Raw genomic sequence first — 72,089 nt, forward strand, 5'->3', positions numbered from 1 at the left:
TTAACAAGATGTTAAAACACATGCTTAGAAAAATGGTCGAGAAGGATGGTAGAGATTGGGATTATATATTGCCTTATTTACTGTTGGCCATAAGAGAAGTTCCCCAGTCCTCCACTGGTTTTTCACCCTTCGATTATGTTGTATGGGAGACACCCAAGGGGGTTACTAGACATTGCCAAAGAGACGTGGGAGAGGCAGTCCAGTCCTTATAAAACAGTGATTGAGCATGTTTCTTAAATGCAAGAAAGAATTGCTGCGGTAGTGCCGATAGTGAGAGAGCGCTTGGAACAGGCTCAACAGGCACAGCAGAGGGTATACAACCATAATGCTCAGTTACGCAGCTTTGCTTCTGGGGACAGAGTGTTAGTGTTGGTTCCCATAGTGGAAAGTGGAAACTTTTGGCTAAATGGCAAGGGCCCTTTGAAATCTTAGAAAAAGTGGGACAGGTCAATTACAAAAGTTTACCAGCCGGGGAAAATAAAGCCGGAACAGATATACCATATAAATCTTATGAAGCCCTGGAGAGATAGAATGGTTAGTTCCCGAAGTTACAGTGGCAAAAATCCTGTCGGCAATTCAACAACAGTTTCTGATCAGAAATAGGGTGCTGTTTTCTGACGTACCGAGAAAAACCTTGGTAATTAAACATGACATAATCACCTACCCAGGGGGTTAAGGGTAACCTAAAGTCCTATAGGTTACCAGAAGAACAAAGAAAATCGGTATCAAAAGAAATTTAAAAAATGCTAGAGTTGGGGGTTATTGAAGAATCACATAGTGAATGGTTAAGTCCCATTGTGCAGATTCCAAAGCCTGACGGGAGTGTGCATTTCTGCAATGACCTCCAAAAGTTGAACAGTGTTTCAAAATTCAATGCCTACCCAATGCCAAGGGTGGATAAACTAATTGAAAGACTAGGGACAGCAAGATATTTAACCACTCTTGACCTAACCAAAGGGTATTGGTAAGTGCCGTTGACCGAGAGCGCCAAAGAAAAGACAGCTTTCTCAGCACCAGAGGGTTTGTTTCAGTACAAGATGTTGCCCTTCAGGCTACATGGGGCACCTGAATGATGGATAGGATTCTAAGGCCCCATAGATTGTATGCGGCTGCTTATCTGGATGACATAGTCATTAATAGTCCTGACTGGCAGTTTCGCTTAGCCAGAGTACACGCAGTATTGGACTCCATCTATAAGGCAGGTTTGACAGTTAACCCAAAAAAGTGTTGTCTAGGGATGGAGGAAGTAAAATATCTGGGATACACCATTGGCAGAGGTCTGATAAAGCCTCAGTTCAATAAGATTGAGGCCATACAAAACTGGCCACGACCTCTGAATAAGAAGCAGGTGAGAGCCTTCTTGGGATTTACAGGGTACTACAGGAGGTTTATACCCAACTTTGCCACCATGGCAGTCCCACTGACTGACCTGACCAAGGGAAAACAAAAAGTCATGGTGGAATGGAGTCATGAGGCAGAAAAAGCTTTTCAGGAAGTGAAAGTAGTGTTGTGTTCTCAACCAGTCCTGATAACTCCTAATTTTGACAAGGAGTTTATAGTACAAACCAATGCATCAGAAGTAGGTATAGGAGCGGTCCTGTCCAAGAACAAGGAGGGTGAGGAACACCCTATTTTCTATCTAAGCAGGAAGTAAAATTTACATGAGAGAAACTATGCCACAGTGGAGAAGGAAACATTGTCCATAAAGTGGGCAATAGAGACTCTCAGGTACTATGTAGTGGGAAGAAAGTTCAGGTTGATCACTGACCATGCCCCACTGAAGTGGATGTCCGAAAACAAGGACACTAATGTGAAAATAATGAGATAGTTCTTGGCATTACAAACCTTTCAATTTTCAGTGGAACACAGGCCAGGAAGCCAGCTGGCCAATGTAGACACGCTGTCACACGTTCATTGTTTGGGGGCTGCAGGTGTTCTGCCCCACAGGTTGAACAAAGGGGGGATATGAGATAAAAGCACTGTTAAAGTGGTCAATGACAGATACATTTGTCCAAGATTTTTGGCATATGTGTTCTAAAAAACCCCCAGGAGAAGTTTGTTGGTTAAAGTAGACCAGTTGTGTCGGCTTTTGGAAAAGCTGGTTTGGGTCCTGGGGGTGTGGGTGTGAGGAAAGAAAGACTTCATCCATGAACCACTCCAGGTCTTGGGCCTTCAGCCTGGTAGCAGGCTCATCAGGGTTTTCACCTGGAAGTGGCTAAATATATGCTGGGTCTAGTTAGGACTGGGTGTCTCACACCTGGGAGAGCATGCACAGGCTAGCTTGCTCTGAGACACTGCTGGAATAAACCTGTGAGTAACGAGTACGTGCTTTGTTTAGTGTTCGGTTAGAGAGGGAATATGATGTGTAGTTAGTGCCCAGCCAGGCTAGGCTTTATTTTGTGTTTTTGTCTCTTTGTTTTGATGTTGCACAATAAAAAACTGGCACCGACCAGCTTGTACGAGAACTCACGACTGGAGTGCCATTTCCTGCCTGCTGTGTGTGTAAGGTAGTGTCCGTCTACCCAGGAGAGGGACCTCCTACCCTGACCCATCACAATGTGTATATATATATATATATATATATATAAACAATATACAAAAAGAAGAAAAAGTAGTCCCATACGAGTGCACAGCTGTCTCACAATATTCGTAGTTAAAACTTAACTTTTATTAATCTAAACAATATCCACTCAAGTGGTATTGAAACACATCAAAATAAAAGACAGAAATATTAAAAAGTGTGGAAAATAAAGTCAATGCACCCTTTGAGTGCTCTAAATAGTCCATATATATATATATATATATATATATATATATATTAGGGGTGTGCACCGGCCACTTTTCGTGTTTTGTGTTTTGGTTTTGGATCTGGATCTTTCTTCGTGTTTTGGATCTGGATTGGTTTTGCCAAAACCACCCTTCCGTGTTTTGGGTTCTGGGTTTTGTGTTTTGGATCTGTATTTTTTTTTTAAAAAGCATAAAAACAGCTAAAATCACAGAATTTGTTGGTTTCTCTGCTCCTATGCTATTATTAACCTCAATAACCTTAATTTCCACTCATTTCCAGTCTATTCTGAACACCTCACACCTCACAATAGTGTTTTCATGTCCAAAAGGTTGCACCGAGGTAGCTGGATGACTATGCTAAGCGACACGAGTGGGCGGCACAAACACGTGACCCATCTAGGAGTGACACTGCAGTGGCAGACAGGATGGCAGTTAGAAAAACTAGGCCCCAAACTGTACATAATGCAAAGAAAAAAAAGAAGTGCAAGATGGAATTGTCCTTGGGCCCTCCCACCCACCCTTATGTTGTATAAACAGGACATGCACACTTTAACAAATCAATCATTTCAGCGCCAGGGTCTGCCACACAACTGTGGCTGAAATGATTGGTTCGTTTGGGCCCCCACAAAACAAGCTGGCAATTAATGTGTCCCTGCACAAACTGGCTCTACGGAGGCAAGATGTCATCCTCATCCTCCTCATCCACCGATTCCTCACCCTCTTCAGTGTGTACATCCTCATCCTCACAAAGTATTAACTCGTCCCCACTTGAATCCACCACCACAGGTCCCTCTGTACCTTCTGGAGGCTGGTCTCCCTGGAAGAGCTGATAATTCATTTTGATGAACATCATCTTCTCCACATTCTGTGGAAGCAACCTCCTACGCCTTTCGCTGACAAGGTTCCCGGCTGCACTAAACACTCTTTCGGAGTACACACTGGAGGGGGGGCAACTCAGGTAAAATAGAGCCAGCTTGTACAGGGGCCTCCAAATTGCCTCTTTTTCCTGCCAGTACAGGTATGGACTGTCTGACATGCCTACTTGGATGCTGTCACCGATGTAATCCTCCACCATTCTGTCAATGGTGACAGTATCATATGCAGTGACAGTAGACATGTCAGAAATTGTTGCCAGGTCCTTCAGTCCGGACCAGATGTCCAAACTTGGTCCTGCCTGCCCTGCATCACCGCCAGCGGGTTGCTTAGGATACCTAAGCTTTTTCCTGGCAGCCCCAGTTGCGGGAGAAAATGAAGAAGGAGCCGTTGACGTGTCACGTTCCGCTTCAGCTGACAGTGTGTTCACCAGCAGGTCTTTGCACCTCTGCAGGCTTGTGTCGGCCGGAAAGAGAGACACCACATAGGCTTTAAACCTAGGATCAAGCACGGTGGCCAAAATGTAGTGGTCTGATTTCAACAGATTGACCACCCTGGAATCCTGGCAAAGCGAATGAAGGGCTTCATCCACAAGTCCCACATGCCGAGCGGAATCGCTCCGTCTTAGCTCCTCCTTCACTTTCTCCAGCTGCTTCTGCAAAAGCCTGATGAGGGGAATGACCTGACTCAAGCTGGCTGTGTCTGAACTGACTTCACGTGTGGCAAGTTCGAAGGGCTGGAGAACCTTGCACAACACGGAAATCATTCTCCACTGCGCTTGAGTCAGGTGCATACCCCCTCCTTTGCCTATGTCATAGGTGGATGTATAGGCTTGTATGGCCTTTTGCTGCTCCTCCATCCTCTGAAGCATATAGAGGGTTGAGTTCCACCGCGTCACAACCTCTTGCTTCAGGTGATGGCGGGGCAGGTTCAAGAGTGTTTGCTGGCGCTCCAGTCTTCGGCACGCAGTCGCTGAATGGCGAAAGTGGCCAGAAATTTTTCGGGCCACCCAAAGCGTCTCCTGCACGCCCCTGTCGCTTTTCAGAAAATTCTGCACCACCAAGTTTATTGTGTGAGCAAAACATGGGACGTGCTGGAATTTGCCCAGATGTAATGCCCGCACAATATTGGTGGCGTTGTCAGATATCACAAATCCCCAGGAGAGTCTAAGTGGGGTAAGCCACTGGGCGATGATTTCCCTCAGTTTCTCTAAGAGGTTGTCGGCGGTGTGCCTCTTACTGAAACCGGTGATACACAGCGTAGCCTGCCTTGTAACGAGCTGGCGTTTCTGAGATGCTGCTACTGGTGACGCTGCTGCTGTTGCTGCGTAAGGTGATACATCTACCCAGTGGGCTGTCACAGTCATATAATCCTTAGTCTGCCCTGTTCCACTTGTCCACATGTCCGTGGTTAAGTGGACATTGTGTACAACGGCATTTTTCAGGACACTGAGTACACTTTTTCTGACGTTTCTGTACAGTCTCGGTATCGCCTGCCTAGTGAAGTGGAATCTAGACGGGATTTGGAACCGGGGACACACTACCTCCATCAATTGTCTAAATCCCACTGCACTAATGGCGGACACCGGACGCACGTCTAACACCAACATAGCAGTCAAGGCCTCAGTTATACGTTTTGCTTCAGGATGACTGCTGTCGTACTTCATCCTCCTCGCTAAGGACTGTTGGAGGGTCAATTGTTTAGTAAAAGTAGTGGTGTTCCTACTTCCTCTCTGGGATGATGAACGACTCCCAGCAGCAGCAACAGCAGCAGCGGCAGCAGTAGGCGTAGCAATGCAGGATCCTCCAGAGGAATCCCGGATAGGAGAGTCAGTCATGCCAGTGACATGGCCTGCAGGACTACTTCCGATCCTGACTAAGGAGGAAATTGACGAGGAGGGAGTTGACGGTGTGGTTTGCAGGCACTTGGATACAACAGGACAATGGGATTTAGGTGTCCCTGGACTGCTTACGGTCTTAGCCAAAGTTTCTGAACTTGACAGTAACTTTTTATGAACGCGCTGCAGGTGCCGTATAAGGGAGGATGTTCCTAGGTGGTTGACGTCCCTACCCCTACTTATTTCACCTTTACATATGGTACATATGGCAAGACAGTTGTTGTCCGGATTTGGATAGAAATATTGCCAGACCAAAGAGGTGGAATGTTTGGTCTTCTGCCCAGGCATGACCGTGATGGGCTTTTTCATCCTACGGACAACAACTGTCTCCCCCGGAGCCTGATTTAAACAAACCACATCACCATCAGAATCCTCCTCGCCAACTTCCTAATCAGCGCAAGCTACACCAGTATCCTCATCCTGTTGTACTTCAACAGTGACATCTTCAATTTGCATATCAGCAAGTGGACTGTGGGTGCTCCTTTCAGCACTTGCAGGGGGCGTGCAAATGGTGGAAAGAGCCACCTCTTCCCGTCCAGTGCTGGGAAGGTCAGGCATCGCAACCACCACCACACTTGGACTCTCCTTGGGGATTTGTGATATCTTCTTAGAAAGCACAGTTCTTCGCTGTGCTTTTGCCAGCTTAACTCTTTTGATTTTTTTAGTGGGAGGAGGGCTTCCATCGTCATGTGAAGCTGAACCACTAGTCATGAACATACTAGGGATCGACCTTAGCCGTTCCTTGCCACTCCGTGTCGTAAATGGCATATTGGCAAGTTTACGTTTCTCTTCAGCTGATTTAAATGTCTTTTTCAAGGTCATTTTCCTGAACTTTGCCATTTGGGATTGTATGTGCCCTCTACTATGACATTGGGCATCGGCCTTGGCAGACGACGTTGATGGCATGTTATCGTCTATGTCATGACTAGTGGCAGCAGCTTCAGCACTAGGAGGAAGTGGTTCTTGATCTTCCTCTATTTTATTTTTATCGGAGAAAGTTTGGTCCTCCATTTATGTTATATCGATTTGATATATACGTGCGGCTAAACACAGAACATAATTTTTTTTTTGGTTTGGACTGGAGTGTACTTTGTGGGTTACAGCACCCTTTAACGGTCAAGCCAGCCGGCCCTTTACTTATGACACAGGCGCACGCTTGGCACTACTTTGTTGATGCACGTGCGGCTACTGCGCACACAATTCACAAACACAGAAAATATTTTTTTTTTTAGTTTGGACTTGAGTGTACTTTGGGGGTTACAGCACCCTTTAACGGTCAAGCCAGCCGGCCCTTTACTTATGACACAGGCGCACGCTTGGCACTACTTTGTTGATGCACGTGCGGCTACTGCGCACACAATTCACAAACACAGAAAATAATTTTTTTTTGGTTTGGACTGGAGTGTACTTTCGGGGGTTACAGCACCCTTTAACGGTCAAGCCAGCCGGCCCTTTACTTATGACACAGGCGCACGCTTGGCACTACTTTGTTGATGCACGTGCGGCTACTGCGCACACAATTCACAAACACAGAAAATAATATTTTTTTTGGTTTGGACTGGAGTGTACTTTGGGGGTTACAGCACCCTTTAACGGTCAAGCCAGCCGGCCCTTTACTTATGACACAGGCGCACGCTTGGCACTACTTTGTTGATGCACGTGCGGCTACTGCGCACACAATTCACAAACACAGAAAATAATTTTTTTTTTGGTTTGGACTGGAGTGTACTTTCGGGGGTTACAGCACCCTTAATGGTCAAGCCAGCCGGCCCTTTACTTATGACACAGGCGCACGCTTGGCACTACTTTGTTGATGCACGTGCGGCTACTGCGCACACAATTCACAAACACAGAAAATAATTTTTTTTTGGTTTGGACTGGAGTGTACTTTCGGGGGTTACAGCACCCTTTAACGGTCAAGCCAGCCGGCCCTTAACTTATGACACAGGCGCACGCTTGGCACTACTTTGTTGATGCACGTGCGGCTACTGCGCACACAATTCACAAACACAGAAAATAATTTTTTTTTTGGTTTGGACTGGAGTGTACTTTGGGGGTTACAGCACCCTTTAACGGTCAAGCCAGCCGGCCCTTAACTTATGACACAGGCGCACGCTTGGCACTACTTTGTTGATGCACGTGCGGCTACTGCGCACACAATTCACAAACACAGAAAATAATTTTTTTTTGGGTTTGGACTGGAGTGTACTTTGGGGGTTACAGCACCCTTTAACGGTCAAGCCAGCCGGCCCTTTACTTATGACACAGGCGCACGCTTGGCACTACTTTGTTGATGCACGTGCAGCTACTGCGCACACAATTCACAAACACAGAAAATAATATTTTTTTTGGTTTGGACTGGAGTGTACTTTGGGGGTTACAGCACCCTTTAACGGTCAAGCCAGCCGGCCCTTTACTTATGACACAGGCTCACGCTTGGCACTACTTTGTTGATGCACGTGCGGCTACTGCGCACACAATTCACAAACACAGAAAATAATTTTTTTTTGGTTTGGACTGGAGTGTACTTTGGGGGTTACAGCACCCTTTAACGTTAAAGCCAGCCAGCCCTTTACTTATGACACAGGCGCACGCTTGGCACTACTTTGTTGATGCACGTGCGGCTACTGCGCACACAATTCACAAACACAGAAAATAATTTTTTTTTTGGTTTGGACTGGAGTGTACTTTGGGGGTTACAGCACCCTTTAACGGTCAAGCCAGCCGGCCCTTTACTTATGACACAGGCGCACGCTTGGCACTACTTTGTTGATGCACGTGCGGCTACTGCGCACACAATTCACAAACACAGAAAATATTTTTTTTTTTGGTTTGGACTGGAGTGTACTTTGGGGGTTACAGCACCCTTTAACGGTCAAGCCAGCCGGCCCTTTACTTATGACACAGGCGCACGCTTGGCACTACTTTGTTGATGCACGTGCGGCTACTGCGCACACAATTCACAAACACAGAAAATAATTTTTTTTTTGGTTTGGACTGGAGTGTACTTTGGGGGTTACAGCACCCTTTAACGGTCAAGCCAGCCGGCCCTTTACTTATGACACAGGCGCATGCTTGGCACTACTTTGTTGATGCACGTGCGGCTACTGCGCACACAATTCACAAACACAGAAAATAATTTTTTTTTTGGTTTGGACTGGAGTGTACTTTCGGGGGTTACAGCACCCTTTAACGGTCAAGCCAGCCGGCCCTTTACTTATGACACAGGCGCACGCTTGGCACTACTTTGTTGATGCACGTGCGGCTACTGCGCACACAATTCACAAACACAGAAAATAATTTTTTTTTTGGTTTGGACTGGAGTGTACTTTGGGGGTTACAGCACCCTTTAACGGTCAAGCCAGCCGGCCCTTTACTTATGACACAGGCGCACGCTTGGCACTACTTTGTTGATGCACGTGCGGCTACTGCGCACACAATTCACAAACACAGAAAATAATTTTTTTTTTGGTTTGGACTGGAGTGTACTTTCGGGGGTTACAGCACCCTTAACGGTCAAGCCAGCCGGCCCTTTACTTATGACACAGGCGCACGCTTGGCACTACTTTGTTGATGCACGTGCGGCTACTGCGCACACAATTCACAAACACAGAAAATAATTTTTTTTTTGGTTTGGACTGGAGTGTACTTTCGGGGGTTACAGCACCCTTAACGGTCAAGCCAGCCGGCCCTTTACTTATGACACAGGCGCACGCTTGGCACTACTTTGTTGATGCACGTGCGGCTACTGCGCACACAATTCACAAACACAGAAAATAATTTTTTTTTTGGTTTGGACTGGAGTGTACTTTCGGGGGTTACAGCACCCTTAACGGTCAAGCCAGCCAGCCCTTTACTTATGACACAGGCGCACGCTTGGCACTACTTTGTTGATGCACGTGCGGCTACTGCGCACACAATTCACAAACACAGAAAATAATTTTTTTTTGGTTTGGACTGGAGTGTACTTTCGGGGGTTACAGCACCCTTTAATGGTCAAGCCAGCCGGCCCTTTACTTATGACACAGGCGCACGCTTGGCACTACTTTGTTGATGCACGTGCGGCTACTGCGCACACAATTCACAAACACAGAAAATATATTATTTTTTTAGCACTAGGGGGGAGCACCCCTGATGGACAGAGCACCCCCTGGACAACACTACAGCACTCCTTTAGGACTGGTACACTGCACAGGACTTTGGAGTGGACACAGCCCCTATGGAGAACTGACTGCACAACACAGTCCAGCCAGCCCCTATGGACTTTGAAGTAGTGGACACAGCCCCTATTAACAACAGCAGCACAGCACAACACAGCCAGCCCCTATGGACTTTGAAGTAGTGGACAACAGCAGCACTACACTACACTACACTACACAGCCCTAACTCCCACCCTCCCTCTTCACTGTCCACAGCCGAGTGAGAAAATGGCGCCGACGCGGGTACCTTATATAGGATCCAAAACCCGCGAGACTCGGAAGGCGGGATGATGACGTTTTGCCTCGATTTCAGATCCGAGTCAGGCGGGAAAAGTCGAGCCTGACTCGGATCGGACTCGGATCGGGGGGGCTCGGGGGGGTTCAGATTTCAGAAATCCGAACCCGCTCACCCCTAATATATATATATATATATTAGGGATGTGCAGGCTCGGATAGGTTCGAGTTTGCACGTTGAGTTCGGATTTTTCCCTCAAAAAAAACAGAACTCAGAAAGAGGCAAAACGTCATCTTGCATGGACGAACATCATCATTCCTGGACTTTTGTCCAGGAATGATGATGTTCGTCCATGCAAGATGACGTTATGGTGAGTGATGTGTATGCCAGTAAATGTGGTACAGAGTTAGAAGTGCTAGTAAGGTTTAAGCTAGTAGCTGAAGTATTGAGTCAGTATGTGGTAGAGAAAAGGGGTATTTCAATTTCTGGTGGATAGAATCTGTGAGTAGTAGTTAATGAGAGATACTATGTACAGCTTTAATGATTTGGCAAGAGACATATCAGTGTGTGGGTGGAGTGTTTGGTGAAAAGTATGTGTGGTGGGAGGGGCGAGTAGTACAGGTAGCAATACCTACACCTGAGTATGCACTGACAGTGTCTGAGTCTCTGCAGTTTGCTCCTACACACATGATCTTTGTAACAGGGAAGCCATTATGGACATTACAGGAATATAGGAAGCTGCTGTATCATACACCCCAGAACAGCATAGACTGTTTACCGAAACTACTAACAGAGTAATAGCTAAGGTGTGAAATACATGTCTCACCATGAGGGGTGAATACAAAATAGTGGGAGGGTGTGGGGGGTTGCTGGTGATCTCTCTTACCTAGGGTGATAAAATATCTAGTTAAGGCTCTGACATGATCTACAAAAAACTTCTCTACATCAAATTTATTCAAAATATTTTATTACACTATTCTTTTACACAATGTTAGCAAGTAAAATGTGACAATTATAAGTCTGTATACAGTTTACTGTACTTTATGTTAACTGGTAAATTCTGATAATTATAATCATAATGTGAAGTAAAGTCTGACAATCAAACAATTAATATAGTATACATTACATCATATTAATTAGTGAAGCATGATAAATATAATCATGCTAAACATAGAAGTATAACAATTCTAAGCTTTTAAATAGTTGAATGTAAATCATGTAAATTAGAGAAACCTACCAATTATATAATTCAGATATCCAGGGTAGAAGAAATCTCATTTGTATTCTCCCTTTACAGTTTCAAGGAGTTTCCAACTTCCTAGAAATTTAGTTTACTATCTTGAACATATCCTCTTGAATTATTTCTGAAATACCTTGCTTTACTTTCATATTTTACTTTTAAACATCCTTCTGTACAATATATCAAGATATATTGGGGATTTAAACCATACTTGTAAATGTGAATCATAGAAATGAGAGGGATGTATTTTTAATCTACTTATTGGATACAGCTAAACCAAAATTATCTCTTTCTTTTGAATACCTATTAGAAATATCATTTAGAGCACTTTCCAGCCTGGATGGTATGGAATGCATTAACCTCTTTTTAAAGTCTTGGCCTATGAAGACATAGAGAATGGGATTAATGCAGCTGTTGAAGTAAGCCAGTGAGACAGAAACATTTTTGACTGCATTATCTATATCCCGAGATTCATCAGTCAGTGGTATTAGTGGCCAAGTGTAGTACGGAAACCAACAGATAAAGAAACATGTCACGACTGCAGTGATAATCCTGTACGGTCGCTGAGACTTATTCTGGATTTTAACTTTTTTAAGTTTGAAAAACATTAGACAATAACACACTAGAATAATAGTGAAAGGGATCACAAACATGGTAACACACCTGGTGATTTTCATATTTCTCTTGTGAGAGGAATACTTATAAAAGTTAGATTTTCCCACACACTCTGAAATATCATGAAACACATGGTTAAAAATCACATGAGGAACACTTAAGATCAGACTCAATCCCCAAATTATTACTGAAATTCTGCAGACACTTTTTGGGGTTCTATGAATTTTAGACCAAAATGGCCACATTATAGATATACAGCGATCAATACTCATGGCAGTTAAAAAATTTACACTAACACACATGGTTATATACAGTATACCTGTACTGACATGACATAAATATAAGGCAAAATTTCCATGTAAATACAAAGCCCAGTCTGCAATTTTCAAAGGGAGAATTACACAGCAGATGAAATCAGCTATGGCCAGGTTGAGGAACCATACAGCATTGACTGTCTTCATCCTGAATCCAGCAATCCAGATAACTAAGCTGTTCCCGGGAATTCCCAAAATAAAAGTGATACTGTAGAAAATTAATGACTGTACTTGATTTAATGTAAACAATTTGTTTTCTTTAGTGATAGATATATATTGAGTCTGATTACAGCATGTCCCATATTCTGAAAGATTATAGTTCATAGTGGATATCCTGAAAGCAGATTGGGGAACAAAGAGTTATAGAATTATTTATTCAGTATATTCGGAGTTTAACTTAAAGTGAAAATGTACCATGTAAAGAAAATAATTCAGAAATTATATAATTCCATCACTTACATATTCTCCAATTACCACAGTTACATATATGGTTAACACCACAGTGTAAAAACACACATCAATCGGATAATTAAATCACCCTTAATTCAGCGGGTACTGGTAAGTCCATTCATATGTATGGATGAATGTCCACAAGGTTCCCTTTGAGAGAAGATTCCAGACCTCTATTGGGTTTTATGGATCATGTGCAAGCACTAAAAGCACTTTATTAATAAAGTTGAGTTTTGGATCCTTTATCAAAAGGTTTCAAATAAAGTTTTAAAATTCAGGATAAAAGCATGTGACTGTATGGAAGACCGTGCGTGGAACTCACTATGGAAGTTCCGGGTTCTGTGGAATACATCCAGGTACCAGGTATCATGTGACTGTATGAAGGATCGTACGTGGAACACATTATGGAACATCCGGGTGCGGTGGAGCGCATCTAACTTCCGGCTTCCGGTTGAGCCGGAGACAGCATGGCAAGTGACAACAGCTGAAAGCTAGGATTATACAAGGTATATAAAGCCCCACTTGGATGAGCCTAATTACACTTCTGACGAAGGACAAACGTGTCGAAACGCGTTAAGTGTGGCTCACTTCTTCTTTGACCCTGAGCAGTGCCTGCATCGCCTCCCGTCTTTGGTGGACCTGATTATCTGGATTTCAGGCTCACCTTTCCCTTGTGTGAACTGGGACATGGGATGTTTTCCATCTGTCATTTGCTGATGCTGCCTGCCTATGGAATGTTGTTATGTGCCTATTTACCACTTCATGATTGTAAGTGCAACTTGTAATTAAAGGTGTTCATTTTTAAAAAGGAATCTACACTATATTTTTATTTCTCATGTGTCTTTGCATGCCTGGTGTGAGAATCTAAGGGCTGGCAAGGCATCATTTTATTACAGTTATCCCCTACATAGAGGTCTGGAATCTTCTCTCAAAGGGAACCTTGTGGACTTTCATCCATACATATGAATGGACTTACCAGTACCCGCTGAATTAAGGGTGATTTAATTATCCAATTGATGTGTGTTTTTACACTGTGGTGTTCCATGTTTTGAGTATTTCCTTGGGTGTATACTCATTTGTACCACTCCAGCTGCACTTTAATTTTTATTGCGCACTCTCTTAAACTATTTCTCTTTGAATCACTTACATGTTGCAACATTTTTTACACAATATTTTACATATACAGTACTTCCAAATTTTAAACATTAACATTCTTCAAATTACATGTTGCAGATATTCCTAAGAAATGGGCCAGAGACACAAGATTTTTTTCAAACTTTTACCCAGAAAATGACATTGTAGAGTTTGCAAAGCTCATAATCAAAATGAAAAGCAAATGAATCCCAAAATGATTAATGACATACATTGAATCAATGGTCACTACAATATACTGAAGTTCTTAGTGTGTTCCTAAAAAATATGTTGGGGTTACATTATTACCCAGCTGTATTCTGCTAATCTGTTGCTGACTCCTATCATTGCTTAAAAAAGTGTTAAATTGTGTCTAAGTAGGTAGTGTTGAGGTAAAACCACAGCCAGACTGGTCATCTTGCACTTTTGGAAATGCCAGAAGGGCCGACGGACTGATGGGCCAGTCTGGCCTCCTGAAGGCCTGGTTTAACAGTTATTTTTGGCTGGCATGCTGAAACTGAGGCCAATTCCCACCAGACTAGCGGCACACCCCCATGTTGCATGGTCACTCTCCTAAGATGTGTGGCCCTTTTCCATGTGCTGAGCACACAAAGAATTTGGAGGTTGATTTTTGGCCCCTGTCTGTCCCTGGAAAATACATTCAATTTAATGTGTTGGAAAAAAATTTAATAAAAATGCTATGCAAAGTACTATGAGATCACAGATAAATTCAGCTCATTGCTGGTACTAAAAAAATATACTGTACTACTGTACAAACCTGTATATGTAATAGAAACTATAAAACAAATGTATGCCAGCATAATGGAAAGTTTTGAAAATATTTTTGAGCATCTATACTGTATCTGACGCACACAGAAAATATTTCTTACTTTTTATGATTTTATTATTTAACATTTTCTATAAGTGCCTGCATAATCATTAAATTGAATCTATAAAAAATGTGTGCCAGCAAATTCCCCTATCCATAAAGCACAGTCATAATTCAATACTATTAATTCATACAATCTTTTATTGATGCCAAATACTCTAAAATCCAATATTTTAAACCATAGTTAATACATGTATAGTTTATAATCCATTTAATAATTCCTAATACTTGTATACAAGACTCACAAACTTAAATATCTAAAAATTACTCCAAAAATTACTAAAAAGTAAAAAATAGTTCCAAAAATGTTTATAGACTTTCTATAGAGAATGTTATCTTTAGAGAGTCTCTCTTTTATATTCCAATTGTCAGCTGGTAGCCTTATATATCATACTTCTGTGTTCTTGGTATAAATGACCATACTCATACACCTCCCCAGTATGTGGAATAAATCTTAGTTTTCCTCCCAAATTTTGCCTGTGACAGGCTATACGTCAGTGCCCGCTAATAGGTAACTGTCCATATTCCCTTGCTGCAGGACTTAATATTAATGACAGTGCCTGGGGTCCAAGCGGTCACCGTAGTCTGGGCTGTTGTGTGAATCTCCTGTGTCAGCAGTGTCTTGTGAGCAACTTCGGCTTGACTGTCCCAGGTCCTAGTCATTGCTAAGTGACCAGGACATCACTGTACTTCTGGCTGGAAGCTTACTCCACTGGTTGCTAGGCAACCAGGATTCCGGGTGACCGTCGGGGGTTGTGGGTGTTAGGAGAGATGTACAGTGCTCCAGCTGCACATCATCACTCATCTAGGGGGGCTTGTCTGGGCTGGCTCCTATTTTCCTTATCTTGCAGTCAGCACAGTCTGACCTTGCTGGTTATAGCTCTTGCTTGCTGCATGAGCCCCTTGTCCTTTGTCCTGGTGCCTGTGTAGTCCTGTTGGTTCCAGTTCTGAATCCTTCTTTGCTGGTTCACCATCTTCCAACTAGTGTCCTGAGTAGCTGGCTTGCTACACCTCTGATTCATGTCCTGCATTGCTGGTTTGCCATCCTCTAGCTAGAAACCTGAGTGGCTGGTCTGCTGCATCTCTGGTTTTGTCCTGCATTTCTGGTTTGCCATCCTCTATATAGAATCCTGAGCAGGTAGCCTGCTTCACCTCTGATTCCTATCCTGCATTGCTGGGTTGACATCCTCCAGCAAGAATTCTGAGTAGCTGGCCTGTTACATTTTTGATCTATGTCCTGCATCACTGGTTCTAATACACCAGCTAGTGTGTTATTCATTCACATCATATCTGCCTCATCTCCTATCTCTGTTCTAGTATTGAGTGACCCAGCTTAGGGGGCCATGACCTGCCTGTCAGATGCAGCAAAGTTCATACCATCTTGCTGGGGTTTCTACTTTGGTACACTCAAGCCTTTTCACTTCAAGGACACCCAATATAGTAACATAGTAACATAGTCTGAGTGGCCCTTAGGGTCTTGTGAAGGGTCTTCTGTGTGTATCATAACACAGTGTCCATAATACGGGGAGCAGCAAGGGCAGTGTAAGAGACACACAACCCCTTTAGTTTCACAGGTCATCTTCCTAATTTTATATTTTCTATTGTTTTCTTTAATTTTACTTCCTTTATAAGTCTTGTACTTCTATTATTAGTTTTTGTACATGCAGGAAATCTTCCACATTTAAAGAATCCTTTATTTTCAGAGTCAGGCCATGTTCCTTTACCTTTCTTTTCTTTCAAATGGCTTTTGACTAAACTGTTCCTGCCTGTGGAGGATCTTCTATACACTACTTTTGGATGCTCTGGTAAGTATTCACGTAAACTTTCACCCTCAATAGGACATGCCAGTGCTTTTGTAGACTATTTTCCAACAGTTTACTTTACATCAAATGATTGGCTATGAACAGAGGATGGGTATGATCTTCCTTCCTAGTTTTATATAAATAAAACTCTCCCACAGTCCATTGTCTTTACTTTGACTTTTGTTTTTTCTAGCTCTTCCTTATTACAGTTCTTATCTCTTAGTTATTGTAAACATTTCTTTGACTGTGTTTTAAAATACTCTTGTTCTGAACAATTCCAATTAATACTGTGTAACTGGCCCCCTGGGGTGTCTCTTATCCATGCTTTAAGGTGATTACTAGTAGCATCTAGATAACTATTACAATCTGTGGTATTCATATATGTTTTTATTTCCAGTTTATTTCCTTTCATGAAGATGGTCAGTTCTAAAAACATCAGACTTTGGTTCCTGACCTTGCTTGCAAACTCCAAATTGCCCATTGCTTTTTTTTGTTCTCTTTATACTTCTCATTTGTCCAGATATTCTTGACCTCCCTTTGCACCAGAAATAGAATTTAATATGATGGGGCAAAACATGTCCCCATCACCATGCCCATTTCTTGCAGATAAAAATTATCTTTAAACCAAAAATAGTTTTGTTGTAAAATAAACTTAATCATCTCTGTGATATAAATTGATGTGTTTTATCCATAGGTTTGAATGATTCTCCAACTTTTTAATCATATTCTTACAACCTATTTTGTGGTTGATACATGTTTATAATGACTTGATATGACACATTGCCAAGCAGCAAGGGAATATGGATGGTTACCTATATTGTATTTTGTAGTGCTTTATCCATCTATTGCTGTATTATTCATCATTATAGTTTTAATCAGTGGTGCATGGGTCAACCAGCGGTGAAGCTGTGTATTGTATGCCATGGATATTGTCAAGTCTCACTGTGCCTTACAGCACCATGTCACACTATTCTCATGCCACAACTTAGAAGCCTCTATGGCATGATATGAGCAAAAATGTAGCAGGACCCTTCTTTAAATAATACTTTTCAACACAAAAAACAATATAATATGAAAATAACCAAAGTATATTTGAACCATTCAAGATTATGATTTCCCATTTTCTGTTAAGCAGGATGTGATTTGTCTCTAATTCCATGCATTATACTTGTTACATTTTTATATCTATATATTTCTGTATGCTTCTCCTGACTTAATTATAGTATTACATCTCTGTTTGTAAATTGTTAATGTTCTGGGATACTACTTTTGTTCCTTTAAATAATAAAAAAATTCTACTGTGACAAACTCTTGGTTTGCACTTTAATGCAAGTGCAGTCCTGATCATGCTTCTAATCTACACCTAGCAAATTATTCTCTTGGACCACCCAATTTCTCTCACCGGCCGATGTACAGCTGGGCCCCTTCAAACATTATTGCCTTGGCTATTAGGTTATATAGTGATAGAGGGGGTACAGATGAACTGGGGTATGGAGGAGAGGTTTCCTAACATTGGAGTAATATACTTACTGAAAATCAAGATCCTTTGTCCAAGTAAATAAGGTGTGATTTGAATCAGGAATCACACTGTTAACTTTCCTCCTACAAACATATAAATACATGTATAGTCAGCATTTTGAAAGTTGTAAATAAGAATAAAACTTTAAAGTACTTTACTTAAAATTTCTGTCAAAAATATAAGCACCATCATCCTCCTTAACTAAGGGATATAAAACATAAAACCCCAAACTATAAAGCAATCAATTGCTTTATAGTTTTAGAAATGCCATAATGTTGCCTGTCTAAATGTGTGTGTGTGTGTGTGTGTGTGTGTGTGTGTGTGTGTGTGTGTGTGTGTGTGTGTGTGTGTGTGTGTGTGTGTAAAGTGGGAATATAGCATATACTGGGTTACACCTCCAATGAAAATCATTTTTAGTTTGTATAAATATTTTTACCCTGGGCCACCCTTATGTTATGGGCTTGGCAGATGCTTGACAAACTAAAAGTGGGCCAAGGTTTGCCAACAGGTTCAACCACTTCTTTCACCCAATTAAATTTTTCCATTTTCCTCTTAAATTAGTATCTGGTTTTTACTAATTTATTGCTCAAATTAATCATGGGTATATGAGAACATTGGGACTGTTTATTAAGCTGTGTAAAGTGAATTTCCTATGTGGAATAAGAAAAACATGCTCCATTAATTGTATAGAACTAGCACCAATTTTTACCAACTTCTGTCTGATGCAGAACTCATACAGAATTCAATACAAGTCTAGCAGAGTGAAAATGGTTGTTTGACCAATCACAAGCAAGATCCACATACATATATTATAGTGCTTGACACAGAAGCAGAACATGCCAATAATGTATGGCACCACTTTTTCTGACTACTTCCATTAGCGATGGCTATGGATGGTACAGAATGAATCTCCCCCATGGATAAGAGAATGGAGGGGGCTAAACTCCAACAGTGCAGTAGTGTGAGTGTGACCAAGAGTCTGGCTCTGTACAATGCACCTTTCCCCTGCACTAACAGCTTACTGTATGTGTCTTTGAGCTACAGTATAGGTATAGAACTACAGTATACCCATTTATCTATATCTTTGGTTTATACTATTTGTATAGAAGGGATTTAATTTAAAGTTTTGACATGTTAGGCTTGAAAAGTGCTACTGGCTTTATAAAATATTGATCTCTACCTCATTATGGTTAATTATTTTAGAAATTCCTTATTTTTTTATTTTTTATTGGATAAAAGCTCTATAAACATTATATGTTTAATAAATTACAATTAGCAAAATATCTATGAGCTGGCCTGTGCAAAACATGCAATAAATCTGACAATAGCATATATTTGTTCAATGATATAGAATTTCAGTAAGGAATTTATATGGAATACCAGGCCCACCGAGAGCTGAGGCGGGCCCGGGTAAAAGGGGTGTGGCCTCATTGCGGGAGGCATGACAATGCCACCTTTCAAGGAAAAAAAAAGTTGTGCAGCACTGTGAAGACACACTGTGCGCTGGCGAGGGGGCGCTCTGAGCTCCCTCAGCCCAGCGCATAATCAGAGGGGGCCCGATCAGCTTTCTCACTCCCCCTACAGCTATTGGAGACTGCTGTGGCTGCTTCATAGCAGCCATGAGCAGTCTCCCAGTGCAGCCCAGCACACAGCAGCATGTGCTGGGCTGCTGTGATGAAAGAGAGGGGGGGAGTGGTACCGGACCCGGGCCCCTCCTGCAAGCCCAGAACCCTTCTTGGCACTCCTGTGTAATACTCAAAAATAACAAGTTGCTCAAATCAATTTATTAGTCCACTACAGGTGTTTTCAAGGGATGGGCTGGTCTAGACAATAAAAAACATGGGATTCCCCCAGTGCACCATAATGAACCAGTAAATGAGATTTACATCCTACATGATAGTAGAAATGCAGAATCTCAGTTTTCATAAACTTTCTAACATATGCTTAAGCCACCAGCCACTTCACTGAGGGATTTATTAGTATACTGTAGATACACATCTGAGATGTAATATTATAAAGAGGTCTATTTCCCATTTGGATATACTATGTGAGACATGCAGTGCTTACCCCAAAGTGGATCACCTTCTCAGGGATGATTTGACTCAAATCTATTTCCAGATGTTTTGCACAGACACCTCTATAAGAAATTTGATGTGACAAAAAATATCTGAGGGAAAATATAAGTAAACATGAAAGAGATGCAGGAACACAAGTGACAATAGAAACTGTGAAGTGATTATGTTATAAAAGAGCACTTAAATGCATCTAAAATTATTTTCACACCAATAAAAATCCTTAAAGCTTATGGGGACTAGGCGCCTCTGACCACCTGCCATTACATTCAACTTTCCATATGGCCGCTTCAAAATTATCACTTCAATCTATGTATTTTTTTTGCTTACTGAGTTCCACTGGCTCTCTATTGAACACTGTTGCACATTATGGGAAGTTAGATCAACAACACTACTCCTAGTAGAGTTAAAAGTAGTGTTGAAGGGTCTGAATAAATTCCTCTATAAAAATGAGTGGATGTTGTCTGCTACCATTCCCCAGTGGACAGAAAATTATTTCCCAGCATGACCATGGGCAGTAACTTTAATGTCTAACTCTTCTCTAGTCAATAAAAATGCAAGTTTTGTTTTTCTGCTTATTTTACCAATGACTTTCTGTTGTTTTTTTATTTTTTTATTAATAGAACTGACTCTCTATAGAGACATGACATGCATTCCTTTTATTTTTAATAACAAAACACTTCTTAACTTCTCTGCACTTCCCTCCTTGACATTTTATGTCACATTATCTACTATATATATCTGTCCTCGTACCCTGTGGCCCAGGACCCACCAAATATTCAATTTTGTGTGCCAGGCTCCATGCTACTTGGCCATATTGAGCATCTTTTTGCTGAAAATGTTCATCTTATTTGTAAGACTGAGTCTGTGTCAAACGGATTCCAATACGGGCATTCATGGATTTTCTTCCTACCATACTATAGCCTTCAAATTAAGCATGACATCTGAAGCATGGAGTTAGAACCGGAGCTGAATTTTAATACCATCTTTAATCTCTTTCCAGGTAAACTAATGCCATCTTCCATATCTGATGCCTTTCACTTAAAGAATAGTCTGTATTGAAAGTTTATTTTCCAACTGTGAGGCTGCATCTTCCCCCACCATTAGTTAGCTTGTTGAACAAACTGCTCAAACATTCCCTCCCACTGTACCAGCTGACCTAGCCTCTCCTGCAAAAGGGTCTCATCTTAAAGCCTGCACACACAGGCTTGGCCTGCCACTATAGCCTGCATCTTAAGCATGACATCTGAAACATGGAGTTAGAACCGGAGTTCGAACTGGATTTAGACTTTGGACTACTTTCTAACCAAAATTTAAACCATTTCACAAACACACAGGATTGCTGCCACTCCATCTTCATTTACACTCCCCTGAGACTGGAATCGGGTGCCATCTCATGCTGCAGCCAAATCGAACTCCACAAACTGCTGGATGCAACAAGACCACACACTCGAGCGAAGGAGACTCTGTGGCTTTTTGCAGATCACTCTATAATTTTTTAATTTATTCTTTTTTCTTTTTTCTCCACCTGGACTTCCACTACTTGCACACCCTGCCAGATGTAACCTACATAGTGCGCCCCAGATGGGTGCCTCGGAGTGTTCATTCTTCGGCAGGATGAACAAACACGTGGATCTATTATATCAGTGCATTTCATATTTCAAATGTTTCAGTCACCCGTATATCTCATGCCCAAACTGCAGCACTGCTTGCTGTATTTACTATTCCCTGTTTTGTAAAATGTATGGTATACTGGTGTGCTATACATCCACTGAAGTGCATCCTCCATGGGTAGGATGTACTTCATGTAGATCTATTCACAAAGGGTATATCAGTTTTCCCATATATTCCTTGGGTCCTTGTATAGTTTATCACCCACAGTGCAACGTTCGTAGTGCACCCACCATGGTTGCTTCACCTGGTACACTTGTGGATAGGATGAAAAATACATGGACCTGACTATTATGTTGGGACCCTACTCCTAGCATCTGGATGCTGCAACCACCCATTTTATGTCATCTCTTCTAGGCATAACCTATTCCACCCAGGGTAATCCTACGTAATGTGCCCAAGACGGCTGCTTCACGCACGTGCCCGCTATTCCCCATATTCAATTCTAAAGTAGGTGAAATCGGGAACAGGTGAAACTTTGATCGGCAGAGAAATATGGGAATTTTCGGGAAATAATTGTAGGACCTCCCTAAAGATGTCCAGACCTGAGGGATCACTATGGGTACCCCCATTTTTGCCTGCAGAAGAAAGTTGGGTTTTTAAATAGCCGCTGCAGGTGTTTTTCCCCGACTTTGAAGAAGTGATGCAGAAGAGCACTTAGCTTTTTTTTTCATTTTTAAAAGTGGTCCCATCAAATTTGGGGTACATGAAAATGGATACTTGCATATTTTTAAGTCCCTAAACTAATTTTTTAAAAATTCTGCAAAAATTAACTTGCCGCTAATAGCCAATTCTAGAAAATACCTGCCACATACTTGCAGAACACCCCTGAACCTATTTCGCTATTTTTAAACACTGTTCACCTTTTTTTTTTTACCCCAAAATTTTTAAGGGTATTTTTAATTGTTGTTGACACAGTTTATTCTAAGGGGACATAATGAAGGCTGCAGGCTATTTTTTTTTTACCCTACACCCCTAAATCCCAATTCTGCACTTTTTCTCACCTGCTAAAGGCAGGCGAATAATTATCCCCGTTTTTTTACATTTTCTTTTTGCATTGGCTAAAAGTCAATGTAATTGAATACTGGGATATTTGAAATAGGAGAACATGACGTCATCGGTGATAAATGATCCAGTTCCGACATTCCGACATTTCGCCTCAAATTGAATATGGGCATAAGATGCCAAATTTAAAGAAAGTTTTGGTACGCTACCAATCATAGTGTTCTGTGTGTGTTTACACTACAAATATGTAAAGTGCTCTTAGTCCTATTGGGAGAAAAGCTCTATGTAAATAAGGGAATTATATTGTTAATGTGTGTCAAAAATCATTCTTTTCTTTTTTGAAAACTATTAATTTTCAGAAGATATTATTGGTTTGTTTATAACACAGATGAACAATAGTTTTTGGATTTCACAGTACTTTCCATAAAGTACTGTAATTGCAAAAAGGCTGCATTTTTTTTACTATAAAAGGATTGTAGGAATGAAAGAGTCTCCCACTATCACAGACATTATTTAAATGTTGTTGTTGATTAGTGGGTACAGGTGCCATCACAATATGTGCACACATCCAACCTCTCCACAGAGGTTATTTTTAACCCTTATACTGCAAAGCAAGTGTGACTCTATGCAGTTATGGAGAACATGTTTAAATCCAGAATGCCCAATCTCTCCTAGTGTAAATGGTTAATACACAGTATATGGTATATCAGTGATTCTATGGAGGTATTAGTAATTAGGGCCACATATATTAACTAGGACCTTATGGGTCAAACATCATTTTAATAAACCTGTCATACAATAGAATCTATAAAATATTTAGTTGTTGAGGACATTAAAAGTCTCGGAGTGCAACTCAGACCCTTAATGGCTCCTTGCATTTTTAACCACTTTGCAACCAAGCGATGCCCCATTTTGGACCATATTTTGTCTTATCTTATAGTTCATTTAATATACAATAAGAAACAACTGATACAGAAATGACAAATTATTAGAATTACTGTACCTGCTTCTCAATATTACCTACAACAAAATCTGGGCATATTGATGACTGTGGCTCAATTTGCTGAGTTAATTTACTTTCATAGGACAGACAAAGAAAGAAGAATTATCCAATAGTGGGGCACAAGGTAACCACACAAATAAATACACATTTTAACCTCTAGTTCATATACATTAAAATTGTAAGTATGTCATCTCTTATATCAGGATAAAAAAATAGAAGTTGATGAATCAAGAAAAAGAAGATTTAGATGATATAGAGAAATGTAATCAATAGTTTTCCAACTTTGCTAAATTGCTATTTTTCTTTTCATTCATGAAGCGCTTTCTAAAATGTTCATATATTTTTTTTAATCATGTTTACATTATCCTTATTCTCTTAAATACAAGAAATAAAGATTATATTTGTGATTTCCATCTTAAAAAGCAATTGTATAGCTAAAATTTTTCTTTGTCTACAGATGAGAATGCCATAATTTTCAGAGGTAGCACCCTATGATATTCAGAATATTAATAATCAATGGTAATAACATATATAATATTTACACAGATGGAAAACCAATTATAGGAGCAAACATACGTACAAATGCAAAAAGTGCAATGTATGTATTAACATTAATTTTTCTTCAAGATTTGATCAGTGATTGCAAAACATTCTATTGTGTATAGAAGATTTATACATACAGTATTTTAAATTGTATTACATTTTTTGCGATGCTTGCAACAAAAGTATAATTAATTTAATAGCTTAATACATTAAATAGGAATTTAAAACTTGTGTATATAGTTTTTATCCACAACTGATAACTGTACTTTGTTGTTCAGGTTGAACCATTTTTTTTTATAAAATGATGCAGATGGCTGTCATATAGTACAATATATTCATGCTATTTTACTCCATTACTCAATGTAATTTACATCACATGCATACAATATTACAATATGAATAGTGCATACTTACAGTATTATTCACTTTTGATCATTTCCTTTTTTATCTTTCTTCATTTTTATTTCAGTAAATATGAGAGCTTGAGAGCATTGCAAAAAGTTAAAATAAAAACTAATAGAGAGAAGTGTATTTAATTAAGATTCGATATAAATACTAAGTAGTTGCTGGCTAATACATTTTCAAAAGTAGCAAAAATAATAATAATAATAATAATAATAATAATAATAATAATAATAATAATAATACAGATACTACCAGTATTATAAGGCTGTTGAGAGCATCTGTTCTCTTAATAATTCCCAATTGTATTGTTGCTTTAATGTTTGTTATCCGGCTTTATATAAGCATCCTCTCCCAGGATTCATACTATCTATTTAATTGTTGAACATGGATACATTAGTCATATAGACCAGATAGAGGAATACATAGGTTTAACTCACTCCAGTCTTAATGTTGTTTGCTTTCAGGTAATAAAAAGTGATAAATTATTAATATTGGACCAATTTGTCCTAATGTAAAGATGAAATAAAATAAAACATATGTCTTTAAAAACTGACTGCAAAAAAATATTATTGTAATTAGTATTAGAGATGTGTGCCGACCCCCAAATTTTGGTTTTTGGTTTTGGATCTGTATCTCCTTCATGTTTTGGATCTGGATTTGGTTTGCCAAAACTGCCCTTGAGTATTTTGGTTTTGAATCTGTGGTTCTTCTAAAAAAATATAAAAACTGCTCAAATCACATAACTTGTTTCGGTTTTTGTTCCTACATTACTATTAACCTCAATAACATTTATTTCCAAGCCACCTCATAGCTCACAATATTGATTTGATCCTTGATAGGCCAAAAGGTTGCACTGAGCTTGCTTGCTGACTAAGCTAAGTGACAGCAGTGGGCATCACAAACATGTGGCAGTTCAGCTTCCAACATGGCACATCTAGGAAACAGAGTGACATTGCAGTTGCAGACAGTATTGCAGTTTTATAAACTATACAACCCCATAGAAAGAAAGCAAGAATGCTTTCATTAATCAATAACTGGATCAGAGGCTCAAGGGAGATGGACTCTGTTTACGGAGTAGTTGAAAGCAGGGAAAGGAAGGAATAATTGATTAGTTTATACATTTATTTAATTTTTTTAATCTGAAGAAGTTCTTATTTTCCTGAAGGACATCTTTGATCTGGAGAAGGTTCGCTATTCGAGCATAGATAGTTTGTCATAAGATATTATGCAGTGTCTGCACCATCACACAGAGATGCTTGGGACGTATATGGAAGCAGGATCACTGAAGCCAACTTGTGTCCAATCCTATGTGAACCAACCACCTAAAACCTGATCACCTAAGTGACATCTGCAGAGCATCTGTCACTAACACACAGTGAGGGCAGCCATTTTGTGCCACTTCCTTAAGGAATATTGATTCAGCTCATATACGCTGTATTTGTTTTACATCTATAGCAATGTAGCGAATTTGCTTGTGGAGCTGCTAAATAGTACACACTGTAAAACAGACATTTACTTTGTGCTCATGGAGTGTCAGGTTGTGGCCTAGCATCAGCCATTACTTACCTCAGTGCTGGCTTCCACTGATCTCTAGAGCGGTCAAACACCAGGTGCGGTGGCGAGTGGCGCTTTGAAAATTATACCTGCGATCCACTAGGACATCCATATGCTTGCTCCATTAAGTGGTTTCTGTGGTTGCTGTCATGGATGCAGCCATGGTAGTCTGACTAACCCTTTACCCAAAGGTAGCATTGGTTGCTGTCAGCTAATAGTGTCCTACAATGGACAGCTACCTTAGGGTATATATACCGAGCTCTGGACAACAGGAAGTTGCCTGCATGACATTGTTACTTTTAGTGTTAATTTGCTATTGCAGTGCTCCAGGTTCCAAGCTCGTTCCTTCTAAAAACTTGTTCCTAGTGTTTCCATGGTGTGTGTACTCAGAAAATCTTCTGAGTACATTCCATTAAGGGTCATCTTCTGTGCTATCTCTGCGATGTATGTATACTTGGTACACTATTCAAGTACCATGTCGTGATACCAGTCTTCTGTGTCAGTGCTGCATCTAAAGCCACATGGCATGTACGAAGTACATTATTCAAGTACCATCTCCTATTTCATTCTCCAGTGACAGCTCTGCATCTGGAGCTATTAGAGTGTATACAGTACAAAATCCAAGTACCACCTCCTGTGCCAGCATTGCTACTGAAACCATTTGTGTGTTCACTGTACACCATTTCAGGACAATTTTTCAATATCTTTCTCCTGTTCTTGTCCTGTGGTAGTGTTCTTCCATTTTTTCCCACTTGTGCCAGATACCTGACCAAAGGGCAATGACCTGCCTACTGGGTGCAGCTTAAGCCCAAATCCTGCTTGGAGGAGGTCACTGGTGAACACCTCCCAGTAGGTTAAACTCTGCACCTTTGGTCAGGTTTCACCAACATCTGGTACTGGTGGATGAGGAAGACACTAAACCAGGCCCCTCGCCTCCTGTTCCTTCTTCAACCTGGGTCCACATCTCCCAATTTTATGGCAGAGAATCACCTTAGCCTGAGCATGACAGGGATGTTGTTGGGAATAAGGGGACCAAGACTTGTTGTTTACATTAGAGGAAAGCAGCCTGTAGCTCTCTGGCTGAACTACAACTTGCAGCATTCATGCTGTTTGCCAGACATGCTGGAAGTTGTTTGTCAGCAATGGGTGGAGTGCCTCAGGTAACAAATTTATATACAGTATATATGTATGTAACCAATATACACATTTAACTTTTGTATTAAATGTATTTGCACTTTATTGCACACATCCTGGCAGGAAGATGTTGCTGCTCATATGTCTTGTCTCTTGCATGACATCCACCATCTACATTAACCAATTATTCTGCTTAGAGTCACCTACATATAAAGGAGACAGGTGTTTATTAAGCTGAACTATTATTATAACAGCCTGTCAATTCACCAGGGTCCTGGAACAAAAAGTTTGGGGGGGGGGCAGTTAAAAAAAAACTGGGTACATTTTAAAATCTACCATGTTTTGCCCACCCAATTAAGGTGGTGGTTCAGAATTTAAAAAATTGAAAGTGGCATTTTTGGGATTCATCAACTGCATGTACAGTAGAAGATTTCAGCAGCTGTGGCTGTGCAACTTCCATCATGGCACATCTAGGAGATAAGAGTGGTACTGCAGTGGCAGACAGTATGGCAGTTTAGGAAACTAAAATAAAGTTTGTCATCTACACAAAAAAGACAGCAATATTCCAAACTGCACATAATGCAAGGTAAAAAGATGCAAGATGGAATTGTCCTTGGGCCCTCCTGCTCAACCTTATGTTGTATATGATTAACAGGACATGTAAGGGACATGCATAGTTTAATAAAACAAACACTTAAGCAACAGGGATTGACACTTGTAGCTAAAGTGATTGATCTGTTTGGGCCCCCACAAAACAAGCTACCAGTGGGCAGCTGACATACACAAACTGGCTCTACGGAGGCAAGAAGTTCTTGCCATCATCATCCAATTCCTCACTCTCATCAGTGTGTACATTATCTGCACACAATATTAATTTGTCACTTCTGGAATCCACTAATACAGGTGCCTCTGTATTGTTTGGACGTAATTGGCGGGAAAAGGTTTTCCTTTAATTGGAAATTCTTTTTGATGAATTTTATCTTTTCCTCATTTTGAGGAAGAAGCCTCCTATTCCAATCATTAACAAGGTACCCAGCTGTGTTGAAAGCTCTTTCAGAGTACACACTAGAGCAGGCTTTGCCAACCTGTGGCTCTCCAGCTGTTGTGAGACAAAGTTCCAGCAAACCTCCCCACAGATAAGATGGAAAAGCATGCTGGGACTTCTAGTTTCACAACAGCTGGCCAGGCCTGCACTAGAGGGTGGGTAGCTCAACTAGAGCAAAGCCAGTTTGCCCACCAGCCTCCAAATAGCCTTTTTTCTGCAAGTAGTCAAACAGACAGTCTGACATGCCTATTTGGATGCTACCATTAAAATAAATCTCCACCATTCTTTGAATGGTGACCATTTCAGATGGAGCCAGGCCTGCACTAGAGGGTGGGTAGCTCAACTAGAGCAAAGCCAGTTTGTCCACCAGCCTCCAAATAGCCTTTTTTCTGCAAGTAGTCAAACAGACAGTCTGACATGCCTATTTGGATGCTACCATTAAAATAAATCTCCACCATTCTTTGAATGGTGACCATTTCAGATGGAGTCATGATAGACGTATCATTAAATGTAGGCAATTCTTTTAGACCCAACCAAATGTCAAAATGTTGTGTTGACTTATCTGTATCACCAGTGGGTCTTTTGGGAAAGTTTTTTACTGGCAGCCACATTTGCTGGAGAAACTGATGGAGGAGTCACTGCTGCATTACGTGCCGCTTGAGCTGACAATTTGCTCACAAAGAGCTCTTTGCATTTCTTCAGATCTGTGTCCATTGGGAAGAAAGACATGACCTAAACCAAGTATCAAGCATGGTTGCCAAAATTTATTGATCCAATTTGAAGATCCTGACAACCCTTGAATCCTGGCAAAGCAAATAAAGGATTTGATCTACAAGTCCATCATACTTAGCAGAATTGCTTAGTTTCAGTTCATCTTTCAGTTTCTTAAGCTCTAATTAGGGAAATTACATGACTGGCAGTGTCTGAACTCACTTCATAGGTGACTACTTCAAAGAGTTTCAGCACCTTTCACAACATAGAAAGTATTCTCCATTGTGCTTGAGTAAGGTACCTATGTCATAGGTCATTGTGTAGCTTTGGATGGCTTTTTGCTGTTCCTCCATTGACTGCAGCATATAAAGGGTGGAGTTAGACCTTGTTAATAACTATTGCTTAAGCTGGTGGCAGGCAAATTAAACAGTTCTGTCAGGCAGTTGTGTTGAAAGGGGGGGCATGCACTATTTGCCTAGGCCTGGGCTTGCTGGAGGGGCCCGGCAGGGACTCAGGTCCAATGTCGCTCCTCCCTGTCAGCTGAGCAGCTCAGCACATGCTGCTGTGTGCTGGTCTCCAAAGGAAGACTGCCTGTGGGGGGGTAGTGATCATCCTGATCATGCCCCCACTGGATATGCACTAGGCTGAGGGGGTTCACAGCACTCCCCCCAAATACCAGCATGGCAACAGTATTTTTTCCATTTTTTTCTTAAGGTGGCATGGCCACATCTTTCACGATTAGACCATGCCCCCTTCACCTTGGCCCAGTGAGGCTCTTGCAGCCCTGTTTGCAGGTGCTACAATCTTCTACCAGCACCTGCTAAATAGCAAAAATGTCCCAATATTTATGGGCCACAGAGAGCATCTCCTGCACGACCTTGTCATTTAAAAAAAAAATTGCAACACCAAGTTGATTCTGTGAGCAAAACATGGGATGTGTTGGAATTCACCCAGCTGTAATGCTCTCATAATATTGGTGTCGTTACCAGATATGACAAATACAAGCCATTTTGCAATGACTTCCCTGAGTTTCTCTAAATGGTTGTCAGCGGTATGCCTCTTAGTGAAACTGGTGATACACAGATAAGCCTGCCTCTAAATGAGCTACTGTTTCTTAGATGCTGTTGTTGGTGCTGCTGAAGGCAATATATCCACCCAGTGGGCTGATACAATCATGTAATCTTTAGTTTGCCCTGTTCCACTTGTCCAGATATCTGTGGTCAAATGTACAGTGGGTACAATGGCATTTTGGAGGACACTAAGTTTTTTTTAATGTCCCTGTGCAGGCTGGGAATTGCTTTTCTAGTGAAGTGGAATCTATCTGAGATTTGGTAGCGGGGACACAGGACCTCAATTAACTGTCTAAAGCACTGCAATAATGGCAGATATTGGATGCACATCTAATACCAGCATAGATGTTATGGCATCAGTGATCACTGTGTAACTAGGTGACTGCTGTCATACTTGAATTGAATTAGGTATTATGGCCTGAATTTTATCACAAACAAAATAATTTTTTCACACAAAAAGTGTGCACTGACTGCGACACACATGCAACACTCTACGTAGTGGCCTTTTATCTACTGACCACTACTGACTGTGATATCTCACATAGACAGTGGGCCTGATTCAGCAAGGAATGCAAAGGAGAGAACGCATGCACCTGTCCACTGCAAAAATATGCTAATCAATGCATGCACATGGAGACAGCAGGACAAGATGCAGACCCCCCAGCCCTATATTAAGCCGCCCATCTCCCTTTACTCAAACCCTGATCAGTACAGAAGATAGCATAAACATCAGTAACATTGAAAACCATTGACCTCATTTGCATAATAGTGACTGACCAGACCTCGCACAGGATCTTGGCAACTTCCTGTGTGCATGGAGTCTCATCACTGCATCCATCGCCACACTGGCTTAATTATGGACACTCCTATAATGGCATCCCAACACACAGGCACGCCTGTGTTCTCCCGATCACCCCCCATCACCACCCACAAATGGCACTTCCTGTCAATCAGTATCGGAAGTGGTTTGCGTACATGCTGCGTGTAGTCTGCATTCTTACCCGATCACACTGTCTAGTTTGCACATGCGCAGTGCGATGCATACGCATGCGCAGTATAAAAACATTGGCCAAGTGCATGCATTCTCTCCTTTGCATTGCTTGCTGAATCAGGCCTAGTATCATGGTCTAAATGTTATCATAATCAAAAAAAAATTTTCTTACCAAAATATACGAGTCCACCGACTGTGACACCCCGCATAGTGGCCTTTGATCTACTGACCAATACTGACTGAGATATCTCACATGAACAGTATCACAGCCTGAATTTTATCACAAACATAATAAGCAAATATATTTTTTTTTAAATAAAATGTGCCCACCGACTGCGACATACTGTGCAGTGGTCCATGACCTACTGACTGATATATTGTATTACAGCCTGAAGTTTCATCACCGAATAAAAAAATAGTTTTTAAGTTACATATACAACAATATTAAAGATTATTCCAGTATATTAAATTATGTCCATGCACTATTTAAAAAACAAACAAGCAATGATTTACTAACTGCTTATCCACAAAACTAGCTTGGCCAGAATTACTTAGGGGACTGTTACTGACACTCAGAGCCGTAACTAGACTTTTTGGTGCCCTGTGCCAGAAAGAGCACTGGCGCCCCCCTCATTTTTCAAAGGGACATGCACCCAAAAAAGGGCCATGGCTTCATGGGGTAGGGCCAGGGAAGAGATAGGAGAGGACAGGAGATGCTGGGGATGAAATAAGAGGAAGCTACAAGCAAGAATGATAATAAACAGAAATTTGACAGGCCCAAACAGTGCCCCCTAACCTTTGGTGCCCTGTGGGATGGCACTGGCCGCACTACCCTAGCTACGGCCCTGCTGATACTCAATGTGGCACTGCCCATCAAGGACAGTGGGCCTCATTCAGAGGTGGTCGTTAGATGCAAGCAGTCACTATGAATCAGGGCGGCCGCTTGCAACCTGAATGGCCGCCTCCTTGTCGATTGTTAAGCTGTGGGTTAACACCCACAGCTCTAGTGACCGACATGGCTTACGACCAGACCCTAGGGTAGGGTCTGGGCACTCATAAGCCCCAGGGAGCTTCCTGCTCTGTTCGAGCAGGAAGTTCCCCACTGACATCTGACTGGAACGCCTCCGTTTGGCCGGGCACGCCCCCGGCCCGCCCAGCAAATTGGGTGAGCTGTCACTCAACAGCGACAGCACGCCCCATCTGCGACGAGACCCCTAACAATGGCGCACCCGTCGTTAGCCAACTCCGTCGTGCACATGCGCTGTGGGGCAACATCAAGTTGGTTGTGAGCGCTCAGCCAGCGCTGACCCAGGATATTCCTGAGTCAGCGCCATTCACGCTGGAGCCATGTCAGCAGTGACCGGGCTATTCTGGTAACGAAGTGGATGCTTGGAGATGATGTCATCTCCAAGTGCCACTGAAGCTGACCAATCGGCAGGCATGCGGAGTTCACACTGCAGGGTTTTACAGGTTGTTCTCGCGTTAAGCCCCGCATATTACCTGGATTGGATTGCCGGGTCACATGACCCGGGAATCCAACCCTGTTCCCTTTTACACCCAGAAGCAACCCAGATTAACCCTGCAATAACTTGGGTTTTAGATCTGGTGTAAAAGGGGTATTAGATTGTCATTGGACTAAGCTGATACCACTTTCAGACAGAAATCCTGGCTTCTACCTGGCATTTGTGTCCTGGTCATTTGCTGAATAACATGGGCATTTCTTCTGTGTGAAAGGGTCAACCTGGGTTGAAATTCCCTGGTGTCCGACCCTGGTAAATGCCTGGGTCGAAATCCTAGGAATTTCAACCCGAGTTGACCCTTTCACACAGAAAAAAACCTGTGTTGATCTGCAATTTACCAGGTAAAAGTAATTTACCCAGTAATTCCATTTTCTATCTGAAAGAGGTATAAGCTAACTAACTAATACCCCTTTTACACCAAAATCTCGAGACTGACCATGGAATTTGAACACTGGTCAATCCCGGGTCGAACTCGGCTTCAGACCCCGTTTACACTGCAAATCGACCCGGGTTATTCCCAGGTTTGCCCCGTTTTCACTGAACCCGGGTAATCCCTGCTTTTCACTATAGATTTCATTAAAAATTGACTTTTTTAAGGGCTGACAAAGATGAGGTCACAAAAGGCAACAAAAGAGAGGGGTGGGGACTGCTTACAACATTTCAGCAATGATGGCAGACGGAGCACTTGTGGGTATTCCCGATTTCGTCACTGTTTTCAGCCTTCTGCTGATTTCAGCAACAGAGAATTGGATGCAGCTTCTTATGATGTGGCACCTTGTGCAGGGTTCGAGGAGTAGAGCGCAATTCTTGGCTGAGAGGGCCAGATTTCGACGTCAATATTTGCGCAGGAGGAGAGCACTGATATCAGCCATCATCACCACCATGATGAGATTGACCATGATGAGAAATAGAAGAATTTGGGCCAGAGACCGCCACCATAGAGAAGCTTTCATGCTGACTATAGAAGCTTTCCAAGTGGAGCAGTGGCTGGAACACTTTCGGATGTCGCGTGCCACCTTTTATTATATATTGGAATTACTGGCACCAGCACTGATGATGCAGACCACCAACTATCGAAAGCCCATCACCCCAATCAGGAGATTAGCCATTGCCCTCTGGTGGTATGCTACCCCCGGAGAGTACCGCACACTCTCCTGTCTATTTGGTGTTGGGATTGGCACAGTCTGCAAGATCATTTACCAGGTGACGCGGGCATTAGTGGATATCCTGTACCAGTGCTTTATCTCCTTGCCAGAAGGACAGCACCTAGATGAAACCATCCAAGGCTTCCTCAGGCGTGGGTATCCGCAGTGTGCTGGTGCCATAGACGGGACCCACATTCCCATCATCGCCCCCCATGAAAACCCTGTGGATTATTATAATCGGAAAGGGTGGCATTCCATTATTCTTCAAGCTGTTGTGAACCACCGATACTGGTAAGTAAATTTGTACTAATTATTCTTTCATATCTACTTTTATTTTATGTTTTTTGTTGGTAGAATACTAATTTTTTTTTTTTTTTTTTAGTTTCACAGATGTTTTCATAGGGTGGCCTGTACGGGCACATGACGCCAGAGTACTAGCCAACTCGGAGTTGTACAACATTGCAGAGGAAAAGTTGGATGGCTTTTCCCTAGAGAGGTAAGAATATATGGTTCTTTTTTCTCTTTATATCCACTATACTTATGTGCTTTAGCAAAATATTAAGTGTGAAATGGTGCGGAATGCATGATATTCCAAAGTATTTGCCAACACATATATTGTCCTGTAAAATACATTAAATTTTGGAAGCCTACTTGACCACCATGTGAATACATCTATGCCACTTCTCATTATCGTGACCATATTATTTTTTAACAGAAATCGGTGACCGTAGATAGCATGGAGGTCCCGGTCCACATCTTTGGCGATGCAGCATATCCTTTGAAGCATTGGCTAATGAAGGGTTATACACAACATGTACAGTTGTCCCCGGAAAAGGTCACCTACACTCACAGCCTTAGCTCTGCCAGGATGGCTGTGGAAAATGCTTTTGGACGTTTAAAAGGACATTGGCGCTGTCTCATGAAGATGAATGATGTGGACCTAAAAATCATGCCCCATGTAGTAGCAGCCTGCTGCATACTTCATAACATTTGTGAAATTCAAAAAGACCACTTCCTTCCCATGTGGAATGTGCAGGACACTGAGGTGGGGGGCATTACAAGTGATGCAGTATGCTACGTGGGGGAGCATGAGGACAGCGCCGAGCTCATCCGGGTCACCATTGCAACAAACATTCCCTTATTGGTTTAAAATAAAAAGGCAAAATTTCATATTCCAAACATGTTTTTGGTTTATTTGGTTGTAAAGTTTTTCTTTTTTTACCTTAACCATGTGCATATATTGTGTTTTTTAATAGAACAGTTTTAACACAATCTCAGATTGTTGCAAAAGTATAAAAACAGTATAAAACATATGTCAAGCATCGTATGCCCAGTATAAAAGAAAAGTGCCTTATAGATCCCTGCGGTCAAAACAATACACTATAAAAGTTATAAAAAAATGAAAAGTGCCTTCACACAATAAACATTATAATTTTAGCCACACAATATAAAAAACAAAACTAAAATAGAGCATGTTCCGGTTGGTACAACAATAAAATATTTAAAATGGCCATGTTTACGGCAATTGCCTATACACTGTATACTGTGGTGACTCTTGGTTTGCTTGTGTTGTGTTAGGGTTAGTGCTAGGGTTGTAATAATTGGGCCCCATATTGCACTGCCCAAATCTGTGTTCTGGGTACACTGGGGCCTGTGGTAAAGGGTGTTTTTGGTTGGGAAAACTACGAGCAAATGTGCGCTCTCAAAAAGGCATCTGTCTGTCCTGCATATCCATTAATTGTCTCATAAATGACTGCTGCATTTGCCTTTCGGACTCTAGAAACTGATCCAATCTAGCATCCTCCTGCCTCTGAATGTCGGCATCCAATTCACGGAGATGCTCCACGATCACAGAAGTCATCACTCTAGCCGCTTGCTCCGACCTGTTGAGCTTCTTCTTTTTGGGCGGCACTTTATAGACTGCAAAGGGGAGAAACAAAAAAAAAATATATAATATGCACTGAGCTGACATAAAGATAGCATTGGTGTTTGCGTACATGTGCTTGTGGCCTTCTATCTACCTGCACGCTAGCAGCACTCTGCAACAGTTACCATTTGGATTTAAGTGAATGTAGTGTGTGTGTGTGTGTGTGTGTGTGTGTGTGTGTGTGTGTGTGTGTGTAATGTGGGTGTTTTTATTTTTTTAAATACTTATTAGCGCGAAGCGGAGGGGTCTTTTTAGGGAGCGCAGTCTCTGAGCTTGTCTCAACTACCTCATCTATGGTGGAAGCGATACTGTCAGCATTCACAGATGAATCCATCCCACTACCTTCTCCAGGCTCATCGGTCAGTAGGAGCAGTGATGTTGGTCTACATTGTGAGGACGGCAGGATAACCTGTGTAGCTGGTACCTCTTGACTATCCTCCTGCTGGCTGGAGCAGGATGGCGCAATTGAGTAGGACAGTGCTATGGGGTTTGAAAGCGCTGTATTTCCAAAAGCGCTGTAGCACAATTGGTAATGCACCCATTCCTTGCGGCCTGCACCACTTTTGTTGCCGCTATGATTGTGCACTTTAGTGAACTGCTTACGCAAGGCCTTCAATTTATTTACCACTTGCTGCTGCATGCGTTTTATCCCTCGGGACTCCAGCATCTGGGCTGTATTGTGGTACACTACTGCATCTTTAACTGTGCCAGTCATCTGGTGTTTAATTTCTTCCTCCACCCTGATGAGCAGTAGCTCTCAGATATCGGCATCGGTCCAGTTTGTGGCAGCACACATGCTGCTGTAGTAACAGGGTGTGGCTCAGGCTGCTGTTATGGCTGTGTATCAGCCTGCGTTTGGAGCTGCTGGTCAGGCTGTGGTGCAGGCTACAGTTCTGACTGTGGCAGCATGGGTATCAGCCTGCGTTTTGTGGGAGTTGGTCAGGCTGTGGTGCAGGTGGTTAGGCAGGTAAGTAATGGCTGTGTGTGTGTCTCTCTGCAGGGCCCTGACAAATGACATCATCTGCCAGCGCCCCAGAAGCTCCAATCAGCTAATAGCAGAATGTAGCCGGGTCAAATAATCTGGGTAGCACCCGTTCACACTGCCGCATTACACGGGAACAACCCGTTTTCAACCCTGCTCTCAACCCGAGTAAGATTCCCGGGTAAATCAACCCGGGATATTTTTCTGGAAGCCGTTCACACAGAGCATCGACCCGGATCGACCCGGCAATAACCCAGGTTATTCGGTTGGTGTAGAAGGGGTATAAGTTATCCTAGCCTAGCTTACCCTCCTTCCCCTCCCCCAGTCCTCTGAAAAATTATGCTGAATCACTGCTTATTCAGCTTGGATCACAGTTGCTAATACTGTATATACACAATCGACCGATTGTTGCTTTCAGCGCATGTGTATGGATCGCAGTGCATTCGTGTGAACTAGCTATTGCAACCGGGACTGCAATCACAGAGGCTATGTCGACCCATTGCAGAGTGATTGACAGGAAGTGCCATTTGTGGGTGGTTATGGGGGGGTGGTCGGAGAAACGCAGGTGTGCCATTGCATTCGCACGCCTTTTCAAGGGTATGCACAAATTATCCACTGCAATGCCCTGTGCTGCCTGAGGCCTGATAGCATGCACTGAAATTAGCAATTTCCGAGTAAGGTCAGACCTTGTGCAAGTGTGCGTGAGGCTGCGATGGTACTCGATTGTACCAATGTTTTCATAGCCTTGCTAAGTATTACAGATGTGTGTAAGTTAAAGTGGGTATCCTTGTGTACTGCTGCAGTGGCATTTCGATCGCAATGATTTAGCATACTATCACATTTGTACTGTGTGTGTTATCGCAGCTATGATCGCAATAGCGATCCAAGCTGAATCAGGTCCTTATAAAGAATCCAAAATTTGCGAGATATAATGCCGCCAAGATGATGTTGCACCTCATTTTTGGATCCGAAAATGGCAACCAGTTCCGAGCAGCGGCTTGGATTTCCTCAGATTAGACAAGTTCAGGTGGGTTTTGTTTCCAGGAAACTCAACCTGGTCATCTCTAACAAGTATACCAATAAAATAAGATTAAGTTTTAGGTCACTCTTACTTGAACAGTAAATTAAAAAACAGATAAGTCACATAAAATGAAATTAATTGTAGTTTATTAAGATTTCTGAAACATTTTAAATGTTTTTATCACAAATATTTTGCATGTTAATATTTTCATCTAATTGTTTTTAGTGAACATAGAAATGAGCTTACTTGCCAATGTGTGAGTTTAAAGTATCAGCTGATGACTGATGACCGCACAATCAAAGTTTGTGCAAAATTATTTATTTTGCAGCTGAAAAAATACCATGCACCATCTACAAAGCAAGCAGGGAACTATTAGATCTGCCACCAAAGAAAATGCAATGCCCGCTGCAGCATTCTCTTACTCAGAAACATAGGCAATTTTTTCAGCAAATTAATTTCAGTTTGGCATAAAGCTTAGTGCATATGCATAAATCAAAATGTGCTTAAAGAACAAAGGCAATATTTTGCTGTAGTTTGGCCTTTCAATGTTTAAAGGGATTTTTGAATCACTTATGTGTATGTTTGAGTTTTTGAACTTATTCAAATTGAATGACTAACTTGCATCTGTAAAGCCTTAGGATTTTGCTTTTATGGGGGAACACACTGAAAGAAGTATAGCTGCGATACTCCTAGAGATGGTGGCCATGGAATGTTTAACACAGTAGGCACAAAAGCTGAAAGTACAGCTGGTGTGACACAAGGTACACAGATGCATTGGAACTGTTTGTATAGCACATAGCATGCAATAAGGAGTACAGAGGTGTTGGCATTGTTTGGACATCATACAGTATGCTATGAAATACTGTACACATATGTGCTTGCACTGTGGGAACAATGCATAGTATGCAATGATGGCACTATGTGAACAGAGCATAGCGTTCGAGTAAAGGCACTTAGGTGAGTGCACTTTGTGCAGCGTGTAATGAGAGGCACAGATATGTTGGCACTATGAGAACATCACATAGTGTGCAATGAGAGCCACGGATATGTGGGCACTGTAGTAACAACATGTGATAGAGTATAAGACCCCTAATGAACTTCACCAGGAATACATGCAGGAGTATGGACTTTACTGAGTAAAGGCCCAGGTCATGAGCCAGTGTAGTTGGTTCCCACCTTTAAAGCAACAGAGTACTCTTCCTGGAAATACTGCAGATGGAAATGTGGATAAGGATGTTCTGTTGTCAAGGAAGCCAAACACCGGAGTATAAACACTGGAAGAAAACAATACTGGTTAGTATAGTTCTGAGCAGCTATGTAGAACACAATTGATACTCAGGAATTGCTGGAGTGCACTGAACAAGTTCTTATATTGGCTGGCTGATGGGTGATTCTCCATATGAGTCACCAGTGCTGGAGTTTTATGGTAACACCTGAGAGAGGTGTTATGTCATCTTTAGCTAGTTAAGGATTCTAATTGGGAAGACCAACAATCAGTGACCTGTTGAGTGTTGGAGGCAGGGGTGTCCATGACAGTGTGTTATGACAGCATATATTTACACTTAAGGTCATATTGCTACAGTACATTTTCAGACTTTTAAAATCTATTTTTCTTCCATTTTTGCAGAAGATCTTAAATAGTTATCTAAACACAGTAATGTTTTTTATTTACATAAAAAAAACTTAATGTATTATACCAGTGGTTCCCAACTCCAACTATCAAGTGCCCACAACAGATCATGTTTTGAGGCTGTCTATGGAAGCAGGTGGGAAAATTATTGACCAGGAAAATAGATTATAGTAGCTCACCTGTTCATGATTAATGAATTCCACAAACAGAGGATATAGCAACAATCTGTTAACAGGTTATAACCAAGAGTGCTGTTATATCCTCCTCCAACTCAACATATATGCTTTTTTTACATGCAATGGGGATGGATGATAATTCCTTTTCTCTCCTTAGGCTACAGGAGTAAGGTTATCCAATTGAGTGCCACCCGCACATCATTCATTCCCTACTGTACTGATCTTAAATGAACAGATTAGCCCAGTGGTTCCCAAACTGTGCGCCACGGCACCCTGGGTGCCTCGGGACACTTGCAGTGGTGCCTCAGGTTGGTGGTCCAGCACCAAATCAAATTATTTATGGTCAATGTAATGTAGATATGTAGACAAACAGAAGTGCAATCCTGTCCACCACCACATAACTGAACCTAGGGATGACAGGTAAGCACAATTGGATTTGCCTTGGGACTCAAATTATAAAAATGTCTGTTTTTTACCAAATTATTTATAGAAGTGTTATTTCTCATTATCTGTATACACTTGTATTGAGTTCAACTATGAGAGGCAATAATATGCTTTTTTATACTACATATGATTTACCTGTCCAGGTGCTGGTACTGTAGCCTCTTTAGTAGTAGCTGTTATAGACACCATGAATGGCCAATTCACTTAGGACCTCATTCAGAGTCGGACACTTTTTGCACTCGCTCGTTCAGAAAAAGGGGCTGGCTAATTAAATTGAGCACTCACTCCTTGCGGTCTGTTGACGCCTCTATGTCTGAGCGAGTGTCTGAAACATGCGCTCGCTATTTTGTAAAGACGCCCCTTGGCCGCTCGTAACATACGTCATCTCCGCTATTTATTAGATTAATCGAGTACATCGAAAGTCATATGAACTGCTCGCTATTCTTGTGGTAGCATTGTCCTACCGCAATCATGCGAGCAGTTCAGGCTAAAAGACAACCAAGTGACGTGGTCGATGACGCTGCTTTGTTAATTATGCACACCCGTAAAATGCCCGTTTTGACCATTTGGCATGCCTGTGTTTGGATCTCCACTCCCCGTTTTCAGGCACCTTCTCTTGTTACCACCCACAAAGGCCTCATCCTGTCACTCAAATTAGCAGGCCCTCGCTATTTTGCGAGTGCATGATTTCTGACTGCAATGACTTAAGGTGGGTAGATACTGTGCCGATGGATCCTCTGACAGGCGGCACCAAACCCAAGCAGCTGATTTGGTAAGCTATACAGGCTTACTGGTCGGCTGCTCGATGTGTGTTCCCTGACATCACAACCGGGCAGACTTTTGAATTTGCCCACCCAATTGAGCTGTCAGTCACCGGCGGTCCCTGCAGCAAGTGTATGGGTGGTCTGCAGATAAATCGCCCATATGTTGTGTTGCAGATAAGACGCAATATGTCTTGAATGCGCATGCAATATATTGGCTGTTCGATTGAACGGCGGATATATCACCCAGTGTGTAACCTTTTAAGCTGAAAACACTAGGCCGATGGGTTGCCTGCAGCATGTGTACGGGCGAACTGCAGGTCACCCGTACATAACAGCAGATGCACCCATTTATCTGCAGATATATTTGGCATCTGCTGTGCTGCATGGCCAATCCAATATGGGCGATATATATCGCCCAGTGTGTACCCAGCTTTAGGGGGGGATCTATCAAATCTTGGAGACAGATAAAGGGGAGAGATATATACAGTACAAACCAATCAGCCTCTAGCTGCTATTTTTGCAGGCTTTGCTAGCAAAATGCCAGTTAGAAGTTGATAATTTATCACTCTCCACTTTATCTCTCTGCAAGATTTGATAATTCTCCCCTTTAGCCTTTGACAAATGAAAAAGTCTGTGCAGATAAAAGTGTTGCTTGTTCACTGCCATGTGCTATCTGGAGCTGATATGTGGGGAACTTTATATGTTACAGTTGGGAGTGTCAGGGGTTGACTGCCCCCTGTCTGTAGCTGCAATGTGGTCGATATTTACACAAATATTCACATCTCATTAGTCTTAGTTTTTATAACACTATTTATTCTAGAACAAAGCAGGAAGAAAATAAGCAAATAGATGAGTGCAGTGATTAAAAGTGTATAAATAAAATTGAGATGTAAACAAAGTCAAAGTTATGCATTAGATTATGGACTGTACACTATAAAAAACTGAAGTATTTTAAGATAAATTTGGCAAAAACAATATTGTCATTAAAATGTAAACATGACATGAAAGAAAAACCATATACCGTATATACTCAAGTATAAGTCGACCCGAATATAAGCCGAGGTACCTAATTTTACCACAAAATACTGGGAAAAATATTGACTCAAGTATAAGCCTAGGGTGGGAAATGCAGCAGCTGGTAGTACCCCCAGTAGTATTCCCCCCTGGTAGTGCCCCCTGAAGTAATTCCCCCTGGTAGTGCCCCCAGAAGTAATTCCCCCTGGTAGTGCCTGGTAGTGCCCCCCAAAGTAATTCCCCCTGGTAGTGCCCCCAGAAGTAATTCCCCCTGGTAGTGCCTGTTAGTGCCCCTGAAGTAATTCCCCCTGGTAGTGCCTGGTAGTGCCCCCAGAAGTAATTCCCCCTGGTAGTGCCCCCAGAAGTAATTCCCCCTGGCAGTACCCCCAGTAGTAATTCCCCCTGGTAGTGCCCCAGTAGCAATCCCCCCTGGTAGTGCCCACAGAAGTAATCCCCCCTGGTAGTGCCCCCAGAAGTAATCCTCCCCTGGTAGTGCCCCCAGAAGTAATCCCCCCTGGTAGTGCCCCCAGTAGTCCTAATAAAAAAAAAAAAAACACTTACCTGAAACCCCGCTCATGGTCCCGCCGCTGTTATCAGCTTTTACGGCTGCTTTGCATTATGACGTCTCTCCCATTACCCACTGCGGGAGCCGGAAGATGGCTCCCGCAGTGGAAGCAGCAGCAGCTGATGAGAGTCTGACAGACTCTCATCGGCTGCTGATTACAACAAACACACAGCTGCCAGCTCTGGTGGCTGTGTGTTTGGCAGCGTCCGGTCAGCGCTACACACGCGGTGCAGCTGTGACACAGAGACACACTCTGCACCGCAGCCCGTATCATACGCTACTCAGCTGCGAACCATGCGGGTATCACTCAAGTATAAGCCAAGGGGGTGCTTTTTCAGCACAAAAACTGTGCTGAAAAACTCGGCTTATACCCGATTATATACGATATGTATTTTTAAATACTGCAAACAAATTATAGCAACTATTAAAAATAAATACAACATTAGCTTTGTCTGTAACTATACAGTATTAGAATAAAACACACACGACCCAAAATGATACAGAATAATAATATATAAAGTGTACAGTATACTGTATATCAATTTAAAATCATTTAGTTTCCACAGACAGACAGGCTACAGTACTTAAAATATTTTTTAAAAAGTAATCAGCTTTTGTTTAAGTATTTTTTCTAATGCAATGTTTTAAAATTTCTTGAATAGATTAGGGTTTTTAATCCTATTTATGTTTTTTTCAAAACAAGCTGGGATATCCGGCATTGCCCGGGTTGAAGACTGGACCTGGAAGTACACCTGCAGCCTTTATTTGTTTACACTGTTCTTGTATATAGCCCAATTCCATTGATCCTGAAAAGGACCCCACTGTTTGCTAACATGGATGCAAACAGTGGCCTAACTACCGTGGGTGCAAGCTATGGTGACTGAGCTGACTCTGTGGTCTGCAACTCACTCTGCACCCAGTCACTTACACAAGGTGGGCCTGTACAGTCAGAGCTGCCGAGGGCCTGGGGGTCAGCGGTGTTGACTTGGTGATGGCCCACCAGCTGATTACAGCTGGCACACTGGCAGGCAGACATGGAGAGACAGTTCCACTAGTTAATAGGCAATTGGAGCTCAAGGACTGGCAGCCAATCAGCAGTGGTGGCTCCTGATTAGCTGCTAGTCCACGAAGTCAAATTGCATTGGTGCTGTCTGTCTATGTCTGACACTGCCTGCCAGTGCACCAGCTGTAATTAGCTGGTGTCCCAACACCAAATCCACACCTGCTGGCTGCTGATGGCACACAGAGTAAGGCAAAATGCTGATGGAAGGGCCAAGGTGAGTTGCTGGGGGGGCATAATGTATAAGGGGTATTACTGTGTAGAATAATGTTATAAGGGGCATTACTGTGTGGCATAATGTGTAAGGGGTACTACTATTTTGTGGAATAATGGGTTACATGGGGCATTACTACTATGTGAAAATGGTCATCAGACAAGATTGTTAAATGTTTGATCTAAACCAGAGGTTCTCAAACTCGGTCCTCAGGGCCCCACACAGTTCATGTTTTCCAGGTCACCCAGCAAGTGCACAGGTGTATTCATTACTCACTGACACATTTTAAAATATCTACAGGTGGAGCTAATTATTTCACTTATGATTCTGTGAGGAGACCTGGAAAACATGCACTCTTTGGGTTCCTGTGGACAGAGGGCCAGATTCAGACCCGCTCGCGAGCGCTGAGCGCCCGCAAGCGGGTCGATGTTGGCCCAGTGCGCATTCGCACGAGGGAGTATCTGATAGAGCCGAAAGCACTCCAGGGCTTGCGGAAACGAGACCCTACCACAAGCCCGATGGTTGTGATGGTCTTGACCATCGCGACCACCTTTTTTGGCCGCTCGCTATAGCTGTGGGTGGTAACCCACAGCTATGCGGGCGGCCAGGAGGCCGCTAAAAAAAACAGAGGGACGGCCCTGATTCAGAGCGAATCAGGGCCACAGTTTGAGAACCTATGATCTAAACAATTTGTTCAATCAACAGTTTTTGTCAATTTTCTGACATTTGGGAGCAAAATGCTGATTGTCATTTACTTTCATACCTAACCAGATTTTCATTCCAACCAATCAACTAGTTGAATACGTGTGTATGCAGCTTAAGTCTTTTTTATATTTTGTTCAAAATGTATCAATTATTAATACCATATCCTGTCAATTACATAACATAATGGATGTTTTAATATATTATTCCTATTTAGAAATATACTTATATTTTTTTATTAAATACAAAGATGTTTTGAAAAGTAGCTAAAAGACTCTCAGAACAGCATTCATTTATACTGCCAATTTTCTGTCAAATAAATAATTCTCATACTGGACAATTTGACATTACATTTTAAACTAATGTATGTTTGTAATGCAAACAAATATTTGTGCATTTAGCTACAGTACTTAAACAGACCAAAAAGTGCAAACTTTTTTCTAGTTAATATCACTGGATTGATAAATTAATTTTATTAAAAAAAATAGCAGACACTATGGACCTTATTCAGAGGAGGCCATACGGTCTATGACCGCCTCGATGTTTTGCCAGTGCGCATGCGCACGAGGGAGCCGGCTCCCTCGTGTGCATGCATGAGACCCACTACGACCGACAGCGCCGGTCGTAGCGGGTCTCTTTCAATAGGGGGCGAGCTGTCGATGTTGATTGACAGCTCGCCCCATTTGGAAGGCGGGCCGGGGGGGTGGCAGCCCAAACGGATGCATTCCCATGGGAATGCCTACCGTTTGGGGGAGGCCCCACTGACATCACTAGTGATGTCAGTGGAGAGCTTCTGGCTCTGACAGAGCCAGAAGCTCTCTGGGGCTTATGGCAAGTGAGACCCTACCCTAGGGTCTCGTCGTAAGCCCCGATGGTCGCAATGGTCAATGACCATCACGACCATCACCCGAGTGGTCGTTAGAGCTGTGGGTGTTAACCCACAGCCTAACGACCGCAACAGAGGCGGGCGGTCAGGATGCAAGTGGCCGCCCAGTTTCTGAGCGACCGCTTGCATCCTCCGACCACCTCTGAATGAGGCCCTATGTGGCACTAATCAAATGGATTTTGCATGTTCAAACAAATAATCTTTTTGCATACACTCTAACCTCAGATTTTTTTTAGTTAAATATACATTTTTTTGAGTATGTAAAAATTGATTTTAAATGACCAATATTTTTATTCAATACATTTTTTTAAAATCAATGGTGGAAATAGCAAAACAATCATATTTTCTTTTCAATCCCCATTCCTAAAGACTGTCATTTATTAGGCTGCAGTTGGTTGAGGTGTATTGTGCACATCCGCGGTGTGGTCTAGTTGGAGGAAAATGTGGAGTGGATGTGAGGTGGGGTGGGATAGTGTGGAGGGGGAGGGGTGTGGGAAGAGGTGGAGAGGGGTGCCCTCTACCCTGAAGTGAGGTTTAAAAGTACCACTTTCACCGCATTCACTGCTCTCAGCTACACTATTTTCCTCTCCTGGAAGAAGGCCAAAGCCGAAATGCATTGGAGACCACCCACTCACATTCTCCCCCCCAGGCACAGCTAGGTCCTGACCTCCAGAGTCATAGCCACCTGTGCTGATCCCAACATCCGCTCTCCCACACACAGGTCAGCTCACAAGACCCAGTCCATTGGCAGCCACTGGCATCCCCACTTTGGGAGGCCGCAGAGCACAGCCCAGACCGCCATCTACAACAGCTGCGATTTGACATCCACCCCACACAGAGGAGGGTCACTCACCACCTGACCTCCAGCTGCTGTACATCAGTGAGCCACCATCAGGTGACAACAATTCTGCTACACCTGGGTTCCAGCCACCATACCAGCAGAAAAAGGCAAGACAAAGTAAAAGAAGGGTACGTACCCATGTATACTCACAGGCCACAACATTGACCACACGAGCAATCTACCGGGAGGTATACCTAAGAACTAGAGACACTGCATCTCACTACCACCATGCGGGATGCCACCGGCACAAACTTCCTACCACAGACCCCACTCTTTCAGATAGCTCCTGAAGACTGTAGACCATAGGCCCAGCAGGGATAACATGCTGGTCAAGAACCGCTTGGCAAGGAACCCCCTGAAAGGGTTGACCTACCTTCCCACTGGAGCCCATCCCATCACACCCCTCCCACCAGACACCAATTTCTCCCCCCACTCCATCACCTTCCACCCCCTTGGACCTTATTGGAGCAGCATTGTGCCTCTCATTAAATGATTTGGCTCCAGCATTCTGTTTCTGTCATTTCTTACAGCACTACACACCATACTACATACCACCACCTCCCCACACAGACACCAGCCCCACCCACCACCAAGTTTATCCATCACCCATAAGAAGAGCACACCCAACCCATTATTATCAGTTCTGTCATTTATTACAGTACAGCTCTTAGAAGGGCACAAAAAATCATCACAAGAGCTTTTTCAGAGATTTTTTAAATTGTTATTGAATATATTGTATTGCCAATGAAGAGTCATAGGTATGCAGAACCCCTTTGTAAAGAAAAAAAACAAGCAGGCTAAGTTTAATGGAGAGTTTTGCCATACCACAAGTGTCCACACTGCCTGTTGGGGTCCAAATGTATTATTAATGGTGCTGGGAGGAGGCGGTATATATATATATATATATTTTTTTTTTAACAGCACCAGATTAGGGGTCACCTCCCCTGGGGTACGCGGACTCCCTCTCTGCACACACAGCAGCCAGCACACCAGTCCGTGGTTCTCGTGGAAGCTGGTTGAGACAGTCTTTATTGTTCCAGACAAATATAACAAAACATAAACAAAAGTCCTAGCCCATCTGGGCACTAACTAAGCATTACTACTGCCCTCACCATCAATAACAGCACTTGCACAGTACTCACAGCAATATCACACAGTGTCTCTGGACATGCTAGCCTGCATGCCTGCTTCCCCAGGTGTCAGACTTCAGCTACAACTGAACAGAGCTTATCTTGGCCACTTTCAGGTGAAAGCCCTAATGAGCCTGCTTCCAGGCTGAAAGGCCCAAAACCTGAAGTGGGTTGTGGATGGAGCCTACCCTCTCGTCAAATCCACACTCCCAGGTCCCAAACTGGCTTTTCCAAAAGCCAGAACTCAAATCTGCTTCACTGCAGACTTTCTCCTGGTGGTTTTAGAACACATATTACTGGAATCTGGGACACATATACATGACATTCCTAACTTCTCCAGTGTTTCTATCACATATCCCCCCCTCCTTTGTTTTGACCTTTGGGCGGAACAATTGCAGCCCCCAAACAATAGACCCATGACAGAGTATCTGCATTGACCAGCTGGCTTCCTGGCCAGCTATGGCTTATTATACCTCTGCCATCGGTGTAGCCAAGACACTTTACTTCCTCCATCCCTAGGCAACATTTCTCTGGGCCGTCTGTCAACCCTGCCCTATGGATGGAGTCCAACACTGCTTGCACTCTGGGCAAATGAGTGCCAATCAGGACTATGAATGACCACAACACCTAGACAAGCAGCAGCATTCCATCTATGGGTTCTTAGAACTCTGTACATCATCTTTTCAAAGGTGGTTGGTGCCCCATGTAACCCAAAGGGCAACATCTTATATTGGTACAACCCTTCTGGCATCGGAAAAGCTGTCTTTTCTTTGGCATTCTCAGTTAATGGCACTTGCCAATACTCTTTGGATAAGTCTAGCGCAGTTAAATACCTGGCTGTTCCTAGCCTTTCAATTAGCTCATCCACCCATTGGGTAGGCATCGAATTTTGACACACCATTCAATTTTCAAAAGTCATTGCCGAAACTTACACTCCCATAAAGCTTTGGAATAAGAGTAATGGGATTTGACCACTCACTATGCTATTTTTCAATTACACCCAGTTCCAACATTCTTTTTAATTTCTCTAGACACTGATTCCCTTTGGGCTTCTGTTAACCTACAGGGCTTTAGGTTAATTTTGACCCCTGGGTCAGTGATTATGTAATGTTTAATGACTGTGGTTTTTCCCGGTACATTTGAGAACAAAACCCTATTTCTGCTAAGAAATTCCTTTACTTCCTGCTGTTGAACTGCTAACAGGGTTTTTGCTATTGTCACTTCAGGAATCAAAGGCCCTAAATTTACTGGAGGGGCTGGGTCAGCTGACAGAGCTGCTCTATCCTTCCAAAGTTTGATAAGATTTACATGGTATAACTGTACTGGCTTTCTTTTCTTAGGCTCAATGACAGTTTCATAGGGACTGGACTGCCCCTCCCATGTCTCTTTAGCAATGGCAGGTAATCCCCTTGGACCTCTCCCGTACAAAAGATCCTGGTGTACTGCCATGTGAGGATATAACAACAGACTATCAGGGTCTGTGGATTTACCATCGGTCACATTTACATTTTCCCTGGCTTTCACCAGAGTAGAGTCATTTAACTGCTCCACTGCCTAGAACTCTTTTCTGACCTCAAGATCAGTCAGACAACCAACTGGCTTAGCAATACTTCCCATCTCATTAATCTCTGGTTCATCAATCACGCTAGAAACAGGAACTTCTCAGACTCGGAAGAAACTTCCCCTGCTACTGCGTCAGCAACCTTCTCAAATGGGTTGGGGTTATTTTCTTCGGTAATAAATTGGCTTTCCCACAACTTCCAGAAGTGAGCAAAGTCTCTCCCCAACATTACAGTATATCATACTTCAAGCCAGGCACCAAACCCACAGAGACTATAGTGGAACCACACTGTGTTTCTATGTTCACTTCTGCAGTAACATAACACCAAGTATCCCCATGTATGCAGGTCACACCAACAGCTCCTCCCTTGTGCTTTAAGGGGTTCACCAGTTCTGCTTTCATAAGCGTAACCAGGCTGCCAGAATCTAAAAGAGCCGCTACTTGTTTGCCTTCTACAGTAACCTTACACATTTGCTTATCTGTCTCAGCCTGTCGGTCAACAGTACAGGCTGGCTGTGCAAAGAAATACATTCTGCGACGGACATAAGCAGTATCACGTTGCATAGGTTCAGAAGTGAGTGGACAATTAGCAGCAATATGGCCCAATTCACTACATCGAAAACATTGTATCATATTATTATCAAGTCTTTTATGGGGTAAGAACCTTCCTGGCCTGGCAGGCCTGTCTCCAGGTTCTACACCCTCAGTCTTAGGTACATTCCACTGCCCAGGACCCTTCTCCCCTGGAACAGTCTTACCAGTGTCACTGGAAGTTTGTCGATGCACCATCGGGATATGGTGCGGCACACTCATCAGCTCCTCAGCCGCCACATACCTCTGCACCAGTTCAACCAACTGGTCTGCGGATTTAGGGTCCACATGGCTCACCCACTTGCGCAGAGATGTAGGTAGCGATCGCAGATACCAGTCCATCACGACTCTTTCCATGATGTGCGGTCCCGTCAGTGTCTCAGACTGTGGCCATTTTGTGGTCAGACGGACGAGGTCATGCATCTGTGAGTGCAGAGGCTTTTCCATTTGGAACTCCCAGCAGTGGACTCGTTGGGCCCGAACAAATGAGGTGACTCCCAAGCAAGTCAGGATCCCATTTTAGCTTTGCATAGTCCTTGGCATCAGCCAGACACAAATCATAGTGGGCCTTTTGTGGTTCTCCAGACAGGAAGGGTGCCACAAGACTTGCCCACTGTTCCTTGGGCCAACTCTCCCTTTCTGCGGTTCTCTCAAAGGCTGCAAGATACGCTTCCACATCATCACTCTCAGTCATCTTTTGCAGAAAGTGACTGACCCATATGGAGCGAGTGTTGTTTGTAAGTCCAGTGGAAGCATCTCCAGGCCAGTCTACTAACTGTTATACCATGTCTTTTAAGGCCTGGTGGGTTTCCTCTATGGCGACTTGTTGCCTCAGGGCTACCTTCATGGCCATTAGTTGCACATTGGTAGATTCCTGCTGAGCCCTGATAGCTCCTTGCTGAATTTTGTTAGTTTCCTGCTGAGCTCCCATAGCTTGTAGCAAGGCCTTAACAACATCCTCCATGTTGTCTTTAGGGGTAGGTTTGTAGCAAAACCTGGCTTCTCTAAGCATCTGCCGACACCACCTTCACGTACTTCACAGAACACGAGTTGATATCCCACACAACAAATTGGTGCCTGTCACTTTACATTTTAAATGTAAAAAATGTCCTTACTGCAATTTCAGTGTGTACTTGTCCGCATTCTCCACCAATTGTAACAGGACCGGATTACTGGTCCCCTCTCCTGGGGTAGGTAGACTCACTCTCTACACACACAGCACACCAGTCTGTGGTTCTCGTGCAAGCTGGTCTGAGACAGTCTTTATTGTGCCAGACAAATATAACAAAACATAAACAAAAGTCCTAGCCCATCTGGGCACTAACTAAACATTAGGTACCCTCACTACCAGAACGGTAGGGCTTACTGCCCTCACCATCAATAACAGCATGTGCACAGTACTCACAACAATATCACATAGTGTCTCTGGACATGCTAGCCTGCATGCCTGCTTCCCCAAGTACCAGACTCAGCAACAACTGAACAGAGCTTATCTTGGCCACTTTCAGGTGAAAGCCCTAATGAGCCTGCTTCCAGGCTGAAAGGCCCAAAACCTGAAGTGGGTTGTGGATGGAGCCCACCCTCTCCTCACATCCACACCCCCAGGTCCCAAACCGGCTTTTCCAAAAGCCGAAACTCAAATCTGCTTCACTGCAGACATTCTCCTGGGGGTTTTTGAGCACATATTCCTGGAATCTGGGACACATATACACACCATCCCTATCTTCTCCAGTGCATCTATCACAATATATATATATATATATATATATATATATATATATATATATATACTAGAGAGGTGCACAGACTCCCATATTGTGGTTCTAAATTATCATTGTGTTTTTGTTTTGTTAAAACCACCCTTGAATATTTTGGTTTTCAATTTCTTTAAAAATTGATAAAAACTGCTGAAAACATGTAATCTGGACCTGTTTTTGTTCCTACAGTATTAAAAACAATAATTTCTGGTAATTTCCAGTAAATTTTTACCATCTCACAGCTTATAATAATGTTTTCACCTTGATTGGCTAAAGGCTGCAGCAAGCTAATTTAAATGAATATATCATAGGGGAGTGTTGGTGAAAACCGCAGAGGTTTTTCAGTCTACGTTTGCTATCCCACACACAGACAAGTTTTATCACATGGAGGTTTGATATATGTGACCAATTCCATGTTGCATGCCATGTACTGTATTGTTATCCATAATCTTCTTCTTTCTACCTATTTCTTAGCAACAAAAGTAATAATCTATATAACCCAGTACATTGTGAGAAAAGGAAAAATACAAAAGTATGGGAATCTCTACCCATGGTGGAGCATAATGCTAAGCATCTAAACAAAAAAGCATATGGCATAAAAATGCCAGTTGCATGAGGACACATCTGTATCTAATGAAATAAAACAGTGTCCACAAAGTCAGGACCTGTAATCCAATTAAATGAAAATAAATCAACAGATCTCTTCAATCAATAATACAAGAGATGCATTGCAGAGATCTCTGGACAGTTATACTGTATGTGCATAGTGCATGAGATAATAACAGGAAATACATTCAGAGCATTAGTTATGTTGCAAAGCAACAGCAGTACTCATCCTAGGGAATTATTTACTCATAATCACAGATCATTGCCCAGAAACACAATTAACATAACACAAACTTGTAATGCCAGAAAGTTGCAGCAGAAAATTAGAGATAGATAAAATGTAAGTAAACTACAGTATACAAACTGAATATAGTAATGTAATTAAGGAAAAGATAGAAAAATACCATAGATTTCCAAACAAAACATTGAAAAAGGAAGAAACTACAAATTGGAATAAATGAAGTGGAGCGTACAAAAATACAAAACACAGTCAAAGCCAACCAAGCAGATACATCCAGAAACTTAATACAGATGTGACTCAGTAAATAAACAAAAGTCCCAGTTAACAGCATACTGCACATCATAGCTAGGCTGCAGATTAATGAGTTCCAAAGCAAATTCCCTTTATTACAGAAAGCTGAGGGCCTGATTCAGAGCCGGACGCTATTTGCGAACGCTCGTTCAGAAAAAGGGGCTGGCTATTTAAATTAAGCGCTCGCTCTTTGCGGTCTGTTGACACCTCTGTCTGAACGAGCGATCAAAACATGCGCTCACTATTTTGTTAAAAACGCCCCCTGGCCGCTCGCTTCATATGTCATCTCCGCTATTTATTTGATTAATAGAGTATATTGAAAGGCGTATGAACTGCTCGCAGTGCTTGTGGTTGGATTTTTCTACCGCAATCATGTGAGCAGTTCAGGCTAAAAGACAACCAAGTGACGTGGTCAATGACGCTGCTTTGTTAATTATGCACTCCCATTAAACGCCCGTTTTGACCGTTTGGCAAGCCTGCGTTCGGATCTCCACTCCCCGTTTTCAAGCACCTTCCCCTGTTACCACCCACAAACACCTCATCCTGTCACTCAAATTAGCAGGCATTCACTATTTTGCGAGCGCACGATTTTCGACCGCACTGACTGGTTCGCGCATGCGTACTAAAACCCATACGCATGCGCAGATGTGCGAACATCGCTCGGAGCGAACGAGCGGCCGCTTACGAGTGGCTCTGAATCAGGCCCACAGTCCAGACAACAGCCTTCTATGATGAATCACAGACCTTCACCAACCTAAAAATAAAAGACAGTGCCTAAAGGCACACATCCACTAGACAAGACAGGCAAAAGACTGCACGATTAAAACATTGTAATTGTGCAGTCGTTTGTCTGTCTGTGATGTGTCACTGAACAGGCAGTTGTTCAGTGAAGGCACATCAATCATCTGCAATTATGTTGAACCTGACAATATTGTTAGGTTGTACAACATATTTGTACGATGATAGATGTCTAAATGACCAGCGGGAGCGCACATCGCTGGTTGTTTTAGACATTTTTTAATCAATCTACAAACGATTTTCAAATGATTTTCAAACGTTTATCGAACGATGATCGAACAATGATCCAATGATGATGATATCGTTATCATTCAATCACTCAATTTAATCGTCTAGTGAATGTGTGCCTTAAGACAGATACAGAAATGCAGAATCACACACACAGGCAGAGTTAAACAGACACATAAATGTAACATACACATACTTAGATAAAAAGCTAGCCGCAGCTAAATAAAAGCATTGAAATTGTTAGTAGAAAATAAAAATCTTGTTATTAAGCAGGCAGATAAGGGTGGAGGTGTAGTGATTCTAGATAGATCCAATTATGTAGATGAGATAAATAGGCTGTTTCCTGATAAACATTCATATGTTAAATTAAAATATGATCATACAAAGGAGTATGTAATGAAGTTAAACAATTTATTGGATAAAGGCAAAGCTGAAGGTATAAGTGCAGGTTAATATATATGTTTTTGAATGAGATCTCTTGGTTAAAAACACTGTGTCATTTGGCAAAAATATATTGAAAACAACAAAACTTTCGGTACAGTATATTGGGATCGGTATGAACGGTCGCCGGAAGACTGACAGCAGTGAAGATACCGATAGGTAAGTAAACTAACTTTACCTAACCCTCTACCCCCCTAACACTCCCTTATGTGTGCCTAACCCTAAACCCCCCCTTTTAAGTGCCTAAACCTAACCCCCCCTTCCTTCAGTCTAAACTTAACCCTCCTGTGGGGGTGCCAAACCCTAACCCCCCAGGGGTGCCTAACCCTAACCCCCACTTCCCTTAGCTTAAACCTAACCCCCCCTTCCTTCAGCCTAAACCTATCCCTCCTGGGGGGTGCCAAACCCTAACCTCCCCAGGGGTGCCTAACCTTAACCCCCTCTTCCCCTAGCCTAACACTAACCCTCCCAGGGGGATGCTCTACCCTAAGTCTCCCCTGGGAGCCCCTAACCTAACCCTCCCCCCTGTGGCTGTCTGTGCCTGCTGCCCAACATACCTTTAATTGGTATGTCAGGCTCCTGGTGTAAGGATAATGATAGGCATCGATATTTTTATGCCTATCATTAGTCCCCTGTCAGGATTGCACAGTTGGGAAGCCGGGGGTCGGCATTTCGACTGCCGGCTTCCTGATCGCATACTGGTATATTAATTGCAGATTAATATAAATATTTTTGAAAAGAGAACCATTAGATTAGCAAAACTGTATCATGTACTGAAGATACATAAAAATAGAGAAGCTCCCCTTGTTTAGCAAATAGTTTCTGGGATTAATTCTATGACTTCAATGGTCTCAGAATATGTTGATGCGCTCATTAAAAATAATTACCAAAGTTAGAATCATGCAGTATGTTACAGATTTGACTCGTATTAAAGCTGTTTAATAATTTCTTATAGGGTGATCAGTACAAATTGGGAACTATCGATGGTCATTCCCTTTATGCCTCTACTTCTCATGATAAGGGGTTGGAAAGCATTAAAATGTATTTAAGTAAGACCCTGCTACAGTATGGAATCATTCAGGATTGGTTTCTTGCTTGAGTGTATACGTTTTGTATTAAAACATAATTACAGTATTTTACCTTTTGCGAAGACTTTTTCCAACAGGCTTGATGAACAGCAATGGGCACAATTTGTGCACCCAGTTTAGGAAACAATTAGTGAGGTTAAGACACAATTTTACTTCCTTAGCTAAATTTGAAGAACAATCTAAAATGTATGTATCCTGAGTTTTAGAAAAAGATTATCCATCAATCCTGATTAATTTAGCAATAGAACAAGCTAGAAATATGAACAGGAAAAAATTGATTGAATATAAGAAAATTTAAAATTAAAAAAAAAACAAAATCTTTGGAATAGTGGAGAAAAAATATCTTGCCTATTTGTGTCCAAAAGTAATAATGACTCCAATGACAATGAGGCAGAATATAGTGAATCACAGACCAATCATGGTCAAAGGAATGCTGAGGAAAAGCATAGAAGTTCCCATTGTGTGGTGCCTTGGCCTGGTCCAGCTCCAAGTGTTAGAAAGAACTGTTCCAATATTGTAGCCACAATGGTCTGGCACTCACATGAAAAAATATAACTGCGCCCGGTGCCTCCACAAAAAAGCATAAATACCCTAGATCTACCATCAGAATGGCGCTTACTAAGAGCACTAGTGACCAGCCAGTGGCTCGCCACTTCATTGAGGCAGGACACAATCTTTCATGCCTGAAATACAGGATGATCGATCATGTCCCTCAACCCACTAGAGGAGGTGAAATGAATTTAATGCTTTTGAAACATGAATCATTCTGGATTCACTATCTTGATGTTATTGCTCCTAAAGGCCTGAATGAGGTATTATCCTTAGCGTGTCTCTGATTGTATATATCATTGCAATGAAGTATGGCTTTATGTCTATTTTCGCTATTATATAATCTGTGTTTATTGTTTATCTGCTGTATTGGTTTTTCTTTTGCTCCATGTGTCTGTTATCCTCTGTCTCCATGGTGATGGGTTCTGATTCTTTTCACTGGCAGAGACTGCATGACGTTGTGGTTGACATCATTAATGTGCGCTCACACCTGCTCTGTGCTGGAACGTGCTGCGCTGTGTGTCACATACTGGGTGTAAAGTTATAAGGTAAGATGTGTGTGATTTCTTTGTACTACCTGATGAAAATCATATAAATGATTGAAACATTGTAACTCCTCTGCAGTGTTGCACTTATTGAACGTTTTCATAGCCCTGAGTGCCGCACTCGTGATGTGGTATATATATATATATATCTATCTATCTATATATAATCAGCGGGTCTTCCGAGGACAGAAGGAGGAGGCACTCATCCAGACTTATTTAGACAATAAATAGCTTATTTAATAAGCCGAAGTTTCAAAGCCGATAAGGCTTTGTCATCAGGGTGTAAAATGTAAAATTTTACACCCTGATGACAAAGCCTTATCGGCATTGAAATGTCAGGCTTAGGCACTCCTAGCGGGGAGGGTTAGGGTTAAGTACCACTGGGAGGTTAGAGTTAGGCTTAAAGGGAGAGACTTAGATTTAGGCACTACAGGGCCAGGTTGGGGATAGGTTGCGGGGTGGGGAGAGTTAGGTATAGGGTGGGTTAGGGCTAGATGAAGAATGGAGGAGGGTAAGTATACTTAGCCAACCCTTTTTGGGATACCAACCTTCAGGATGCCACAGTATTTTGAAAGGATGCATCCCGACAGCCAACATTACAGACTGATTCCGTAAATCTGAACATTTTTTTTATTTTTTATATTCTTTCATGTCCATGATGTTAAATAATTTTGCATGCAATAGCTACAGTACAAACCATATTTACAAAAAGACTTATTCTTTGTGTATATGCTTGCTTACAAAAGTTCCTCACTGCTATATAACTGCAGAAAGACAAAGTAATGAGCAAAGGCCCTGATTCAGACCCGGACGCAAGTGGCTGATCATACGTTGCCGTACGACCGAAAAATTGCAAATTCAAGTGGCCGCTCGAAAGTTCGTTCGTAGCGACTTTTCCTCCCTATAGTCTCCCAACCCCTCCTCTATTTTGTGACCGTTCAAAATAGCGACAGTTCAACTCCTCTTTGGTTGTTTTGGACGCTCGCACAAGTCAATTCCGGAAGTGGACCTGTCAGATTTCGATTACCTGCTCGTTCATTCTGCATACATACTTTCATCGTTTCATGGCAATCAATAGATTAATTCGCTTAATTGGTCTTCACATGTTTGCAATCTTTTTTTTTTTTTCATTTTCAATAAACTTTAATCTTGTCCGTGTGTGTCATTTTTCCCGCAGAATACGTACGGTTTAAACAATGGTTTACTTTATCCAAAATACATGTTTTAAACAATTATCCTATTGTTTTCCTGTGTTTGTGATAGGCCTATTTTTATATTTTTAGTTCTTTATTTAAATTACCTTACACATGTCACTTCATCAAGCCTATCATAACTCACATTGTATTTTTCTGGCTGGAGGACACATGACTCATACAATAACCAATAGAATGGTTCTTGCTAATTTACCAAGTACATTAGCCAATCAAATTGTTTCTATGCCGTTTATTAAAACTGTTTTGTGTAAAAAAAATCATTGCCATCATGAGAGCCTCCGCATTTACCACACGGGAGCTGTTGGTCCTCATGGAGGTCATGGACCGGAGGATCACCAGCCAGTCCCCCTCCATCACCAACCGGGCAAAGCGTTCTGCCTATGCGGAAGTTCGTCACCACCTGCGCTCCTTCGGCTCACGCCGTAATATCGGGCAATTAGAGCGCAGGTGGTCGCACCTGCGGTGCCACACCCCCCGCTTGCTGGCATGTTTGCGGCAGAGGATCACTGCAAGTAAGTGATAATTTTTTTTTTTGGCCCAATCTGCATGTGCTTGTTTCCAGTATAGCCCTGTTTGTTTATTGCGGCCCTATCTGCGTGTGCTTATTTCCAGTATAGCCCTTTTTGTTTATTGCGGCCCTATCTGCGTGTGCTTGTTTCCAGTATAGCCCTGTTTGTTTATTGTGGCCCTATCTGCGTGTGCTTGTTTCCAGTATAGCCCTGTTTGTTTATTGCGGCCCAATCTGCATGTGCTTGTTTTCAGTATAGCCCTGTTCGTTTTTTGTAGACATGCCTGCATGTGCTTGTTTTCAGTATAGCCCTGTTTGTTTTTTGTAGACATGCCCTTGTGTGCTTCTTTTCAGAATAGCCCTGTTTGTTTTTGGTAGACAAGCCTGCGTGTGCTTGTTTTCAGTACAGCCCTGTTTGTTTTTTGTAAACATGCCTGCATGTGCTTGTTTTCAGTATAGTCCTGTTTTTTTTTGTAGACATGCCTGCGTGTGCATGTTTTCCATTTTTTTAATGTCTGTACATTTTTGTAGTTGTAAATTTGTGTCCCCCCCTCCAAAAAAAAAAACTAAACTTTTTTCTTAATTCATTTAGGGGCTGAACGCAGAATCCGCCCTCCAAGCAGACTTCGTCGCCGGGCTCGGCCCCTGTCCCCGACGACTAGTCCCAGCCCATCTCCCCAACCTTCCCCCAATTCCCCCTCCACCCCTGAACTGCCAATAGTGGAGTCCCCTCCCTCTCCCAATTTGGCCCACCACCAAAATTCTCCATCCACTCCCCCCCCTCTCTTTTCTTCACCCTCCCCTCCCCCCCTTCAATTTTTCTCCCCGTCAACCCTTTCCGCCATCTCCCCTCCCTCAAGCCAGAACCACTGGCCCACCTCCGAGGAGGAGGAGGATGGAGGGCCTACCAGACCTGCAAGGCTAATGACCGGTATGTTTCTCTTTTTTTTTAATAAAATCATTATTTTTCATTGGATATACAATGTCTTGGATGTTTGCCAATGATACATATCACACATGTCCAAACCCTCATTCTTGTGTATTTTTTGTTTAGCCTAACAAGGGTACGTCGTCATTTTTGGGGCGCCTTTTTGTGTGTTCATTTCTAATTTAGTATTGATACCATCTTAGCATTTGCCGGTACTTGGTATTTTTCCCAAAAACTGGATCTTGGTTTAAACTTGATTTATTTGTTTAGTTTGTTTAGTAAACTTCTAATGTAAACCGTCATTTCATTAAGGATCCCTTTTTTTTATACCAACAGAGGACCAGAGGTGGATGCATGGTATGCTGGAGGTCGTGGCCGCCTTGCATGGCCACGTCATTGCCATGCTCGTGGTCCTGGACCACATGGCTGCGCTCCTTCGGAGCTGATTTGTTATTTTTGATGTATTCTGTTATTTTTTTACCAAAAAATAAAATTGCGTTGTATGTTACCGAGTCTCATTTCTTGACTTATATTATTGCATTGTTTAACCTTCCCTAAGTCGACTATTTTGTCATGTTCTTTAAAGTAAGGTAAATTATATTGTAGAAACCGCTAGTAAGTATTTAAGCTGCCACATTAAACACCTCACCATACCAATAGGTTTGTTTAAAATACAACAGTTTGTTGTTTTTCTTGGGGTGGGTAATGTAAATAAAAAATGAAACCTGCTTAGGCCTATTTTTAACAACCTACTGATTCACCCTAATACCTTTGTTGTTTTTTCTAAACCACAAAGCATGGTCACAGACTTAACCATTTAACACATTACAGGATTAGTTATTATGAAAGGTGGCATATTTTGAGCCAGGTTACATGTGCTTGTAATGTGTAAATAAACAGTCTTTTTAATGGAAAACCAAACTTTAATACACAAAAAACACAAACAGAAAGTGAATTGTGACAATCAATTCACACAGTGAAAACACACTACAAAAAACAACCTACACCAAAATTTAAAAAAAAAAAACTCAAGAACTGTTGAAATAAGTAGCAGGCCAACATGATTCCAGAAATGAGGAGAGGAAATAATTGGTCCCAAAGTTAGTTCCAATGTGGCCACATGGAGACAATTTCATGGAACAGGTAGTAGGCATCGTTTTTTCAGTGTTTTTAAAGGAAGACAAGAAAGAAAAAAGAAAACAAAATTAAAAAGGCACATTACAATGGTACATGTAGACATTGGGACAATTAAGTAAATGTTGTTCAATAATTACCTGAAAAATCTGGCCACCACATCATCGAGTATGGGCCCCCCACATACTGACCTCCGACCAACCTCGGGGGGGCCATCCTCAGGTAAGGCATCCTCTGGCTGCATTGGGACACCACTCCTTATGGCGATGTGAAATATCCCACACAGGACCACAATTTTTGAAACCATTTCCGGCAAATACATGAGTTCGCCACCAGAGCGGTGGAGGCATCTGAATCGGCCTTTTAAAAGGCCGACACAGCACTCCACTACCTGCCTGGTGGCTGTAAGTGCTGAATTATACTCACTTTGTGGCCCTGGTGTGGAAGCCAAATAAGGAGTGAGCAGCCAGGGTGTGCAAGGGTAGCCACGGTCTCCTGTGAAAATAAAAATACAATAATCAGGATCACTGTGTATCAAGCTGTGCATTGGTTTCAATAAAAGGTCTCCACTTACCCAGAAACCATGCATCACCAGCTTGTAGGTTGTCTAATTTAGGCCAAATCCCTGATTGCCGGATGATGAATGAATCATGTGCCCTCCCGGGGATTTTGGCATTCAGGGACAGGATCTGGAGGGAGGCATCACATACCACCATTACATTCAGTGAGTGATAGTGTTTGCGGTTCCTAAAAATTGCCTCCAGCCATGCTGGAGGCTGAAGTGGTATGTGAGTGCCATCCACAACCCCTATGATGTGTGGGAAGCCAGCTATTTGGTAAAAATTGGCCTTCACCACACTAAGGGAACCCACATCCATTGGTATTTGAATAAAATGATGGAGGTGCTTGAAAAGGGCCTCCATCACTGCCCTCAGGATCCTTGAAAAGGAGGATTGGGAGACTCCGGCCACTATTCCCACCATGGTTTGAAAGGATCCTGAGGCACAGAAATGTAACACCGCCATTAATTTTGTAAGTGGTGGTGTTGCTGTAGGACTGACAATTTGCCTCTCAAGATCACTCTCTATTAATGAGAGAGTGTCTATGATGATTTGTGGAGGAAGACGGTATCATCGTAAAGCCTCATCATCAGGCATTCCAAAAAGGGTGACACATGTTCTATATATCTGGGGCCTTGCACGCCTACAATGCCTATGCCTGGGACGAGGTTGAGGTTGGTCGAGTTCCGGAAGCATGGCCAAAATAATACGACCAACATCAACCTGAAATGGTAAGCCAGGTAGTTAATCTATGAGTCAAATGTGAATATAAAAATATACTTATCTTTTTGGAACAATGCAAAGATGCTTACATGCCGGGGTATTGTCATGAGGCCAATAACCTACATTTCAAAATTATAAATTTGATTTTCAATTTTGGTTGTTCAGATTTGAATCTAAAAACTTTGGCAAATGCGTTAAAAGAAAGGGGGGAGCACACACTAGTTTGAAAATGCACCATACATTTAGTGGACAAAGAAGAATGTCCAAATTTATACTCCAAAAAACATTATTGCACTAAATAGATTGCTTTTTTACATGGGGAATAAGGAGACATTAGTGCGCTAAATAGATCGCTTTTTTACATGGGGAATAAGGAGACATTATTGCGCTAAATAGATCACTTTTTTATATGGGGAATAAGGAGACATTAGTGCGCTAAATAGATCATTTTTTACATGGGGAATAAGAAGACATTAGTGCGCTAAATAGATTGCTTTTTTACATGCGGAATAAGGAGACAGTGCGTTAAATAGATCGCTTTTTTACATGGGGAATAAGGAGACATTAGTGCGCTAAATAGATCGCTTTTTTACATGAGGATTAATTTATGAGTGCATAAATTTTTTAAGGAGGTTAAAAATACAGTCAACTGAAACAATATTATGCAAAAGAGTCAGCTATATTTCGTGTTAAGACAAGATTTTTAACTTAAAAAAAAAACAAATACTTGGCCAAACATATGCTTACACCAACACATAGAAAATGTAACTTCAGGCATTGTGAGGAATATAGCGATATGGCACATAGCGCAAATTATAGTTTTAATGTCATAACAGATTGGTAATTAAAAGCCATAGAATAACTGGTTTTCTGAATGTGAGGGCAGGAGAGCTGACTGTCTTTATTAGGTCATGTATTCTTTGAGTCCTTGAGGCAGGGTAGATGGAAACTAACCCTTTGACATGCAAATAGCACCTAGCTCTGTATATTCCTGAAAGGGCCTATTTCACATTTCGGAGCCACAGCTTAATTTTAAGAATTGTTAAATGTCATAGGACTCACATGATAATTATTCTTTGAAGTTTACAAGTCAGGAAACCTTTTGGTTAAAGTATTGCCCAGGTAATGTATTTAACAGGGACAGGCTAAGTTCCCTGTTAATGAAATTAGGAAATACAACACAGATTTGTCTAACTTAGAGCCTATCTGTGTTTCCTTTCATTTATGATAAGGTTGTCACCTGGGCATGTGTATTGCTCTGCCTTTGTGTCTGCATCTATAGACATTCAGCACCATAGGGGGTAAAACAAATAGAAACCAGGCTGATGAGATATGGCAGATCAATGATCAGTCATATTTGGATGGTTTATGTGATAAAAGTGATGTATCAGTGATAGCTGGAAGCTTGGAAAATTATATACATATAACTGGACTCCATATCCAGGTTGTGTGCGATTCCCAGATCACTGAGACAAACAGATTTGAAGATATGAGATATCTTAGGAATGCACTATGACAACCACATCATATTTACACTTGTATAACAGATAAAATATGGACAACTATGATGAATACCCCATATTGTAGGTAGTCCATCCACAGGGGAAGTTATTAGGTTTATTCTGTTATAAGTTTAAAAGGATTTAAACTTAGCTGGGAGGTTCCTGACCTCCAATCATCTCATCCACCAATCGGAGCGGGCTGTGATGACCTCACCTGAGGTGTGATACCCTTCTGATAAAATGGATTGAAGCCCTGTGTTCTGTGTTCAACTGGGGGATCAATTTGTCGCATTGAAGTTTAACCTGCAGTCTCTGCATTTCTTACCATTCCTCCTGGGCGGAACGCTATGTGTTTCTAACACAGCGTGTTTTCCGTAAGTCTACCTTTACCATTTTTATTTTATATTGCTGTATGTACCTTTGTAACCATTCTGTTTTCTGTAACACTCTTTTTTAAGCATTGTACTACCTTTTGTGTAAATAAAGTATTCTTTATTAGTTTATTTCATATATGCTCCGAAACCTCGTCTTTGAAGAGATTGTTAGTGACGCTACACATATTGTTAAGTACGGGAAGCAGAGGGTTGGTCACAGCAAACTGTGTGGTCGTCTGGGACGCCTAGTCTGTGCAATTGTGGAGAGGTTAAGTGACAGATTAACTGCGTGGGGATCTTGCTGCTGAGCCTGTGCAATTATTGGGATTTAGGGGACCGGTGGCCTCTTTACATTGTTTCCATCGGTGGTGGCAGTTTCGTAAGTAAGGTAGTTGTATTACGGCGCTCTGTCTATAGCAGAGGTGCACACCCCCCACATCAGGGATACTGGGTCCGGGTCCCTGACAGGCATTAAAACAGACTTACCAAAAACGGCTAAATAAACCAAAGTCCAAAAACCTCACGGGGGCAAGGCCAAATTAACTGGAAAAATACAAAATAAATGTAAGTACTAACATATTAAATTGGTAAAAATGTACTTTTAAAGGTGGATTGATAAAATACTTACTCAAAGAAGAAACAAAAATGAAAAAACAACAATCCAAAAGCGTACGTAAAGAAAAATAAAAGGGAAAAAAATAAGCCAAAACAAAGAAAGAAAACTGCTCCAAACAACTACCAAAACCTCCACAAAATGCCAACAACTACTGCACAACCACCTTTCGCCACCCGCCACCACGACTCGAGTCACACCAAGCCATAAATAGTGTTTATTTTCCCGCTCAAATTACGGACGGACAATAGGAGCGCACAATCAATGATGCGGATGAGTAATGCGGACGTAGGTATAAATACGTCACAGAAAGTCTCAAACGGTCTGCTGTAGTGAGACACACCTTACCAAAATGTCTACTGAGCAGCAAAGCACGGGCCAATACGAGCAGGGTAAGTATTTGTATTTTTAGCAAGACAGGATTTTTCTACACAAAAATTTTGGGAACGTTTAACATTACAATTTGTAAAATTTATTTTACAACAGGAGTGGAGGATGCCATGTCTGAGGCTGCTGGGCTTAGTAGGCCCACCAAACCGCCTAAGAAAAAAAGGCAGCCACAATTCACAAGAAAAGAGATGGAGGTTTTGGTTCAAAAGTGCACGGACAACCTGCCACAGGCAGACAGGAATATGGGTGCAAGCCAGAAGTGGAAAATGTGGGATGAGATAGCCAGTGCTGTCAATCGGGTTGGTGAGTTTGACCGTACAACCAAGGAGGTCAAACGGCGGTACGTAAAAACTACCTTAAAAAAATAAGTGATTACAGGGCCAAATACTGCAGGAATAACGCCAACTTTGTCACCCACAGATGGAGCGACTTCAAATATCGCCTGAAGCAAAAATTGTCGGATAGGGCTAGGCATGCAAGGGGGACAGGTGGGGGTCCCACCCCTGTGTCATAGGTAAATGTTGTAATGTTACCAACTGTGAAATGTGTTTGTGACACTATGTAGATTTTATTGTTACTCTTTTTTCATTTTTCACACAGAGACACAGGCGGATGAGTCTGCTCCAGAGGGGAGCGTTGGCTGCAGAATTTCTGCTGGCTCTGCAGGGAAGGAAGCAGTAGATCCGTCTGGGGACCCTGCAGCAGCCAGTCCAGGGCAATCCCCCTCGCAGGCAGTGGCCCTCCTCATGGATCTCAATTTTAAATCGGATCACCACACGGAGATTCTGCAGAGGATGACGCCAGTCTGCTACGGGTGGCAGACGCCATGGAGCAAAATGCTGCGGCCAATGTGAGCATTGCTCAGGCCCTAGCCGCAAATACAGCGGCAAACATCAGAATCGCCAATGTCCTGGAGCAGCTCGTTCGCCAGCACGTGTTGGAGCCGGCCTCCCTTCCTGCCGGAGCATCAGGACCCTCCACCTCTGGCACAACAACAGCCATCCCTCCAAATGTGCCTAGCCCTATGCCTAGTCCAGAGGCCCCAACATCTGCCTCTGGACAGGCCAGCCGATGGACCTCCAGGACATGGTCAGGCTCCCTCCCTACCCCGGTCAAACGTGGCAAAAGGCAGTGACAGCACTGGCTACTTTTCCCACAATCCTTCTGTGCTTGCCCCATATTCCTTAAGGGCCAAAACTTCCCTCTCCTTTCTTGTGAATTGTTTTTAATTTGTGTGTTTTTGTGTGGCCCAAGTGGCTCAATTTATGTTTGTGTGTTTTGTTATTATTTGAAAATATTATTTACGTTATTTGTTTGGCAACTTGCCAAATTACACATGCAAATAAAAATGTGTAAACAAAATAAAACATCATTAAAATGTGCTTATTTGTTATGTGATTTTTACCAAACACTGGTTAATAGGTAAGCCTGCATAAAAAAACAAAAACAATCGAAGGGAAATCTAAGCATTATTTAGGATTTGGCAACCCAAGGGTTAAAATCCATTTATGAGTTAAAAAACACACTTTGCAAAACAAAACCAAGAAAAAATTACAATTGGACCCTTAAAAAATAATAAAAAACATAAACATGCTGACAATATTGTTGCATTTCTAAATTTATAAAAACTAAAATTTGCAAAACAAATTTTACACATAAATGGGTAAGCTAATTGATTGGGTAATCCAGAAATTAGCAGTTGAGTAGTTCACCTGCGTACGGTTTGTGCGAGGTTAAAAAAAGGATTTCCTAAACACATTCCAAGATGTTTTTCAATTCTAAGTTGATTGGTTTTCTGATTGCAATCGATAAATCGACAACCCATCGATGAGACTCAGGAGGGACGAGGAGACCATCGACATTGTGGTAGAGAATACCAGACCATAAGCTGAACGTTCAGTTTGGCTGGAAAGTGATGTATGAGTTTTTCCGTTCACATTGGCCGTTCGCATGAGTTAATTTATATACGCCCACAAAACGCCTCGACACGCCTGCGTTTTCCCATCTCCACCCCCGTCACCGCCCAAAAACGGCCTGTTCTGTCAATCACATTTGACATGTCACTTCCTGATCGCTATTCGATGAACGACGATAAAAATGATCGCAAACAGCCGTACACACATGCGCAGTGTTACACCGGCGCATGCGTGGTTTCAAAACATCGGAATGCTATGAGCATACTGCCGCTTACGAGCGGCTCTGAATGAGGGCCAAAGCCCACATGTAATTTGTTTAAGGTTACAACAAATGAGGCTGCTGGAACAAAGTTTAAATTTTCTGTTATAGTATCTAACAAAGGCTGCAGTTATAAACAGTGCTTTCTGCTTGTTTTTGAAAGTATATGCTGCTATATGCACTGGAAAATATTACTTCTTTTGCTACTAAGCATTTATGGAACACTGGGCCTGATTCAGAGCCAGACACTCTGACAGAGCGCTCGCTCTGAATCAGGGCCGTCCTTCTTGTTTTTCAGAGCGGCCTCCTGGCCGCTCACATAGCTGTGGGTGACCACCCACAGCTATAGCGAGCGGCCAGGAAGATGGTCGCGATGGTCAAGACCATCGCAACCATCGAGCTTGCGACGAGACCCTTGTGGTAGGGTCTCATTGCCGCAAGCCCCAGAGTGCTTTCAGCTCTAACAGAGCCGAAAGCACTCCCACTGACATCACTTGTGATGTCAGTTGGGCCGGCTCCAGATGGTAGGCGTTCCCATGGGAATGCCTCTGTCTGGGCAGCCACGCCCCCGGCCCACCCACCAAAGGGGGCGTGCTGTCACTCAACATCAACAGCATGCCCCCTTTGGTATGAGACCCGGAGCGGCGGATTGCCCGTCGCTATCCGGGTCTCGTGCATGCACACGACAGAGCCGGCTCCATCGTGCGCATGCACACTGGACCACCATTGACCCGCTTGCGAGCGCATAGCGCTCGCAAGTGGGTCTGAATCAGGCCCACTTAGTGCTTCTGTAATATATATATATTGCTGCTTGAAATAAGTTGTAATTTAGAATTTAAATGAAAAATTACTCTTACAGAATGATGTGAGAAATCTGTGAGTCTTTTGATATAGAGCTTAAAGGATTTTAAATATGGTTTTAAATGTGGGGGATTTTGATATACATATGTGATATAACAAAACCAATATAAGATATGGTGCTTTTACTAATTATTATTAGTTGCATACTGTTTTGAAAGTTTTTCATAATTTAAATATGACATGATAAAAATGGCTGGTGTTTTATATGTAAGGAATATTTTAGAAAAAGAAAATAAATTGGTTATGTTGTAGAGACACTACTTGTCAGCGCTTTCTATACTTTTTTATTTATAATTTTAAAACATAGTAGCTGAAGCACCCGGCATAACCAAGGTTTAAATCTGCAAATTATTAAGTTTTATAATGTAATGTCATTCAAATCCATCCAGTGGAAGGCCCAGAATAGTCTCCATGGGTCATAGTTCTGCCCATTGCACTCTGTTGTGAGGTCTAACCAGGAACCCAACCACTCCATTAGGCATTCCAGACCAATTGCCACCCCACAGTAAAGTTTTCATCCAAATTCATCCAGTAATAAGCCCAGAACAGGCTCTTTGGGTCAAAGCTCTGCCCAGCGAACACCAACATGATGTCCAACGGGGACCTCAACCTCCTAGTATATCTACTGGGATCCAATGTTACCAACCCTTTGAAGTTTTCATCCAATCCATCCAGTGAAAGACACAGAACAGGCTCTCTGGATCAAAGTTCTGCCCAGCGAACACCAACAGGATGTCCAGCCGAGACCTTAACCCTCTAGTATGTCTTCTGGGATCCAATGTTACCACTCTGCTAAGACTACATTCAAATTATGTGATGCCATCAAAATGTATCCAGTGGAAGGCCCAGAACAGGCTCGCTGGGCCACAGTTCTGCCTTACACACTCTGTTGTGAGGTGCAACTGGGACCTGAACCACTCCATTAGGCATCTCTGTGAAGTTATCTCTCAAATCCATCTAGTGGAATCCCCAGAACAGGCTCACCTGGTCAAAGTTCTGCCCAGAGTCCCCAGGTCAAAGTTCTGTCCAGCATACACAATGGGAGGTATGACCAAAACCCAATCCTTTAGTATTTCATCTAGGATCCAATGTTACCACTCTGTGAAGTTTTCATCCAAATCAATCCAATGGAAGGCTCAGAACCAGCGTCCAAGGTAAAAGTTCTGCCCAACGTACACCAACAGGAGGTCAAACCGGGACCCTAAATCCCCTAAAACCTGGCCAGAATCCAACTGCACCACCTCTTGTTGTTTTCATCCCAATCGGTGCAGGGGTGACCGAATGCATAACAGGACAAACAAAATCAACAATGAATTTTACATATAAAATATAGCCTGTAAAAGTAAAATTAATAAGTAGGATCTATATGGATGTAGTCACCAACCCAGCCTTCAGAATCCTAGCACTGAAATTCCAACAGCAGTCACAATCCCGGCTTCAGAGTCCCGACTGCTGACATCCTGATGGCATTAGACTTAGGATTAGGTAGAGGGTTAGGGTTAGGCACTAGGGAGGGGGTTAGAGATAGGCTGCAATGGGAATGTTTAGGGTTAGATTGCGAGGGGGGAGTTTGGATGTGAGAATGGTGGGTTACGGCATGTTGGAATTTTGACTGTCAGGATGCCATTGTTGGTATTCTGACCACTTGCTTCCTGACTGTCGGGATCCCATACCCAACTCATTCTATGTACTTGCTTTCATAAGTTCACAGTTTTTACTGTGAAATACTATGAAGCTGTCTCTCAAGTCATCAGTACTGTGCTGTATATACTGCAAGCACTGAAATTCTTATTTAATAAGGTAAAAAGCAGGGTTGGCCCCAGGTCTATTCATACCCTGTGCAATAAATTTTGGAGTGCTCTCCCCCCACACAATAACAAGCAGGAAAAAAATACAGATTAGCCAACACAGGAAACAAAATAAACCCAGACACATTACCCCCCCCCCCACTGTAACAAAATAAAACACACTGCGGATCAGCCTGGAGAATTTCAGGATGGGATTTTGCAGATGCAGTAGCTCCATCCCAGACCAGTCACTCCCCATTGCCTTCATCCATGGAGCATGGAAGCTTTAGAAATTAACCTCATCCGTAACTGCAGTGCATTTTGCAGTGGCATGACTTATGATGTCATGCCGCCATGTCACCATTTAACGGTCATACAGAAGATGAGCCCAGTGCTGCCTGGGCCACAAGTTCATTTATAAGCTCCATGAGTGTGGAAGAATTGCTGTTAGTCGCTGGTGGTTGCAGCTGATCATAAGTCCTGGGCAATGTGCCTCCTATGGGATGGTGCCCTTGTGTGGCATCTCTGGTATGATGGCCCTCGAAGGTAAAAATGATTGCATTGAAACACTTTGATTCAATGGACCTGATTCTGAGTCTCATGCTATGTTACTGTGCAAGCGCCAAAGTTGCACTGCACATGTGCCCTGATTGTGATTGTACAGAGTCACTGCTGAAATTTCAGCTGCATGCAAGGAGATGTGTATTACAAATGTATTAGGCCCTTCTGGGCAGTGACTGGAAGGTGGCTATACAGATGCATGGAAATGATCCATCTTATAATAGTCTTAAAATAGTGTTATAATAGGTAAGGGTACATCTACAACATGAATGTACAGTGGAATCCGTGGCGCATGCCAATGGTCCAAGGATTCCTACAGTGAAGGAGATGGGACAGACTTAGTTCCACGGGAGAGAAAGGGCCATATTCAATTTGGAGTGAAAAGCCATTCTTGGCAAAACTTTTTCACCGATTACATCATTTTTGCCAATTTCACTTATCCCGGTATTCAATTGTAGCATCTTTTCAACAGTGTGAAAATGCAATGCAATGTAATAGGTGAAAAAGTTTTGTCTATGTATACCCAGCAGAGAAAAGTGCAGAATTCCACTTGTGGGGTGCAGAGGTGCAGAAATCACTCTGCACCCTTTGTACACCCCCTATGAAGCTAACTGCATCAAGAAAATCCTCAAAAAACACAAAGGACACCCCAAAAGAGTAGTTTCAAATTAACGGTGAAAAAAAAAAGTTGGGGGACAATCTTCTAAAGCCATGCTAGTGCCCATTTTCTATTTTTTTTTTACAAAAAAAATTGCCAAATGCTATTCTTCAACACTTTCTCAAAAAATCTAAATAGCACCTATTAAGACCATTTAAAGACCCCAAATACCTTTAGCAGGGCTATTAGGGGGTACCCATGTGAACCCCCATGTCAGAGCATCTTTTGGGTGGTGTCAGGCTGATTTTGACAAAAATGACAGGACTTTCTGCCGGTTTAGTTTTTGCAGGGTCCCATTTTCATGGATTTGGAATTGAATACGGGGATTTGTAGGGATGAGCGCGATAACTTTTCGATGTGAAAATCTCAAATGATGGCGAAAAGTCCGGCAATGGACTTTTTGCTCCAAATTGTATATGCCCCAAAGACCTGGCCATCCTCCAGAAATATGGTGAGTATGGAGGGGCAGAGAAAAGGATGGATGGTGGTGGCAGATGGGAAAGAGTTTAGCTGGGGAAAGGTCAAGATGGTGTGGAGTGAGGGGTGGTATAAGAAAGAAACATCAATCAGAGTGAGGGAGGAGCTGCGGATATCAGGGGTGGGGCTGGTCAGATCTGGGGGCAGGACAGATTGGTGGCAGACCTGGCATATGTTGGGTCTACTTACAAATGTTAAAATAAAAGAAAAGTGCCACTGTATTCTGTTTATTTATGAATACTACCCCTGTATAATTTGTAAATAATAATAGAGATTCCATATGGTTGTATCCTGAAATTAGTGAACACATGTTTCTAATAATCTGTAATAGTTTCCACTTAATTGATTTATGTCATTTTTGTTTTTGGACAGTCACTGCTTAAATATTTCTGTGGTTTATGTAAATACTTACCAACAAACTTCTTTTTATGTTCTGCCAAAACTTTTGAAATGTATTAATGTTTGGTAAGCTCACTTATTTAATAGACAGCCAAACAATAAGGAGCGGACTCTCATTTTTGATATATAAGAAGACTATGGGTGAGATTCAATTAAGTTAACGGGTGCTAATTGAATACCGGCCCATATTTAATTATCCAGGCATATTAGGGATTGCTTTTTGGGTATCCTGAGACCCAAAAAGAAATCTCCATTAACTGTGAACATGCTGTGAACTTTCCCTGGAACATTTTTGTTACAGTACAATGCCTTTTCACATTAAGGGTAGCTATAAGTTAGAACAACATATATAACAATTCTAACAGCCATATTGTTTAAAAACAATATACACAATAATATTTTTTCTTTCTTTTTGTGCTTTATTAATTTTTTCTATAATGGAGTGGATTTTCTGAAGTACTGTTTTTACCATGGACTACTGTATGTATGGTACTTTGCAACATTCTTATTATTAATTAATTGTAAGACACCACACATTTCCACAGATACAAAACAGAATAAACTGAGTGACATAATAAAAAGTATATATTCTGTAGTAACAAATGGGCTTGGGCAGAACAGAAATCTTAGAGCTCAGTACACTCATGTTTTTGGCTCATCCCCTTTGTCACTTCAACCTCATCCTGCGTGTATCTATCCAGCCCCATTTTTGGTATATTCAGTACCATCCTCTTATGCATCTCCAGCACTATCCCACTACATTTCTCCAGCCACATCCCCCTTTCTGTCTCTTCAGTCTTATCTCCCCCTCTGTCTCTACATCTTCCCATCTCCCTCTTTGTCTCTCCAGCCTCATCCCCATCCCTGTCTCTCAATTTCCCTCCTCTCTGTCTTTCCATCTCCAGTCTCATCTCCCTCTCTGTCTCTTCATCTCCAGCCTCATATTCCTCTCTGTCTCTCCATCTTTGACTTTATCATCTCTCTAACTAGTAATCTCCAGCCTCATACCCCTCTCTGTCTCTCAATCTCCAGCCTCATCTCCCTCTGTATTTCTGACCAGCATCTACCTCCCCCATGTCTTTCAGGTTCTGGCCACATTCCCCCCCAACACAGTGTACTGCAAAAAAAGCTGTATTGCACTGACTGATGGGCTCCCTCTTCATGCCTAAACCCTGCAGTATTCCCTGCAGTGGGCCAGACAGGACAGATGGCAGTGGTCAAAACCTAGACTGGACTCTGCTGTTTAACGGGCAAAAAAACACTTACTCAAAGTAGGGGTTAAAAGACAGATTTTTTACTCAGTTGCCCATAACCTCATGGTAACACTTAAAGATAATGGTCAGGTTTATTTAT

The 72,089-nt window shown here is 42.2% G+C and overlaps 1 protein-coding gene and 1 pseudogene across 1 annotated transcript; both read right to left on the reverse strand.

The window, feature by feature from the left end:
* Positions 1-11,485: 11,485 nt before the first annotated feature.
* LOC148525451 (chemerin-like receptor 1) lies at positions 11,486-12,379 on the reverse strand. The gene is made up of 2 exons (XM_088470937.1): positions 12,002-12,379; positions 11,486-11,956 (listed from the first exon to the last, which is right to left on the reverse strand). The coding sequence occupies exons 1-2, from the start codon at positions 12,305-12,307 to the stop codon at positions 11,486-11,488; spliced, it is 777 nt and encodes a 258-aa protein (XP_088327063.1). The 5' UTR covers positions 12,308-12,379.
* Positions 12,380-28,216: 15,837 nt separating this feature from the next.
* On the reverse strand, positions 28,217-36,543 carry LOC148525452 (uncharacterized; annotated as a pseudogene).
* Between the last annotated feature and the right edge of the window lie 35,546 nt (positions 36,544-72,089).

The sequence above is a fragment of the Taudactylus pleione genome, unplaced genomic scaffold, assembly GCF_031769625.1.
Source record: "Taudactylus pleione unplaced genomic scaffold, aTauple2 ptg000108l, whole genome shotgun sequence".
In the NCBI taxonomy this organism is placed as follows: Eukaryota; Metazoa; Chordata; class Amphibia; order Anura; family Myobatrachidae; genus Taudactylus; species Taudactylus pleione.

Bases quoted from the DNA above. Each gene is read 5' to 3' on its own strand.
- LOC148525451 (XM_088470937.1), bottom strand. From the start codon at position 12,307: ATGAAGACAGTCAATGCTGTATGGTTCCTCAACCTGGCCATAGCTGAT. The intron at 11,957-12,001 runs GTTCCTCATGTG...GATATTTCAGAG, and splicing joins GATTGAGTCTGATCTTAAGT to TGTGTGGGAAAATCTAACTT.